Genomic DNA, 54743 nt, shown 5'->3' on the forward strand with positions numbered 1-54743 from the left:
ATCTTATGAGAAAGTCCTTGCCATGTCAGGGTGTCCTGGCACAGAAGTTTTCAGGTTACAGAAATGATTGTTTACTTCTAATTTTTATGTAGTAATTTCCTTAGAGTCTTTGCCTGTTAGGTGAGCCATCCCTAACCCTATGCAGGTACCAGTGAAGCAAAATGCATGGCTTGTTATTTGGGGCCACACATTTGATTCGAGGGCTTAAGCTATGACACTTGTGTAAGGGTCTCCCCACGGAGGGTCACTTTGTGGACTTGGACCACTGCAATTTTTGTTCTAAGTGATTATTAGGGCGTAGGGCCTATTTGGTTAGGAAACACGCACGGAGCTAGCGTGGAGGTCGGGGCCTAAGGGAAGGACTTAAGGCTGGGGATAGAGTTTGCCCTGGCCCTACCGCTTCCTCCTCAGTTGGGTGCTCAGACCTCTGACCTGCTCTCACCACCGCCAACTGACCCCACCCGCTACCTCCTGCGCAGACTCAGAAAAGCCTCTCCCCCCCCCCCCCCCCCCCCGATCCTCTGCGCGTGCAGCGGGTGATTGTGAAGGGCACCTCTTGTAACCAATCAATATCCGCACGCTGGGCTGGGGGGCGTGATTGGACTGAAGGAGGGCGTCGACCGAGGGCGGGTGCACCATACTGGCCAATCCCCGGAAGCCATGCGGTCCCTGCCCAGTTAGAGGCGCCACCTCACGGTCCTGGGCGTCGGTCCCGGTAAGGCTGGGAATGTCCCGGGCGGAGGCGGCTCAGACTTGAGTAGCGCACCACCCTGCACGGCTGTATTGCAGGGCCCGGGAGGCTCACTGTTCCGAGATGGCCGGGCAGGCAAACCAAGATGTGAAGTACTACACCCTGGAAGAGATTCAGAAGCACAAAGACAGCAAGAGCACTTGGGTGATCCTGCACCACAAGGTGTACGATCTGACCAAGTTTCTGGAAGAGGTGAGCTGGGCACGCACACTTCTTCGGTGGGGCGCAGGGAGGGTGGCCGCGGCTTTGGGTCTCCCCGGCGTGACCTGGGACCGATGTCTGAATACGCGTTATCTGTGAGTGTGCATTTGTTTGCGTACATTTAGGGGGGCCCTCCGCGTCTGCACACTTGTGTTAGCATGCTCACCTGCGTGTGCACACCTGTGTCAGTGCTCCTGCGCGTCTTGGGTTTGCACATCTGGGCTTGTCTCCGGAAGGCTGGGACGAGCAGTGTGAGCGGTTTTTGCAGGCTGCTACGGGGCGGAGTGTTTGCGGGCCAGAGCTGGATTCCTACCAGGTGCTCAGGAGTGTCCTGAATAAATGCTACCCACTTGTTAGAAGAAGGCACAACTGCGTAAGGATTTTAAAAGATCCCCTTTTCTTTTTTGCCTTCTTGTGTTTGCATATAAGGCCCTCTCTCCTTGTGGAACAGAGAACCCCTCGATTTCCGAATGCACTTCTAGTAACAGCCGGTTGGAGACCGCTTTTCTGAAGAGGTGTGGGGTTCCAGAGGGCTCTCTAGGGTCAGAAGTCCAGGAGGGGACACCCCCAGGGCCACCCTGACGTCCAGACCATATGTTCACCAGTGTTCACTCAACAGAGAGTGAATGCTGACAATTTTACTGCTGTAGTGACTTGTGCGAGAGCCCCAGCGCCTGATTGGTGGGTGATCAGATGACTCCCTACCTGTACTTTGAGCTCATACAAGGGAAGGCAGGTAGGCAGCATGGTACAGTCAGAAAACTGGAGCTTCAGCCTTAAGCTACTTCGGAGGTTGTAAAATGGTTTAATTTAGAGGGAGACACTTAACTTTGACAATGCTGGTCGCAAAGTTGTAGTTTTTGCTGTACAGCCCAAGGGACATTTTGTAGTTTTTAATCTTTATTCCTTCGGGTCACACTTTTGCTTTGATGGCGTTTTGAGTCACAACACAATTTCTACATCCCACTTCTTCCCAATAAGTAAGAGGGCTTATTGATGGGGACGATTTGCATGTGTTTTGTTTGTGGGCTGGGCAAAAGTAGAGGCTCAGTCAGCTAGATTATAATTTACATCGAGACATTTGTTTTGCAGAGAATGTTAAACACAGGAAAAACTTGAAAGTTTCGAGTTGATGTCTCTTGGTAAAATACTTGACTGTTAATGATAAAATGGGGTTCCAATTTAATTGGGAGTGGATTGCAGTATGGACTCAGATCTACCTCTCTTCTGCTGACCCTAGAGCAGGTCCCTGCATGATAAACCCAGACCTATGTGGTGACTGATTCTTCACATGGAACTGTCACTTTAGCCCCTTCCCGTGATATGTGTAATTCTGGATTCTGGAATTTTATGATACAATGTGTCCCTTGACTTTGTATGTATAATAAACTGTAGCATTTGTACAAAACAAAACCTTGGGATATTTTATACTATAAAGCCGTTTTAACTTGTCCCATTGTCCTCTCAAACAAGGTCTTTAGACCTTGGTACTGTTGATCTTTTAGGTCGCTGTCCTATGTTCACTGGATGTCTGTCCTAAGTACTCCTGTCCTAACAGTGACAACCAACACTGTCTCCAGATCCTGCCAAATGTCCAACAGGACATGTAGTTGCTCCTGATTGAGAATCGCTGCCCTAAAATACATTGTGTATGACTTTTAGAAGTAGATCTTTGAAGTAGCCAACAAGGAAGAGATGATTAAATTACACTCAAAACTGTTTATTCTCTTGTTTTTTGTTTTTTGTTTTTGTTTTTGTTTTTGCTTTTCCCATGAGGCAAGAAAGGGGTGAGAGAATCCTGCAGGTTTTCTGGGCTCAGCTGAAGAGCTAAGAAGCAGCCACTCAGTTGGGAAACAAGCTGGAAAACAAATCCTTTGTTCTCTGCAAGTTATCAGCACCCCATCTTTGAGGATGGCTTGTGAAGAACACTTCTTGAGCAATGTGGGGAAGCTCCCTGGGAGCCAGTCAGCTAAGGAGATGATGGAGAAAGTTGGGTTTGGGAGACACAGAGAGTGGTTGGGTCCTGTTGACTTTAGGGTTAGCGGGACCAAGGGAGCCATCTGCTTTTCTTACCCTGCTCTCGCTATGTGTGGATGTCCTAGCACGTTGGAATGTAGCAGCAGCATTTCTGTGACTGTCAGGCTTCTTAGTATATCCAGATTCTGCCTGGTGTCCACGTGTTTCTCCTCTTGGCATTTTTGTGGCTGGCTTTTACTTCTTATGACTGCTTGTTTTACACAGTATCCTAACCACTGGCTTTCCACCCCCAGGGTAGTGTTGCCCTTAGGCTCTGTGTGTGTGCACCAGCGCCGTACCATCCTGGAAGATGACTGCCTCTGTCCGTTTGGGTGACAGCTTCCACACATATCTCATTCAGCTCAGCTGTGAGGAATGCTCCCAGACAGTTTTTCTTCTGTCTAGATTCCTCGAGTTTCAATTATTTTGTTAGGTCTATGCAGTTTATCACAGGCTTTGGTTTAAAACAAAAATATTTTGCAAGACCCAGAGTATTTGGCCCTCTGCCCCAATTTCCTACCTTTCCCTCCCTTTCATCTACATTTCAAGGCTCCAGAAATTTCATGAAACACATGAACTGAAGACTAGTCCATCCTTGCTAATTTAAAAATGAAAAAAAGGGGACTGGGAGGAGCACCCTCCGTACCTCCAAATGAACTTTCTGTCATCTGGAGCTGTGTCTCCACACGCTCTGGATTCACCCGTCCATGCAGTCATGTGCTCCTGGGTTATCTTCTCCTCTTCTGAGAATACCTCATTTCTGTGAGGAAGCGTGTGCTGTGATGTTGCTTGGTTCCTGCTCCTCTGTCTGCCTTCTGTGCCTTAGATCCCTCACGTGTAAAGGGGAGACTATGGCAGTGCCTGCTTGCAGCTGACATAGGAATTAAAGCCTTGACTAGTGTAATGTGCATGCCTATAATCTCAGCATGTCCAGGACTCAGGAGTCAGAGGCAGGAGAATTGCCAAGAGTTAGAGAGGCCAACCTGGGCAACAGAGACAATCTGTCTCCAGAAACCAAAACTAGAAAAAAACAAACAAACAAAAAAACAATGTTTGCTAACCACAAACCAGGGTGAATATTTCTGCTCATTTGTAAACTGCACTCGGGGACACACTTGGGCTGTGATTTCCCTTTTGCAGTGTCATGTGTGGTCGAGTGCTTGAGCTGTGTTCTTCGGGATCATGTAAATCCAGAAGGTGATCTTGAAATAGGAGAGTATTAGAAAAACTATCTTTCTAGTCAAGAACACAGATCAAAGGTTACTTGTGCAATGTGAACTCTGTCTTCCTGAAATAGTGTTCTAAGGTTCAGAGGGTGGGTAGAAATCCAAGAGGGAGGGAGGCTGATATAAAGGCAATCTAAGCAGCAGCAGGTGTTGGATTCCTATCTGGTGCCTGCCAACAGGATTATAAGCCTCATTACCTATAGATTTAAAGCCCCCCCTTTTTTTTCTAGTCCTGACCCCCAGGTTTTTAGTTTATTTTTGTGAAATTGAGTCTTGTCATATCAGATCATGCTATTAAGCAGGTTAATGATTATAGAAATTTGAGAGATCATTGTTTGAAATCTAAACAGGTGTTTAGGGCCAAAGAACAAGTTTGCATTTCCCCCTTCTGTGGTCGGGCCAGGTTTTAGCAGAGCTGTGGAGGGAGGGAAGAAAGCATCATGTAATAATCCTGTTAGTTACCTTTCCGTTCTGGGCAGTGTGGGTGTTTGTATGTAGACATCTCTTGGACTGTGTCATAAGGCAGGTTGACCTTCCTCCCCATGGAACATTTTCTAGTGATCCTGAGATCCTGCTGTTTTTAAACTGAGCCTTGAATGGTCTTTGAAAGCATTCTGCCTTGCAGAAGCTGTTAGCTTCTGACTCATATTGGCTTTTGGTGGTCTTAATTTTACTTTTTGTGGCTGCTTATCTCCCGTAGACACGTGAAGGAGCCCTCAGTAATGGCGGTGGGTTAGGCATCCTGGGTAAACAGGCAGCAAAGTGACATCCAGCAAGGCCACCTGGGGACTGCATCTGCATGTCTTTTAAGTATTTCTACAGTTTGGGGGATTTTCTGAAAAAAAAAAAAAAAAAAGATTCCAGCTTTGTTTTAAAACAGTAAAAACCAAAACAAAGGCACCACATCACACTCCAGGCACCTAAATCTCATTTTTTTGTGTGTTTACAGTGATGAAAATTTTATAAATAAGGAAGTAAAACAGGTTATACAGGCCAGTGGGAGTGAAGCAGGGACTGTTAAGACACTAATCACTACTTAATATGGATATCTGTTATTCTAGAAGACTCCAAAAACACTGTAGGAGACAGCCCAGAGTACGTCTCTTATGTAATAGGATCTGAATAATTCGGGTTCTCCTCCATTCCTGGGAACATGTTGGGCTGCAGTGGCAAGTCTGATTCTGGTCTCAGAACACTGGGAAAAATGATATACATGAAAAACGTGTAAAGAGAAGGTGTTCGGACAATTAGAAATGTTGGGTTTTTTTGTTGTTGTTATTGTTATTTGTATTTTGTTTTTTTGCACTGAGGATTGAACTCGGGGCCTTGAGCATGCCAGACAAGCCACTGAGCGATGTCTCCACTCCTTGCTATTTTATTTTACTGTGAGACAGGTCTTACATAGGTTGGCCTTCAACATGTGATCCCCTTACCTCAGCCTCCTGCGTGCTGGGATTACCAGGGTGTGCCACCATACCCACCTTACATGATTACATTGTGATTTCTGTCGTCTTGGGGTGAGGATATGGCTTAATGGCAGAGTATTATATAGGGTGCTCAAGGCTGTGGGTTTGATCCCCAGCACTTGAAAAAAATATTCCCTTATAAGTTGTCATAATTTTTGCTGTGTGTGAAGGAGTACAGCTTGCACTCTGCTCTCCCCAACCTGAGGCCTATAGTGTTTGTAAGATAACCAATACAGTTTTCAGTGGAATCATATCCCATGGTCGGAGTGCCTTTGCTTCCTGAGGTTTCTGAAGCCAGGAGAGAATAAGGCAAGCTGTGAAGCAGAGATAGAACGAGGTGAAAGGTCACACACATGCCTTCTTTTTCCGTCTGTTGTTTTTTTCCTATAGCTTTCTAGAAGGGGAGGGAAGCTATTTCTATTTTTCACAGGAGTTGTCCAATCTTGCCCTGTTTATTCTTAGCATAGGAGATCTTTGCCCCTGAGCCTGGCTTAACCTTCTGAGTGATTTTCATCCAGAGAGGAACAGTTTCCACGTGGCAGGCATGTGTGAGGGGGCTGTGGAGATTCTGGAGAAGGGCCTGTCAGTGACTCCCCTTGGAAAACCAACCCTGGTGAAGCCGCTGTTCTGACCAATCCCTGGGTGTGTCTGGCTGCCCTCCTGCCCTCCTGCCTTCTCCTCCCTTCCTTCTGTCTGGTAGTCCTCTCCTGTGGATCTGTCACACCACTGCAGGAGTGGCTGGGACACCCTTCACTGTCTGGACTCATCGGTCCGTGGCGCCGATACCCTTGCATCTCCAGCCCCTCTTGCCCAGGCCTCTGGAGCAAGCTTTTGGTTTTGTTCAGCTTGGTGGTGGCACCATGAGCTTTCACTACTTAACACATGCTACCGTTACATGAAGGAACGTACTTTCCAGAAGAAAACTGAACTCCGTCTTGGGAAAGACTGTCATTTCTTCCTGGGATCCCTTCCCATGATTCCCATTGCATTTAGAATAAAATCCCATCTCTGCCCAGTTTAATGGCGATGGGGCCCTGCCTGTGGCTCTCTTCACTTCAGGTGGTAACTCTATCTCCTGCCCACCATGGCTTTGTATTGCTTCTCAAACCAGCTAGACTTGTTTCTGTCCCAAACCTTTGTTCTTTCCTCTCTGCCTGTCCTCTGTTTCCCTGGTCACTGCCCCTTTTAGGTTACAGCTCCACAGAAAGGACAATGTTCTGTCTTACTTTCTTGTTTTATGTGCCTGCTAATGGTGACATCTATCAGTACCTGGCACTTCCTTGGTCACTGTGCTTTGTCTTGTAGATGGCAGGCTGCACGTGTGTCTGCTCAGCGCCGGCTGCCCTGGACATAGTAACTGCTCGCCACATAATCCTGTGGTGGACGGGGAGCCTCCTGTGGAACTCAGCTGCCAGCTCATGCTTTACCGCTATCATATTTCACCCCACCCCTTTCCCACTCATGGTAATCAGTGGCAGTGTTAAGATCTCTTCTTCGTCATAGACACTTGGTGAAATTCATCCTGAGGGATTTATCACTCAGCATTCTGGGACTTCGTTGTGAAAATATGGATTGTTAAATGACCTCAGAGCAAAGAACACTTGAGCTGGGTCCCGTGCTGTAGGACAGAGTGGAGTTTAGCCCACACAGAGCACACTCAGAGACACTTTCCTGCCTCTTCCTGTCAAAGCCAGGGCTGCCCTGTTTCCTCTGGATTCTACTTTCTCATTTGATGACACGACATTTCTTCTTCGCCATCTTCTGTTTTCTATTCTGCATAAACAAGTTCTGTCCTCTGAGCCTCTCCCCCGGGCCATTCTCTTCATTATTTAACATGGTGACCCCCCCAACCCCCATCCTAAAACGTACATATGCATAATTCTGTGGACACTTCCCCGACGTCTCTCAGGGTTTGTTTCCTTGTGTCGTGCAGCCTTTGAACGTCCTGTTAACCCTGCTTTCTCTAACCACTCAGCTCCCCTCTCTGTTTTGTTTGCTCTTTTCTCTTAAAATTCCATGAGTGTTTTAGAACCGCTCCTGCCAAGGTCTCCTGTGGTGTTCCGTGTGTCAGCTGAATGTCATGAAGTTGTTTCCTGCTTGGCTTCCCGGATGGATACCATCTCCCAGCTCTCTCCTAGCTCCATGGTCACCCCTTTGGCCTCCTTCTCTTCCTTTTCCTCCTCTCTCTGACCTCAGTACTGGAGACCCTAAGGCCAGGGTGTTTTCCTTCTTTTTGGACCATCTTGTCCAATGTCACAGCTTTCAACATATGAATGACTTCTGGATTATTATAACCAGGCCAGAAAGGCCCCTCTCCTGAGTGCTGGCTTCATGTATGTTTATTTCATGTCTCCACTTAGGTATCTGACAGGCTTCTCAAACCTAACATCTGAGAAACAGCACCTGACTTTCTGTTTCCAATCCTTCATCTTCATCCTTCCCTGTGTCAGTGGATGACAGTTGTGTTCCCCAATCTTGAGTCTCTTACACTTTGTCTTAAACCCACCAAAATATTCTGTTGGCTCATTTTTCATTTTGAAGTTAGAATCTGACCATCGTTTACTATCCCTGCTGCTGTCAGTGGTTTGACCCTCTGACATCCCGTGACTGGTCAGGTCTCCTATGAATTTGCTCATCACAATAGATTGACATTTTAGAAGTAAAGCCAGCTGTGTGCGCCACTTTATTCCATGTAAACTCTTCGTGGGTAATTCTTTCACCTAATTAAAATCTTAGGGTGTAGCTACAGTATTCTGGAGAGTGTGGTGCTGGCAGAGGGACACGCACGTATGTAGATCGGTGGAATAGAAATAGAAAAATCCAAAAGTAGACTCGCACAGATATTTCTAACTGATTTTTCACAAAAATATAAAGGCATTTCTGTGGAGGAAGGGCAGTCTTCTGCCAATGGTTCTGGAATGACTGGTTATCAGTGGTCAAAACATAAATAAATCTTATTTTAAACCTCACATTTTATGGAAATTAGCTCAAAATGGATCACAGAAACCTTTTTTTGAAGAGGTTAGATTTAGGTAGAGTGTTCTTAGCACGGTACTGAAAGTATGACCCGTTCTAAGTTCTTTACATGGGAAAAATATCCCTTGAAAATACCCATACAGTTCACTCCTTTGTCCTCTTCAAGTATTAGCTGGTTATTACCCCATATCTAACCAGTGTGGTGGCTCCCATCTCTCCCACTTAGCCTCCTAGCCCATTCCAGGGCAGCCTGAGCTATAGAATGAGATCTCAAAACAATGGACAGACAGACAAAGCCTATCCTGACCAAATTATTCAAGCTGGAAGTCTGTCTAGATCCCTGAATTCCTTAGCCTGCTTTTTTTTTTTTTCTCTCTCCCTCTCCTCAGTGCTGGGGATCACATCATGGCTTGGGTAATGCTGGGCGGTTGCTGTACCACTGAATTACACCCTTAGCCTTGTAGTTGTTTTCTATAGTACATGACTCTGAAACACTAATTTGCTTATTTTATTATATTTGTTATATTGTTGCATATCTGTTTCCTAGTAAACATGCCTCCTGTGAACCCTGGAGCTTTTCATAGTCTTAGTCATATGTATCTCCTAAGTCCTAGAATAACCCTGCATGGAGAAGGGACTCAGTGTGTATGAACTGATTGAATGTATGTCATCTTAAAAGTATAAAATAGGAGAAAGCTCATACAGAATGGCTGTTAGGTCAGAGTGAGTAATTTCCTGGCAGCTTGTTTTATTTTTCCCTTGCCCACCTGAAGATTTCAGCCCCATTTATTATTTTTTGTTTGTTTGTTTGTTTTTCGAGACAGGGTTTCTCTGTATAACAGCTCTGGCTGTCTTGAAACTTGTTCAGTAGACTAGGCTGGCCCTGAACTCAGAGATCCGCCTGCCTCTGCCTCCCAAATGCTGGGATTAAAGGCGTGCAACACTACCTTCAGGCCCATTTATTATTCTTAACACTTAAATAGGAAGGGGCCCTAATGGTTTAGTATGGAAGGGGAAGCAGGGAAGATAGAATGATGCCACTATCAGGCCTCTGGTGTCGATGCAGGGGGACAGGTCGACCAACAGCCTCTTTCAAGTTACAGTCATCTGCCTCTGGGCCCCTGGTTTTGGTAGCTTTGCTAATCTTAATGATGCTGGGTAGTCAGTCAAGAAGTCCACTGTGACCACCCCAGCCTGATGGCATCTGTGCATGGTTCTGTCCCTGGGAATCAGGCCTGGCCCCAGCCTTTCTTCCCTCGACTTCAAAGGCGTTGCATCAGAACTTGGGGCTTTTGTGCCCTTCAGGAATCTTTACTTGCTTTATTTTATCTAATGAAACGGGCTTAGTAATGGCGGATTAAAAGTACTGGTCAGGGCACACTGACCAAGCATAGAGTCATCATTGACTCATGGAATGTTTTAGTCCAAACATTCACTATTTTATTTCTAAAAGGTGAGGAATTTTGTTTTCCTTTCTCAAGGAGAGAAAGCCTCTAGTTTTCTGCCACTGGTATTACACCAGTGCCCTCCTCATAACTGACCTTAAAGAGTGAGGTCATTGTTTTTGTAATGTTTCTGTTAACTCCTTGAGCGCATGGCTTAGTGGAGTTGAGAGACTAGGAGTTAGACAGACTCCCTGGTAGGCAGCTTTTGTCTCAAGTCAGTAGGTTGAAGAAGAAGCTGGCCATCTTGGAGATTCGCCACATTTATTACCTAGCCATGGCCTCTTTCCCGATCTGTCTCCCTACCAGGGAGTCTGGCTGCTCATGGTCTCTCAGAATTGTGGTATCTGATTAAGTCCATCATCTCGATGATGATGAGGGGAGTTGGTAAGAATGGGGTTCTTCGGGGTTTGGTGCTAGAACTGGCTTCCAACAGTTTATAGGGAATGGGGTCATGGGGTAGGGAAGAAAGGAAACTCCGTTATTACTCGAACACTCTTAGGTGCCAGACTTGATACTGTGCTGTTTAATCTTTTTGCAGTTTGATGTTCTATTTGAAGGTTTTGATAAATGATCATAGGATGTTTAATTGGGGAGTGATAGCTGCTTCATTCTCTCTTCTTTCTGAATGTTTCCTTAATATACAAAACACGTAAGTAAACTATTTACCGCTATATTTTTATACTTGTAAAATCCAGTTAAGCCCTCAAGGGCAGCCTTGACACAGAAAAGATGCCACCAGAAAACATCTGGAGAGGTTGGAGGGAGGGCAAGTGGCTACTAGATATGCATTCTTTGCGGCAGAGAGACCATTCTGGACGTAGGTCCTTGGTAGCATAATTCAGGGCAGTTCTTTCTTCCCAATATACACAGTGGTGTAGAGACTTGGTTTGCAGTCAGCCTACCTGAATTCCTGCCCCAAATTCTCGCTGATGAGCTTCGTCATCTTGAGCCTTACACTGTGCATCTAAAATTGGGATGATGGTAGAAATATCCCACTTGGAGGCCTGTGGAGACAGTTGAAAGGGCTGACGTGTTCTCAGAACACTTCCTGATACAGTCGGCATTTGCTAAACGTAATCTGTCACTGTTACTTGACCCTATTGTCCCTACATTTTCCTAGCTAATAGAAGGATGCTGGGCGACTTTTCCCAGGGAGATGTAAGGAAATATCTTTTCGCCCCATGAAGAGCCATGACAACAGTCCAGTGAGATGATCCTATTCAAGTCTTGTTGAACCAATGAATTTACCGGCGTTACTTACAGGCGTGTGAGTGAGAGGGTTGCTTAAGGGATAGATCTTGGGTGCCTTGGGCAGGTACATCACCCCAAAGCCCACCCAGCATGAGTGAGGACTCCTCACACAAGCTGCACCACTTTGGGGAACTTTTAGGCAGCCATACCTCAGAGCAATCTCCTTTCCTCAGCAAGTGTTGCTTATCACGTGACCCTGCAGGGCCTGTGAGTCTGGTAAGTTTCATAAACTTCTTAGGATCCCCTTTCCCTCAAAGATGGGATGTTTTCATGTGGAAGAAACAGCTACGTATGGGACTGCAGCTGTTACTCAGGCCACAGCACCTTCCCCTCTCCTCACAGGACCTGCAGGCACTCTGTTGCGACATAGCCTGCTAGTCCCCCCATCTCATAGACTCCAGGTGCTAGAATCTCTCACCTGGAGGGATTTACATAAAGGTTGGTACCGAAGGTCACACATTTGCTCCTCACCTCCTTCCCTGACTCTTGCCTGGCCATCAGAGAGCCTGGCTGTGGGTTTGTACTGTGAAACCTCCTCTATCCTCACGGGCCCTGATTCCTTTCTGCAGAGTCCCTGCCATGCTGTCTCTGTCTGTCTGACAGTTCATGGTGTTGATAACTCTGCTAATAAACTCCTTACCCCTCAGTTTGTCTCAGGGTCCTTCTTGAGCACCCCGCCCCCCAGTCTGAGATCTTTAACTACATAAGAGGGAAAGGCCATGGATTGAGAACTAGAGGCTGATAGAAAGGATGGGAAACTTTGGAGGATGAATGGATAGATGATAGGTAGACAGGCAGACAGACAGACAGACAGGAACGTTGAGGCATTACTGTGAAATGCAGGTATCTCAGGCAAAATCTCTGAGGATTTTTCTTTTCTCCAGTCTACATAGGTTAATTCTGGCTGCAGAGGAGCCCATCCTGCCCCATGAATCTGCCCCACGTTTTCCACGGTCGCACACAGCTGCCTGTTCCTCTGTGACAAGCCCATCATGTTCTCCCCAGGCCTCTGTCACGTCTTGATTCTTGCTCACACTCTCCCTTTGTCTGCGCTGTCCCGGCACATGCACCATTGCATCAATGCCTGGTGCTTACCTATCTGCCCAGCCCACGCTGTCAGAACCACCCCTTGGCTTCCCCACCTTGGTCACAGGCAGTGGGGTAGCACTCAGAGTCTGAATGAGTGGGCAGGCTTGTGTGTCAGCCGGGTGACCACACAGGTGGCTCTCACATGAGCCCATCGAAGATCTCCCATATGGAATGGCTCAGAATTCAGGCTGTGCTTGCAAGGAGTCGGTGAGCAGGCGAGTTCATGTTCCGTGGAGGTGCTGGCTCCTCTGCAGAGCCCAGAATGAGCCAGAGAAGTCTGATGGACTCAACCAGCTCCCAGGCTACCATAATTTGCTGTCTTAGAAAAACAGACTCCAGAAATGAAAGAAAACATTTGGTTGGGCTGTCTTGTTATTTTAAATCTTACTTAAACTGTTTTCCAAATAGTTTTTTTTTTTTTCATTTTGTTTTAACTATTCCAGATAATCTCTATTAAGTTTTTGTTTGTGGGATTTTTAATTTTTTTTCGCTGATTTGTTTTTTCTTTTTGTGGGTTTTTGTTTTCATTTTTGCTTTGTCATTGCTTTGGGGAATTTGTTTACTTTCCTCTGTGTGTGTGTGTGTGTGTGTGTGTGTGTGTGTGTGTGTGTAATGAAAGAGCCTGTTTCAAACTCCAGAACTGGTGGACTTTTTGGACCACAGAGTATTATTTTTTTATAGGGGCAGTTCTGTAGTCAGTTAAGAGCTCGTGTGTGTGTGTGTGTGTGTGTGTGTGTGTGTGTGTGTATGTGTATACACCTGTCCTTTGAATTATTCTTAGCTGGAGCATCTAGGGTGGTAAGCATTTCATTTTCTCGAGTTTAAAGGCGTGATTTCCCTCCAAATTCCCTAAAGAGAAATTTATGAAGAAGCTTTGTTTTTGAAGTTTTCCTTTGGGTAGAAAGTTACTCTGTTGTTCACACTTTTCAAGAAAGCATTGATCTGAGTCAACTGTGGCCCTGTCCTTTCTTCTGAATTGTGGCCTTTGTGTCAGTTCTCTTTGTTCCATTTCTTCACCTGTAAAATTCAGATAGTCCTTCCCTGAAGGTCCTTTTAATCTCTACAGTTCTGGCCTTTTTGGATTCAGGCTCTTTGGCCCAGATGAGTGTGTCTGGGCTTGGCTCTGGGTTCAGAGGAGGTCGGGCTTAGCAGGAGTCCAGGAGTGGTTGCTGTAAGGCCGACTGCCCCAGACTAGTTCACATCAAGCATCAGTGACAGCTTTTTATTGCAACACTGTCCTGCAGCATCGCTGTGGCTTCCTGGAGTTAAGCTGCTCTGGCTTTCAGCCTATGTGTGGCTGGGTCCTTCAGCCCGTTGTGTTGGGTGGGGAAAAGCTCCTCTGGCATATCTGTCATGCTCCGTTCTTCTTCAGGCCTCAGAGTGGTCCTTAGCACTAGTCTCCTGCAACGTGCTGGCTTTCAACAACCTATGTGCTTATGTAATTCTAACCACCTAGCCTTTCATAGTTGTCTTTATTGAAACTAATTACTTTACTAATAACAGACTTTGCACACATCCGTGAGTAACCTGTTATTTTTGACCTCTACTCCTTTGTTTACCTGCTCTTTAAACTTCAATTTTAGCTATCCAGAAAGGACTTAGATTGTGTTTTAAAAACTCCTGTTTTTCTATCTAGATGTCTATTCTATACTGTTTAGTCAACAATACAGAAGGCTTCTTAATAGTTCTGGTAATTGATGTAGTAATTAGATTTAAACTCAATGGAAACCCAAATAACCATGCACATATGAGATGAGAGTTTATTCACTTGTCAAACCAAGTAGCTTTCCTGCCCAGGGCTGTGTTAACAGTTCTATCCTGAAAAGTCCACACTTGTAGTTCCCTTTTCAGGCAGTGTGGGGAAGGGTCCTCGTCCTCAAGCTTAGCAGCAGCAGTGCAAGGGAGGAGATAAGATAGGGCAAAGGAGGGATGACTTCTGGAAGATTCTGTAGTCCTTCGCATCTGCCTTTCATTAGCCAGAATTCAATCATGTGGGATACCCAGCCAAAAGGCAAGCTGGAGGCATCTCTTAACATCTGCTGAGCTTATATACTATCGAGTAAGAGGAACACATTGGAGCCACAGTCTTCTCTCACCAGATATGGCTGGTCCCCTGTACCATAGGTAGAGATGCTCCTTGGTTGAGAAGTACAAGCCGTCTGAGTGGCTGCAGGAGGTCACCATTGCAAGGCTTTGATAGAGTACGGGACAGGGTCATAATGATTTGGGACGAGCATTCAGCGGTGCCCTGTCTCTAAGAGGATGGGGAAGGGTCTGGAGTGATGAAAACGGCTTGGTGACAGGAGCTGTGCACATAGGAGAGGGCCTCCCAGTGGACAAGAATGCAAAGCTTTCCACGTTCATTGAAGAGACATTTGGCTTTGAGTCTGGAAGTTTATAATGTGTGTTCTGAGTCCAGTGAAATGTAGCCATTCTAGGGATTAAGACCAACCACTGAGCAAAACTATTTTGGATCAAGTTGAAGATAGTTTCCTTTTATTAAATTATTTGTGTTAAGGAAGAACACAGCTGACAAAGATAATTCTAAAACTATGCCCTGTTTTGTTTTTTTGTTTGAAAGTCAGAGGAACTGTGAAAGCACCCAAGACACTAACAGAGGTAAAGAACGAGCCTGGAGATTATTTTCCCTGAGGAAGGGGTATCTCTGTAATGGCAGTTGCAGGAAGCACGTTTTAATCTAAAGTGATTTTGACTTTTCTAGCAGCATTATTTTTCTTCATCTGAGCTCATGGCATCTGTGTTAAGAATTATTATTCACACAAATAATCCATATCATAACCAGTGTCTAAATTATTTTTATCAGATCTTGTAGATCTATTTCTAGGTCTCAGAAAATCTGAAATGGATTTTACTCCCTGCAAGTTAAAAAAAAAAAAGTCCTGGAGCTTGTAGAGCAGTGGTTCTCAACCTGTGGGTCACGACCCCTTTGGGTCAAATGACTTTCACAGGGGTCACATATCCGATATCCATACCAGATATTTACATTATGATTCATAACAATAGCAAAATTATGAAGTAGCGGCATACCTAATTTTATGGTTGAGGGGGGTCACCACAACATGAGGAACTGTATTAAAGGGTCCGAGCATTAGGAAGGTTGAGAACCACTGTCATAGAGTCTAATATGGCTGTCTCTTATGACTGCCTTCCGGCCTCATTCTAAAAATGGTTTGAAATATCACTTTACTAATATTTTATCACTCTTGTCCTAGTAACATAAAAAGTAACCCCAGGTCATGACTTTGTTAGATGCATTCAAGGGCTGTGTGATGCTCGTGTAGTGTTGTTCTTTAGAGAACACTTTCTTCTTTTTCACTCTAGTGTTCATTGTCTTCTGTGTGTGAGGAATTCGGCTCTCATCTCCACTGGCAAAGCCGTTACCTGGTGCACACTGTATCGTCCTTACTCCTAGTTGTTACTGAAGTAGAGATTTGACAGGGAGCCAGAGGATGGGGTGAAGATGAGGACCCTCTGGGGATAGGTTTTTGCATATGAACAGTACTGGATCAGACATACAGTGGCTAGCCAGTTCTGCCTGTAATGTTTAGGTTAATTATTTTGTTATGGCCTGAGGTAAACCATTGTGCAATGTAGTCTTAAACAAGAGACGTGCACTATCACTGAGGTTCCTAGAACCTGGCTGTGGATGGCATTATCGTCTGGTCCCTTAGGGAGATTTCGCATGTGCCACTTTGATAGCTTTGGTATCTCTCATGAAGAAAGCAATCCCAGGAACGGGTGTTCTCTTCCCAGGCTAGGTACTTTTCAGATTAAATTCTTGTCACTAGAGTTTATTTGGAAAGGTGTAGGGTGGGTAGGATCATGGCTGGCTTTGAAGATAAGCTGATGTTGTGGTCGTGCTTTTAGCTGGTTTAATTTCTCACAGCAAATAATTTAACTAATTACATAAAAATATTAGGTTAGCATTATTAGTGAAAGATGAAACGGGAATCTGAGCATTTATCAGCATCGGCCAAGGGTCTGCGAATAGCACTAAATTTGTTACGGATAAATGTTGCTCAGTGAGGAATAATGACCAAGTTTGTCTCCTTTTTAAAACTCATACATTTTTTAAGGAAACCAAAGATACACCTTTGATTTTTGAATATCACACTAGCTCACCGAATGCCATTGATTGGGATGCCCAGTTACCACAGTCAGGGGTAGCCCCACTTTTCTAGTCAGTCATTCTGAATAGTGAGGGTTCTTTCCTTGTCTATTCTCCTACCTGAAGTGACCTTCTTTGCCTAGTTTATTGCTGTCATTCATTAATACTTACTTCCTGACCTTATTTATATTTCTCTTTTTTTATAGGTAGGCTCTTGAATTCTAATTTCTGATATATATTGCTATATTTTACATTTAATAATTTAAATTAATTATTTAAATAAATTTTAGATGAGAAGGTTAAGAAACCACTTCAGATCTTTAGTTATTGTAAAGCAATGACTCTTTAATTTATTTTAAATTAATATGAATGAAATGTTACATAAGCTTTAATCTCATTGTGCAAACAAGACTTTCTCAGAACCTCTTCATGTCCTAGGATTGGGAGTATTGTAAAGCAGGTTTGACTTGATCCTAATATCCATTCTGTAGTTACAGAAGAGTCATTTGGTCCTTGGCCATCTCATAGCTGTGCCTTTCCTGGGATGAGTCAGCTACAAAGGAAACATTTAGTTTGTATTAGACTCTTCTTCTGGGGGTATATTGAACATCATAATGACTCTTGCTAAGTATGATGTATGTTTGGTAATTGCTAAGAGGGTGAACCCTAAATGTTTTTACTACAATAAAACCCTGATAGGTATGTGAGGTGATGGATAGGATAATTAGCTCGATTGAATCATTTCAAAATGTTTATATATTTCAGACTGTTCTGTACACACACACACACACACACACACACACACACACACACACACACATATACATGGGCGTGAGGGATGAGGGTGTGTGGAGCTTGAGCCTATTTTACCCTAAAGCTAGGAGACTTTTTTTTTTAACATTAATGGAGATGAAAATCCTGCAACTGCTGTGTGATATGGGTACCTAGGAGCCACACAGCTCATTCATACTTGCCTCTTGGGGAACATTGCTCAAAGCCATGCCTGATGTTTAGGACCTGTTGGGTCATTCATGATTAGTTAGAACTGAAGCTCTATCAGTGAAGTCCGTAGGCCTTCTGGTTTTATTTGTTTGTTTGTTTTGTTTTTCTGTTTTTTTTTTTTTTTAGCCCAAAGGAAGTACATGTTTCTTCAAGATTAGATCCCATACTTTTTTTTAAATGATTTTTTTCCCTTCCAATTACTAACAGGGTTGAGCCTGCTTTACTATTCAGACGGGATTGGGTGGTGCTCTTTCCTATGTGCCCCACAGTGCTTTGCACAAAGTTGATTTTAATTGAATGAATTATCATTTAAGTGTGAAGTCATGTGATTTTAATTTAATGAATTTTCATTTAAGTGTGAAGTCATGTGACCTGAAGGATAAGAACTATTATAGCTCAGAGAAGGGAGATTTGTATGAACCGTTCGGAGTGAGAAAGTTCAGCTCCTCGGCTGGCTGGCATATGCAGTGATCCTCAAAGTAAAGGTCTGTGCTAATCTCATGTGTTTAGTCGGCACATACTTGAAGGCATTGAAGGAGGTGGCAAACAGAGGAGAACAGGACAGGCTGAAGTCTGAGTCATGAAGAATTTTGCAAACCACTTTATGACTTGAAAGTGTAACAGTGTGATCTGTGAAGGGAAGGGTAAAGGCTATAGTGTGGGATGAAAGGGAGGCCAGGTTAGGAGTGGAATTCAAGGACGGTATCTGAAAAATTGTTATTGGAGCAGGAGTGAGATGGCCACAGCAACTGGGATCACGGTGGCCACATTAACTGGGGACAGAAAGACTGGGAAAGAGGGTCTTTAGGGCAGGAGAGAGAAACGTTATGCTTGAAATGTACATCGGGCATTGGGTGAAGTTTTTAAGTAGATGGATGTACTAGGAGCCTGGCACCGTGAAGTCATGGAAGTGGTTGCTCAAATGCATTCGTTAGTGGACAGGTGATATGCAAACTGGAGATGCAATCACCAGGAGACAGCCTGTAAGTGGACTGGGAGCAGGGCCGAGGACTGAGCCTCAGAGTTTGCACATGAGGATCAGGTGTCTGGTGGGCTGAAAGACTGAGAGAACATATCAGATAAAGACAGCATTTCAAGAAGAGATCCATGAGTGGAAATTTTGCTGAGACCAGCTGAATTTCAGGAGCCAACTTTAACTGTTTGTAATACAGTTTGGAAATTCTTCGGACCAGGAGTGTAAGCCTCTGATGTTGGAATATTTGTATATTCACAGTGATATCTTAGGGATGGGACTCACCAGTATGAAATCCATTTGTTTCATACACTTCTTTTTGTGTTTCCTCATAAGCCTTTTGTTGTGTTGTCGGACACCACAAGTTAGAGTTCTGCTCCAGGACCTTAGTTCTGTAGATGTGGAAGTCCAACCTAGACCACTGCACTATTCCTTTTTCAAAAAAGATGTCACCTACATTTTTCTGATGTCCTTTAGAAGCAACAAACAAACCAACCTGTTATAGCTCTCTGAATCAAAGCCACTACATTTGAAACAAGTTCAGTTTCATTTTCTTAAACCATTATTAACTCATCTTTCTGGGCTTGAGAAACCCAACAAGCAACACCTGTCCACATTAGAACCCTGCAGGTGAATTTTCTACCCAAGAAACTTTGGATTTGAACAAGAGACACATTCTCCTGAGTGTAGACCTTGATGAGGAAGTGAACGTCCACAGATCTCATCTTGTCAAGGCAGCCTGGTGCTCTGTCCGTGGCTGCAGACAATATGAACAATCATCAGTTTCCCATTTCTCCACCATTTCCCAAACCAGAGCCTCTTCTTCTTTCTAAGAAGACTGAGGTCTACATTGGCATCATTGTTGTAGCTGAAGTACCTCCAGAGGGTTCCTCTGGGTCCCTCCACAACCACTGTGCGTCCCTCCAGGGTGGTGTAGACTCTGGAATGTCAACAGCCTAATTGCTGAGAATGCTCCTCATTCTTGGCAAAGCCACGTCCTTCTTACACACATAGCCTGAATGCCATTTTATAATATAATTTTAGTGTACCTATGTTACAACCCCTTACATGAAGTCAGATTATAGGATTTTCCATTTGGGGTATCATGCCAGCAGCACTCTAAATTTTTGGATTTGGAGTTTGGGGATTAGGAATGTGCAACTTGTACCATGACTTCCTGAACATATCCTTAGTTCTGAGTTGGAGATGTGGCAGAAAATTTCTCGATTTATGGACAGGGCCAACTTTTAGTATTTTAAAACAGAGTTCCTTTTTTTTTTTTTTTTTTTCAGATCAAAAAGTGAAGGCTGTTTAACACCATTTGTTGATATTCCCTCATCTCTGAGAGTTCTCATATACTGGCAGGATGAGGATTTATCAGGGCAGCTAAAGAAGTTGGGAATTCAAAAAAATACATGGAAAGAATTATAATCTCTCAAGCTGTGTGCACAGAGTGCATCGCTAAGGTTATTCCAACAACCAGTTTAGATCTGGTCTCTGTGGATTCCCATTCCCAGTTCCTTCAGTTAGTGCTGTCGTTTGGGTCTTCCAAGCGTTCGGTTGTCCATTCATCAGTGTTTGAGTCACTCTTCACTGACTGGAAGCCCTGTCATCTATTCTGTCTCACGTCTTTCATGTCTCCCGATTCCCACACCAGCTCCCATCCCCTCATCTCCCGTCTTCACCGTCTTCATCTCCGGGCTGCTCGCACCATGAGCTGTCAGCTTTTCTAGCCTAGGTTACTTACTCTCCCCTGTCTTGCCCTCAGGACTCTTCTCAAAGTCAAATCTGACTTCTCACCTTCATTCCTTCTTAAATGTGTGTCAGTGGCTTCCCATTGCTCACCAAATAAAGACCAAGGTCCTTGAAAAGACCTGGGAGCCTTCTTGGCCTGTCCTGTCCTTGCCCTTCCTGAGTCCCAGGCCGGCTTCCTTCCTGTCCCTGAACTCCTGCATTAGAGGGACTTCCTGCTGGAACTCCTGTCCCTCACAACTCCAGTTGTCTCTGCATTTTTCTTCTCCATCGGTGACACTCCTTTTTCATCTTGGTGGCACTCACCATGTGATTTCAGAAGTGACATTCACTTGGTGTTCTCAGTTGAGCATTGTTCACGTTTGCCTGTTAGACCGTGGTCTCTGCAGGCAGGAACCAGGGCTGTTTGTGCTGACTCTCGAGTCTGGTTTTTGAGGACACAAGGCATGTATTTGTCATGTGAATTAACTAGCGCCGCATACACAGAAAATGAAATATTCCTTTGGGAAAATGGGAACCCTTCACAGAAACGATTGGCTGTCTCGTTCTACTCAGTGTCCCTTTCCACCTTTCCCTCCTTTTCCGGGCTCTACAGCTGCTGCTGCTGTCAGAGTCGGGTTGGTGGAGGCAGACGTCTGATGTGGATGTACCTGTCCCCTGGCTTTGTGCGGTTATGCATTCCTTAATTCAGGAAAATCATCAGGCACTTGCTACCCTACCACCCTGTAGGATGGCTACCCACCAACCCCACAGTTCCCCAGAGTTTTCTTGAGTGAGAGCAGCAGGAAACATTAGATAGAAGGATTTAGATTGTGGAGATAAACAGAAAATACAGGATAGCCTCGAGAGGGCCTGGAACCTATTCTAACGGGCCCTGACTGTCTCTGCCCTAGGGTATTTATAGAAATGCCAAGGGGTGGAGCAAAAGACCTCCCCCGGCACAACCAAGTGCAGACCATCTCAGATACCTGTACTCAGGCCTGTGGTCCTAATCATCCTCTCTATGCAGACCTGCTGGGTAAAGCCACCAGAAACCTGAAAATAGGCTCCCACACCACTTCTCTTTCAAAGCCTTTTCTGTGGGCCACTCCCAAATTCTACAACATGCCCAAAAGATAGGACATGAACACTATGTACACTCCTAGGTTTTTTTTTTTTTTAATCGCAATTACAGTCTTAAACTACCTTGTGTGCTTATGAAAACTACGGTGTATCCTACTAACAAGAATAAGAATGGCAGAAGAATTGCCAAGTTTCAGACAATTATGATGTAATGAGGTAGACTTAATTTACATGGCAAGCATTTTCTCTTTCTCTGTGTGCATCATTTATTTCAAGGAAAATACTGGATATTACTAAGAGTTAGTCCCTTATCTTTGCTGTCTTATCAGGACTTGAAGTTTATTTTATCTTATAACAATTTTTCACGCTTTGATTTTCTTATTGATTCTTCCAAAAAAAGTTTTTAGGGTAGAATTACAACATTTCAACAGCAATCAATTTATTTGGTGTTGTGTTTTTCCTAAGTTATTTACACACACACACACACACACACACACACACACACACACACACACACACCCTCAGCAGTGGTCCGTGAGACCAATAGCCCGAAATGTTTTCTTTCTTCCCTTAGAACACTGTGTGACAAAGGATTTAGGCAAGGTTCACCCTGGAGACAGAGCTTCAGACAAACATGGCCCTTGCTTCCTTTCCCATGGGAGCCTATGGTGAGGGCTGCCCCCTTTGCACAGCCCTTTGAGTTAAGATTATTGTGTAACTGAGGTGAACGTGTGCTTCCTCCACCGTGGCACTTACACTCCAGGATTCCCATGACTCCATAGCAGACTGAGGTGATGGCATCACCTCATTGTGTTGTCCTGGAAGACAGGCTGTCCCTGGTGGACAGTGAGACTCCAGGAGATCTGCTGAGACTCACTTGTCCTGAGTAGGAAGCCCAAGTTGAGTAACTTGTGAATTAAGTCATTAGCTGAGGAGCAGTAGTGAGGGACTGGTCACCTCTGGGCTGTGGGGACTTTGGTCTCTTCATATCTCCTACCTGCCTGCCTTTCTGCTCCTGTGTCAGATCACTGTTTGGCAGTTCCAGATTGTTCCAGAACCAGAAAGTCTTGATTACCACTGCCACACCTGTGAGATACATCTAGAGCCTTCTGTGTGCATTTGATTCTTATCAGTTACTTCTCATTGTCAGAATGGCTGGAGCAGAACACATCCCACTGAGTTAGGGCAATGTTTATACAATGCAAGAAGTCATGCTAAGGACAGACACTGATATTGGGAAGTGTTTAGTAAGACATTGTCGTGTTTATTAAACATAGTGTCTGATGTGTTTTAAAATATATCCTCCAAAGCTGTGACCAGCATTTTCTTCCTTTGTGTATGTGTTTGTGTGTGTTGTACCTGAGTGTATGTATGTGTACCACATGTGGACAGGTCCCCTTCCCCCCGCACTAGAATTACAGGTGGTTGTGAGCCACCCCATGTGAGTGCTGGGATCCGAATCTGGTTTTCTGCAAGTAGCAAATGTTCTTTACTGCTGAGCCACCTTTCCAGCCCCCAACTACTAGTATTTTCTCAAGTTCCCACAGTGTCTTAGTTGGTGCTCTATTGCTGTGAAGAGACACCATGGCCAAGGCAGCTCATAAGAGAAAGCATTTTTAGTCAGAGGCTTGCTTACAGTTTTAGATGGTTAGTCCATGGTTATTATGGCAGGAGCAAGGCAGGAATGGCATGGGAGCAGTAGCTGCAAGCTTTACATCATGATCTACAGGCAGCAGCAGGCAGAGAGAGGGAAACACTGGGTCTGGTGTGGGCTTTTAAAGCCTCAAAGCCCATCCGCAGTGATATATGTCTCCAATAAGACCACACCTCCTAATCCTTCCCAAGCAGTTCCACTAACTGGGGACCAAGCATTCAAACTTAGGAGCCTATAGGGGTCATTCTCATTCAAACCACCACACAGAGTGTGTAGTAAACACTAGAAGCTACAATCCCTGTACTCTGGTGCTGTGGGATGGTATGTATGTCAAGTGTGTTGCTGATTGGTCAGTAAATAAATCACTGATTGGCCATTGGCTAGGCAGGAAGTATAGGCGGGACAAGGAAAAGAATTGGGGGAAGTGGAAGGCTGAGAGAGGGACACTGCCAGCCGCCATCAGGACAAGGAAGATGTAAGGTACCAGTAAGCCATGAGCCATGTGGCAAAGTAAAGATTAATAGAAATGGGCTAAATATAAGAGTAAGAGCTAGACAGTGACAGGCCTGAGCTAATGGCCAAGCAGTTTAAATAATGTAAGAGTCTGTGTGTTTATTTTATAAGTGGGCTCTGGGACTGGCGGGACTTGGTGGCGGGAGCTGGAGAGAAATTCTCCAGCAACACTCTGGAACTTCATCTGCTTTGTACTTAGTAAAGCGAGGTGCGCAAGGAAATGATCATAACTGTCCTTGTCTAGCTCCCTTGACAGCAAGATTATCAGCCGATTTTATTGTATTGTTTGTGTTTCCTGACTTTTTTCCATACAATGTAGCTTGTGATAACTTCTATGAAAAGAAGAAAGAAACAGTATTCTTTAGTGCTAGATGTTTCCAAGTAAAGAAGAAGAAGGAGCAGGTTTCAGCAGCAGAATAACTGTCCACCTTTGAACAATAGTGGGTGTCCTTGTTATTTTCTGTCATTGGGAAGTCCCAATTGCAGTCAGTTGCATAGGGAGTTGGCTTATGGACCCTGAGGTGGTTTTGGGGCTGGAGAGGTGGCTGAGCTGTTAAAGGCTATACTCAACCAAAAATATAAGAGGTGGTTTTTTTTTTTCTTTTCTTTGCTTTGCTTTCCTGCCAGAGTGTCTTGGATGATTTAACCAAGTGTATTTTCCTTCTGTGTGTCTGAGAACTCTTACCCAGGAGTCTCTAGGCCTTGTCACCTAAGGTCTCTTGTCACTGGTTGGACTCTGCTCTCTGAAGCTTGACTGTCCTTTGTTTTTCCAATTACTGCAACTAGGATGCTTCTGCCAAATAAAAGGTTCCTTCTGCCCATCCCCATGTGGAAGGGGGACTCTCTTTTTTGTAGATGTTCAGTTTATACTGATGGCAGCTACTTAATATCATGCCCGGCCCGAACCTTCCTGCTTGTCCAGTGAGCGGTGCTGGCTGTACATGGTACAGAGTGCATCCTGAAGGGAAACTTTGTGCTCACCTCTCTCTGACCAATGAATGGTCTTTCCTTGGTCCGCACTCAGACTGAGAGGGTCCCAAGCCTGGGTCTTAAGTAGAAGGCTGAAGAGATAGTTTAGAGACAGATGACGGGGGGGGGGGGGGGGGGGGGGGGGGGGGGATTTGGGGAACTTCCTGGAAAAGCACAGCAGGCGTTACCGCATTATCAAGGCTATACTATGACACTGTTGCTGGGTTGGAAGCATGGGGACAAATAGCACGAGAAGAAGTTTGTGCTGTACTAAGGAACTGGATAGTGAAGAAGCATACTTATAGTCCGCGTTGTAGATACTTAGAGTCAGCCATTGTCATCTGTGACTTCTGGGGTGGGCTATTTGATTAAATAAACTAACCATTTCCTTTTAGCTCATTTTCCTGAAAAGATTTTAATGTTCATGCAACCTGTCCTTTGAACAGCATCCTGGTGGGGAAGAAGTCCTAAGAGAGCAAGCTGGGGGTGATGCTACCGAGAACTTTGAGGATGTTGGGCACTCTACCGACGCGCGGGAACTGTCTAAAACATACATCATCGGGGAGCTCCATCCAGTAAGTCATTTCTTGGGGTGGGGGGTGCCTTTCTTCTTCTTCTGGAAGGCTACTGTTTGACATTGTAAGTCAGGATTTGCAACTACAGAAAACGTAAGAAAGAATAGAACAAAAACCATTTCTTCTGATTTTCGAATACTTTGTTTAGACAGAGTCTCAATAAATAGCCCAGGTTGGCCTGAGCTTCCTGTGTAGCCCATGCTGGCCTGGAACTCACGCCTCAGGCCTTTATCCCTCAAGTGCTGGTATTATAGGCGCCACCAGGACCCCATTTTTGTCATAAATAAATTGATTCAACCTTTCTTTGCTTTGCATTTTTTTGATTATAGTTATTGCTATACTCAGGGTCAGAATGCTGTGCTCCAAGGCCCTGTCCCGGGGACACTCCCCAGTCTCCGAGAGCCCACAGAGAGGCACATACAGAGGGCAGATTATCAGTCCAGTCAGTTTGTTCCCCTGCAGCCAGGGGGTGAAGGGTGGCCGTGAATACACTTTTGTGATGAGAGACAAATAGCCAGCTGCCCCAGCCCAAGTAAGCAAACAAGAAACTAAAGATAAGATAAATAAATAAAGGCATATCCCTATTTTTATGTGTCTTCTGTGTGTGAATGATGGTTCTTGTAAGAACCACAAATGAAGAAAAGATAAAAGTAAGCTCTTTTTAGAAGTCCCAGAAATCCATTTTAGAGCAAATTCTGTTGAGTTGTGTGTGTGTGTCTGTGTCTGTCTCTGTGTGTGCCTGTGTCTGTTTGTCTGCTTGTCTATGGTCTTTTGGATTTGCTGGGAGGTTATATATACTTTGAGAGACTCTGTGTCATTTGTCTGGAAGTTTTATCATTCCACACATTTTCATAGGCGCACTTCCCAGAAGTAACAGGATGTATTGCATCTGCAAGGTCTGTCCTGGTGAACGTTCCTCTCTGTCCTGTTCCTCTAAGTTCTGCTCCCCTGAGGAGGGAGAGCGGGTTTCATTTAGGTCACCTCCCTGTGGTTTCTCTGTAGTCAGCATTCAGATGCTCTTAGATTTTGACATCCTCAGCCTGAGGTTTAAATAGTTTATAATTATATTGCTGGGAGATTGCAGGCTTCACTGAGGCCGCCACAGCACAAAGATGCATATCTCCGTGAACTTGAGAGTAGAGAAGGAAGGGAAGGGTTTTGTTTTCCATTGTTCTGTGGATTGAAAGTCATAGTTCAACTCTAGTAAGCCTCTAAACGCCTCCACGTAAGAACCAGACAGTCATGGGTCCATTCCAAACTCAGGGACCGTAGACGGAAATGCCTCTTGTTCCTCAATCTACTGTTGATTTTTGCTGTCAAATCACATGGATCAAGGTTTGTACTTGACTTTGCTGAACACCAAATGCTAATCATTGAATAGTAATTTAAAAAAAAAATCTCAAAAACGGTCAGCCTTTTGAAAATGAGACCTTTACAGATGTCCTGTTATTCTTACTGCTCGCCCGTCTCTTCTCCTCACAGGATGACAGATCGAAGATAGCCAAGCCTTCGGTAAGTTTGCCCAGACGTCTGGAGGAGCGGTGGTGGGCAGAGGACACTGTGTGTCTTTATTGTATTGAGTACATGTCCAAATGGGGCAAAGGTCACAGCAGGGCTTTCTAGGTGGGTAGATATGTAACTTTTTGGCTTTGCAAGAGTTTGGTTTGGGTTTCTTGTTTGTTTGTTTTACGGTCCTTGTGGTTTTGAAGAGAACTTGTTTGTTGCTTTGTACAACTAATCTATTACTTTTTAAAACATCATAATTATCAGTAAATAAAAGTCTGGGTGTATAGTTTAATGGAACATGCTTGTTCACCGTGCATGAAGCCCTGGGTTCAATCTCCAGTACCAGATAGAGTGAGTGGGAAAAAAAATTGTGCTTCTCTCTGAAAGATTTGACCTAAGCCTTGTTTTCAGAGGACTTAGAGCTTGCTTCGGTGGAAGCATGTTTGCCTCCCTAACTCTGAAGGGACTACCCATGCCTCTTCCTTCTCTGTATCTTTGTGGCATCATAGGCATTCAGAAAAGGCGAGTTTTACACTGACATCCCCTAGCTCTTCAGTCTGAGCTGACCTTCTCAATTTGCTCATTAAATCTAGAGTAAGAATTTATGAGAACAGCCAGCCAAAGGTCCTGAGAAGTCTAAGCAGGCATGAGTTAATTCTGGCCTGGAAGGAAGGAAGGCTGAGGGAAGGTTTTGTTTAAAAATGGACAGCAAGAAAGCTGAGCTTTTCTACTGTGCTCTGAGCTTCTGGTCCTCGTGGAGAAGGCACACAGGACGAGCGTCTCTGAGCTTGCAGTGAGTACTGGAAAGTCCATTGTGCCGTCTCTGCCACCATGATGCTGTTTGCTGTGCCTGACATCAGTAATTCCACAGTGTGTGTGTATGTGTGTGTGTGTGTGTGTGTGTGTGTGCAAATGCCGTGCTTACTCCGACTCTCACACAGTGCAAGAAAAGCTATGTGTGTGCTTTTCAGTACATGGCAATTTAACTTCTGTTTTCCCCTGTCCCTGTTCAGAATGAGAACACACTTAACCCTGGTGATAGGAGTGCTTCAGGAAGATTTAAAAAACAAAAAACAAAAACAAAATGGTGTTTAGAATTTGCATGCTCTCTATGACAGTTGCTCAGAATTTGACTAGTACATGGTTTTTGTGGCTGTTTTACAGGCAGCTGAAACACTGGAGCACCAATTTGTCCCATGTGTATCCTGCCTCTCCCCACCCTCAAGAGTCTGTCAGGGAAAAGTCGGTCTCTGTCCTGTGAGATGTTTAGTATGTTAATGGTTTTGTTGTAAGTCATTCACCTGCAGGAAAACAGGCTTTGGGGAGGTTTGTTTCCTGAGCTTTGGTCTGCTGTAGGCTAACCACATCTCTAACCGTAGTGCCCGTGCAGGTGTGTGGTGGTAAGCATGTCTCATACCCCGGACCACTGCAGGCCACCCTTGTCCATTTGTTCTTAGTAACGTGTTCATGGTGCAGCTGTGTATCTCGGAGTGCTTGCCCAGCATGCATGAGGCCCTGGGTTCAATCTCCAACAACTGGCCATTATTCTGCTCACCTGTAATCCTGAGTGCTCGTGAGAGTGATTACAATGATTACAGGAAGACCAGAAATCACCCTTGGCTACATAGTGAGTTTGAGGCTAGCCTGGGAGACCTGTCCCAAAGGGCAGTGTGTTCCTGCTATGTTTGCTATTCACTGTGGGTGTCTAGTTTTCTATTTGCATTTGTAATCACTTTGATGTTTGGGATAGCTAGTGGACAGAGCACAGAGCAGGATGAATTCTGGGACTGGCACTGTCAGCATTACTGAAAGCCCCCCTGCCCATCTTTGCAGGAGGGAGCCACTCTCAGTAAGACACTGGGCCTTCATTCCATCACTCATGGTTCAGTGGGTGTGGAACCTCTCGCTGGCATCTGCATCTACTCACTGTTCAAAGGAAATACTTTTACTCTCAAGATTTTACAGATGGACCGGCTTTGGACTGTTTTATTGTTTTAAAGCAAACAAACAAACAAAAAAAACCTTGTTCCCTATTATGATTTTGCTTAAACAGGACAGAGCTGGAAGAAAGCAGGGGTGACCCTTGCTGGTTATTTGAGAGGCTGGAAGCGAAGGACACAGTAGAAAATGTATTGCCACTTTTCTGGGTGCTTTGTTATTTCTGCCAAACAAAACTGTGTCTTTAATTATTTCCCAGGGTCACATGTAATCGTCTTTAGGCTGGAAAATGTGTTCTGTGGTCTGATGTTTTTAAATAAACATCATGCTTGGAATTGGAGCTCAGCTGTAGAGCACTTCACAAGTGTGCTTAGGTGTATGCGTTAGTCCTCGGTGTTAAGAAAAAACAATATTACTTATTTAAAATGTCAGTTTAATTTGGAGAAATATGATGTACTGGTGAGTATTAGCTTGAACCTGCCCAAAAGAAGCTAAATTGCCAAGTTAAGGAATTTACAGACACAGAAATTACATGTCTTTAAATGTATCCACAGCAACCAAATTCGCTTACATAGAAGGTATTAATAGTATTGGTGCTCTTCCTTGTTATTTTCAAAGCACCGTGATATGCAAGGTTATATTTGTCTCTGAGACCCCCAGACTTTGAGGCCCTGAAGCTCCAGTGAGCTGCTGGTGAAAAATCACTCGTCTAGCTGTGGTCTCCTCAGTTGCCGGAGTCTCTGAACTTCTTAGGAAGGCTCCGCTGTCAGGACTTCCAGTGAAGGAGTGAGCTAGGCCACGTGAACTTCATTGAGGTAGCTGGTTTACAAAGGCTTTGTGGATTTGGTATTTTTTTGTAAGATGATAATCATAATTTATACTGACTCACATGACCTCTGTAAGTCATTATACATGCCATACACCAGTTGTTAGCCTTTTTTACTACAAGTTAGAAGGTCTCCAAGTTGCACAGAAACCAGGTGGCTGATCTTTTTGAAAGTTCCTTCCCTGAACGCAGCTGAGCCCCTCAGAGCACTGGCCACTAGAGAAAACGGGCTTCTTTATCCCACTGCTAAGTGGTCGTTACAACTTAAATTCTCAAGCATTCTGGGTTTTAAGGCTGTGAAAAAAAGAGACAATTCAAAAACTATGTTTTTTTTTTGTTTGTTTTTTTAAGTTCTACCATTTGGAGGGTCATCGATACCAGTGATGGTGGTGGTGGTGGTGATATGCTAGGACTATTTCATTTGCTTATATTTAAACTTTTAAAATATTTATTCATTTCATGTGTGTATGCACATATGCTTGTGTGCCTCAGCACGCACACATAGAGGTCAGAGGTCAGAGGATAACTTTCAGGAGAAGTGATTCTCCTTCCATCGCGTGGGTTCCAGAGATCAGGAAAGCTCAGGTTGTCAGGTTCTGAAGCAAGTACCTCTGCCTGCCGAGCCATCTCGCCTGCCCTTATAACAGCGCTTAGCTGGCGTGGGCGTGTTTGAGCCTCAGCAATATTTTAACCTTCGTGTTAGCAATGCAGCCACCAAGATGGGGGAGGCAAGGAAGGCCACCCGAGGTTGCACAGGGTCCCCTGAAATGCGTATGTCCCTGCCTGTATCACGAGCGAGTGTCTGCCTCCTCACACTAACTATCCAGAGTGCGATAGTCTTGTGCCTTCGGCGAGCTCTTTGGTGTCTTCTGTGATTGTGTTTCTCCTAATAAATGAATAATATTGTTGGTGTATCTAATTGTCTCTCGTAGTCAGTGTTAATTATACTCATGAAAAATAATCTTGTACTGGTTATGAATTCCCGTGACCACCAGGATTTCAATTTGCTTAAAGAGGTAACAAGTGTGAAGTCTTCTTTCTAAAGGACTTGTTTTTCTTCCCCTACTGTGTCAGGAATCCTAAAGGTGATGTGTCAAGGTTGGTGTGTGTCGCTGGCCTGCCTTGCTCATGCACCCCTAAAGTGAATTTGCCTCTGGAGGGGGGAGTCTCTCTAACACCTCGCAGGGGCGCCGCTTTGCCTTGCCGCAGACAGCCGCTTGCTTTCCCGAAGTTTCCATCTGTGCTGCGGAGAGGTACAGCCGAGACTTTCCGATGGCGCTGGCCTGTCTGTAGCTGCTTTTGTTGAGCGCTAACAGTTTCGCCGGTGTGAAACATGACCAGTGCTTCCTAACAAGGGTTAAACCCTAAACGTGTGTGCTTCAGGGGGCTGCAGTTTTTGAACGGTTTGGGAAAATATGTCTGGTTTTGTTTTTGTTTTTTTTATGGTCCTCATGAAAAGGACTGTGCTCAGAAAGTGCTGGGAGGTAAGCAGAGCTTTATTTGTTGGTTAGGCAGAGTGGTTTCTGAGCTAGTCTGGGTTCTTTTGGTGCCATGCAGTGAGTTAAAGAAATCTCAGAAAAGGTGGTCTAGCCTGTGACAGGAATTCTTATTGTTTTAGTTGAGGCACTTCTAATGTAGCGTAGGTACACTCTTATGCCCTGCAGATTTGAATGAATTAAATGACATTTTATTTAATGTTCCATGCTTTGAAGAATTAAATTTCCTTTCCAAAGGGCAGTAATACAGTCTTGTATATGTGTCCATGAGTATTCTGTTTTCAGTTTTTATGTTGAAGTGCTGAAATGTTAAAAGTGGATTATTATATGTATTCTATTAACATTTTCAAATTATAAAGTTTATATTCTTAAGTAATTTAAGGAAAATTGTCCTTAAATTTTCATTTTCTTGAAAAATGGTAAATTTAGGCTTTTTGGTAAGAAGAACTTGGATATAATTGTCCCTTTTAACAATTTTTAAAAGATAGAATTGAATAAAATGGTGATTTTTTAAAAAAAATTATTAAAACAGGATTTCAATCAGGGGGATAAATGCTCAGATGTATCCTTAACTTCATGTTTTCTTTTGTGTCCCAGGAACCTCTCATTACTACTGTCGACTCTAATTCCAGGTACGTACTGGTTGTCTTTTTGTTTGTTTGTTTTGTTTTGAGACGAGGTCTCTTGGAGGGCTCAGGAGTCAGAGTTGATTGACACCCCCATATCTGATTCTCTGCTTGAATTCCCACTGTCCTTCTCAGCCACCAATCTGGGCATGGTCTCATGTGTGCCCAGAGCTTCGGGGCTTTCCATCCTAGACTTTTCACAGTGACCCTAGATGCCACGGCCCTCCGAATGTATCTACACTGGGGACCACATGGCAGCCAGTCCCTTGGGTGATCGATCAGTGCCGTGGTTGTTCCTACAGGCTGAGTTCCGTTGCCTTCTTCCCTGACACACGGGCACCTTTGAAGACCGTGGTCATTGTGTTTCCACAAGCATGGTTCAGTTTTCATTAGTTGTAACTCAAGTTAAACCCTCTAATCCGAGTGCAGCATGACGCTCTTGTTACAGGAGCCAGATCTGCCCTCCATATTCCGGTCCAAGCTGGCTTTTGGCAGTTCCGTCATGTCAGATTGACTTAGAGAAGAATCATCGTCATTTTGTTGTTGTTTTCATTTTTAGACTCAAGCTGAAAGCTATACATTTGTATTTCACCCTATCAAACTGAATTGTCCCACTCTTTTAGTGTTCTAGAACATTCTCTGCCTGCTGGCCATGCTCCTCACCTCCCTTCTCCTGTCAGGCTAGCCTCTCTCTGAGTTAACTGAAAAGCCCCACTCAGATGGAGACTGTGCTAGTAATCTGTCACACCTTACATCTTCTAATTGAACTTGTTCTTTGAATGGGTTGATACATGAAGAGTGAGATTAGGAGGGAAGATGTATGTATGTATGTATGTATGTATGTATACGTAGTATTGTTGGGTGCTGAGCGTAGGCATTGATTTCTGTCTTTTAAAAAGTTGAGATTTAAAGCTTGAAATCCAATTTAAAAATCCATAACTACATTAGAGGTCTTCCCAGCTGTGTCCCTGATTTTCCCATAATCTCTAATTTATCATATATTGAAAGATTACAAAAGCTGAACAATGCAAAAATTAGATATGCTTTTGAATTTGGGAGATAGACCACAGACTAAATACTTGGGGCATGTCTTTTCTTAACAGCTTAAGTCCATCTAGCGTAGATACTAAGTTTGGGTTTTTGAAGGAGGATCTGAGAATGTTAAAGCCGAGGTTGAGTGGCAGCCTTAGTACTGGGGTTCAGGGGACAGGGTCTGTTCTCGGCTGTAGAGCTTGCTGACAGTGTCCTCCAAATGGGAACACTGATCGTCTGATTCTCATCTTAGTGCTATTTAAAATGCTCAGTCGATGCCTGCAAGAGAACAAAACATACCAGGACATTCCCCTGTGTGGTCTTGTGGTAGGTGTCCCAGAGTATAATGTCATGGGAAAGTCACGGCTCCAGGCAGCGGCCGTTGGGGGAGCAATAGCAGCTCTCTGTATAAACTTTACGGAATGATGACAAAAGGGGAGGGCAGGGAGGTCAACATTCCAGGGTGTGCATTGTGCTCAAGTTCATCTTAGCAAAGCTGAGCCGTCCTTTTAGCTGAAGTGGTTCTAGAAGTGAGGAAACTATGCTGTGGTAGTTTTCCGTCAGAGGCAGGCCGAGGTTGAAGTCTCTGTATTGAGGATCACTCAAGCATCTTTTTGCTCTTGTGTCTTTCTAGTTGGTGGACTAACTGGGTGATCCCAGCCGTCTCAGCCCTGGCGGTAGCCCTGATGTATCGCCTCTACATGGCAGAAGACTAACTTGCCTCTCCAAACCAAGGAAGGGAAAGACTGCCCCAGAGAAGGGAGAAAAGAAGCCAGTGTTAATCATTTCCACTGACAGAAACCTTCCCCTGAGAAAGTAATTGTAATATATCTGACGCTGTTTCCTCCTGTGTTAGTAGAACAAACAAGGAAGTCTTCGTACTCTGAAACTTTTCAAATGTGCCTTTTTACTCATCAATTTCATGTTTCTTCACTACATAATTTACTTATTGTAAGCACGATCTTTTTAAAATATATCTGGCTTTTAAAATATACCACGTTTGTGTCTGTTTGTTTGGTGTGATGTCTTTAGTGCTTCGTGTTTTGGTTTATTAAACAGACTTGTTTAATGTGCTGATTATGCAGACCTGGGCTGTCTGTGTCATGAAGCAAAGAAGCAGCCTCGGCGCTCGACTGTTCTTGTCTTAATTGCTCAGTGATAATTGCAATCAACACATACCTATTACATGTTTCCATACTAGTTGCTTTCTTGTCTCTGTGACAAAATAACTGAAGGAAGCAATGTAAGGAAGAGGAGACTGTGAGTCTCCGCCATGGCCAGGAAGGCATAAGGGGTAGGTGCAGCTCCGTGACAGCACTTTTGGGTCAGGAAGGAGAGAGCTAAGGCTAGACACAGAGGGGATTGTCATCTTTAATGACCCGTTCCTGCTAGCTAGGCCATAGAGGCAAAGGTTCCACAACCTCCTAGGACAGTGCTACCAGATGGGACCCAGATGCTCAGACACATAAGCTTGTGGGGAGATTTCACATCCAACCTGCAAATTGCCAATGTTGTTTCTTTTTCAAGAAGATTAAGATTCAGAAATTATATCTCAAAGATGGGTAGTTTTTCTATTTGAAATGCATGATACGGTATGTCAGTGGCCTGCAAGATCTATAAAAGAGGCGCCTCATCTCCTGTGCATGGCAGATAACAAACCAGCTCGTGGACTGGGGAAGGCTGTTGTAACCGCCTGTTCTCTCTTTAGAAGTCATTCCCCCAGAGACTCTCAGTTTCGTAACTTCTGGAGTTCTACAAACTCCCCATCCAGAGACAAAAGCGGTTTCTGTACAATTCTTAGGAAATACTGATGAAGTGAATCATCACAGCACAGATCTGGAGATATTTGCCGCTTGCTTTTTGGCGGAACCTTAGCTCCTTAGTGATGAGCCAAGAGAAGTTTGGTGTGGCTCTGCTCTTTCCCTCCCTGGACCGCTCACGAGTTGATTCAGATCAGTAAGCTTTTGTTGTTATGCCTGGCCTGGTGCATTATTAGTATCCACGACTTTTCATTTTAAATGTAGAAACCCAAGGGAGTAATTACTAGATGGTAAGGGAATTGGTACTGAGCTGTGACTGGGTGATCAGCAGTGGTGTGTTACTGTTGTTACAGAGCATGCATTGTTTTTTAAGGATACTTTTCAGTTATTTTTATTGTATGTATGCGAGTGTTTTGCCTGTGTGTGTGTGCTACATGGGTGCCTAGTACCCACAGAGGCTAGAATGTTGGATGGTTGTGAACATGGTTGCCAGCCCCCATGTGGGTGCTGGGAACTGAATCCATGTCTTCTGCAAGATCAGTGAGACTGAACCACTGAGTCATCTTTCTAGCACTGTAGAGTATGGATTGTTTTGCAATCGGTGGCATGCATCACACTTTCCTGTTATTTTTCATGGTGCTGTGAGTCAGTGCAAAGCCTTGTGCATGCTAAGTGTGTGCTGTGTCACCGAGCCGTCCCCAGCCCCTCTTCATGATCACTAATCCTCACTGTGCAGTAGGGAAGGCCAGAGCTGGGTGGCAGCAAGTTCATCTCCGTGGTGTGCGCTCTTCACTCTTCTGGTTTCTGCCTCTTGACGTTACTCCTTATGTGCTATTTAGAGAGCTCGAGACAGAAGAATAAGGAGCTATGAGCTGGACTTGACAAGTGTGTGTGCATTTCAGGATAAGTTATATATTTATTAAGATTGTAATGTTTTGCTAGAAAGTTTCAAATTTTAGTGCCTTGTAAAACATTTCTCTTAGATCATCTATGAAGTGAATGACATGGATATATCATATCCTAGATGGTATCGGAATAAATTTCTAAATCAGTTTTACTATCTGCTTACTTGGGAGGGAAGGTGTGTGTGTGTGTGTGTGTGTGTGTGCACATTAGTGTGGAGGTCAGAGGTCATCCTTGGCTATTATTCCTCAGGAGCTACCTTGGTTTTTGAGACAGAATCCCTCATGTGGCTTGCAAATTAGGCTAGGCTGGCTAGCCAGGGAGCCCCGGAGTCTCTGACTCCCTCTTTGTTGAGATTAAGTATGCATTACTATATCCAGCTTTTAGATGGGGCTGGGGAGTGAACTCAAGCCTTCACATCTGTACAGGAAGCGCTACTTACCTCTGGGCTAACTCTCTAGCTTCAACTAATGCTTATTCTCAAGGGCTGGATCACATAGTTGAACTTGGCCATTAGTGTTTCTTCACGTGAGAACAGTGTTGTACAGAGAAGAAAAATTAGTTTGTATTATATTTTGAACATTTAGCGTTTGTACAGCCAAAATCTCAAGTAAAAAAAAAAATGAAACTTTGAAGTATGTGTGTGTGTGTGTGTGTGTGTGTGTGTTGCATCCACAGAATTCTGGTTATGAATGCCCATGTGTGCAATGCACATAGAGAGGCCAGAGCAGGTTGTCAAGTGTCTTTTCCATCATTCTGCTATATTGCTTTGAGACGGGGTCTGTCATAGAACCAGAAGCTTCAAGTTTCTTAGCCTGGCTGGCCAGTGAGAGGATTCACCTCTCCACCTTCCAAAGCTGAAGTTACACTTGCTGACAGCTGTGAATTTGAACTCAGGTCCTCTGCTTGCAGAGAAAGTGTACCTACCTCCTGAGCCACCTCCTCAGTCCTCCATTCCTCCCATGATAGTTTCTAATGTTTTCTCTACTGCTTTCCATTAGGGGAGCTTAAGGTTTCCGTGGCTTCCTATTGCTCTTTGTTACTGTGTCACAGTGGAGAGTGGACAGAATGGACAAGGGATGGATGCCCTGCAGCCTCCCTGTTCCCAGGAGGAAGCCAGTCCCTGGGTCAGGTACAGCATATGTTCCATTCCTCTGGCTCAGTGGCTTCTCATGCATACTGTGTGGAGCGGGTCGGCCCCCTTGTCCATCAGGTGTCTAGACAGTGCCCATGAGAGCTCTAGGGCAGTTCCCTTAGAAAGTATCCTTTTTGAGGGGTGTCTGAGTCCATTCCCTAATTCTGAGCTTCTACGTGGGGCAGTGCTTGTCCTAAGGCTGCTGGGACAAAGTAGCTCGAACTCAAATTAATTCTCAGTCAGTGGTGCGCACACCTTTAATCCCAGCACTCAGGAGGCAGAGGCAGGCAGATCTCTGTGAGTTCAAGGCCTGGTCTACTGAGTTCCAGGACAGCCAAGGCTACACAGGGAAACCCTGTCTCGAAAAACCAAAAATAAATAAATAAAATTTTTAAAAAATGAATTCTCATGGCTCTGGATGCCAAGCCTTGGCTGAAGGTTCCAACTATGCCTGGTTCCCTTTGAGACTGGCACTTGCCCTGTTTCTTCTGGCTTCCTGTGCTAGCTTTTAGCCCTTACAAGCCCTCGGCTGACAAATCTATTGTGGTGGTATTGTGTTCCCCAAAATATTGTACACCCTAATAAACTTATCTGGGGTCAGAGACAGAACAGCCACTAGATACAGAGGCTAGAAAATGGTGGCACACACACCTTTAATCCTAGCATTCCAGAGGTAGAAATCCATCCGGGTCTCTGCGAGTTCAAGGCCGAATTGGAAACAGCCAGGCATGGAGACTCACGCCTTTAATCCCAGGGAGTGGTGGTACAAAGCAGAAAGCTATATAAGGTGTGAGGACCAGGAACTAGAAGCATTTGGCTGGTTAAGCTTTCAGGCTTTTGAGCAGCACAGTTCAGCTGAAACGCATTCTGGATGAGGACTCAGAGGCCTCCAGTCTGAGAAAACAAGATCAGCTGAGGATCCAGTGAGGTGAGGTAGCTGTGGCTTGTTCTGGTTCTGTGATCTTCCAGTTCACCCCAATACCTGGCTCAGGTTTGATTTTATTTATAAGAACTTTTAAGATTCCTGCTACAATCTATCATGTTTATCTCTTTCTCCGTGACTCAGTATGTCAAATTTAGGGTCATGCGATGCTAGCATGACCCCATCGTAGTGTTTGTGCTTTCCCATCCCTGCATCCACACACAGTCATCGTAGGACTTCCGTCTTCCAGGGACGCGAGTGAACTTGTGATATAATTTGCTCTCTCTTCTGTTCCTCTCCTTTTCTTTCTCTTAGCATGGATCCTAGAGGCTCACAAATTTGAGCCAAGTGTTCTACCACCGAGTTACAGCCCCAAGCCTGATAGCTTACCCTTTGACTTCAATAAAGAACACTGTTTAAGGAAGGGTAGGTGGGTCTTTCTGCCTCTGGGTGGTCTGTGTTGGTGTGTGCCTGTGTCAGTTCTGCACTAGGTATACTGGGGTCTCTTGAACCAGAGCAGCCTAAAAACAAGTCTACTCAAGGAGAGAGTTAGCTTGAGTGCCATCAATTCCATTCTTCATAAAGAAGAAAGAAATAAGTGAAATAACTATGCTTACGCTAACAGACTAGGTCCTCCGGTTGTGGGGGGCACAATGCAAAATATGCAACTGAAAAAATTATCTGTCATCTAGATAAGACTAGCACTTGCTATAAAAGCATGAGGGCCCAAGTTCAGACCCCAGAATCCACATCAAAAGCTGGGTGTAGCTATGTGCGCTTGTAACCCCAACACTGTGGAGGTATTAGAAACAGAATCACTGGGCTCCTCTAGGTCCAGCAAGAGACCCAGTCTCAAGGCAACAAAGTGGTGAGTGACAGAGTCGGATGTCCTACATCCTCTGACCGCCACAGTGTGTGTGGGCGTGCACACCCACATATGTGTATATACTGCACACATGAATATACACACAGATTCATAAAACAGAAATCATTAAAGTGACATATTGCCATTTTTATGTAAAAACAAAACAAACAAACAAAAAAAAACCCTCAACTTGTTTAATGTTCTTGGAGCCACAGAGAATTCCAGAAAGAGCTGAGCAAGTAGAAGCTTGAGCAGCACTTATGTTTCATATAATTATGTGGCCATTGTCCCACAGAGTACCTACTCTACTTCTGAAAGCTCTTGTTTTGTGATCCTAACACCTTGTTGCTGAATTGACTTCCCCTCTGTGATTGTACCCATCATGCTTTGCAACCCAATCACAGTTGCGGGAGAGTCCCTTTGAGAACAGCTCTACCTGAAACTTTAATGTTGTAATGAATGATAGTAGTGTTATCTTCACATTCAGTCTCACTTCACCAAAGACTCAAGAGAAGGTCCAAATAAAATTCTTGGGAGAAAACAAGTACAAATCTGAGTGATCTGGGGTCAGACAGTGGTTTCTTAGATAAAAATAGCAAAAGCACAAATAACAAAAGAAGAAATAGATATGCTGGGATTTAAAATGAAAACCATTTGTGTTTCAAATGCCCCATTGAATAAGTGTAAAGAAATATACAGAATGTATGGAAACACTTGATTCTGCATCGTTTGAGAGGGACTTCCATTTATAATGTATCAGAAAAAAAACCACACCTCAAAAAATAGAGAGACTCACAACTGGTATAGAGAGTAAGTGACTGGAAAACTTAACCCTACGTGGGACATGTGTATCATATGGGCTCAGGGAACGTTGCAGAAATGGGCGGTGGAAAGATGGTAAGAACCCAAGGTTGGGGAGGATTTCTGGGCACAACAGGACTGTTGCATTCATGAACTCAATGTTCTTGTGGTTTCCTGCACAGAACCTATGGGAGATCAAGTCAGTTAAAATTCCAGCATTGATGGAGGAGGGGCTCACCAGGCACCACCCCCTAGCTGAGGCGCTATTGGTGGCTTGGGGGGGGGGGGGAGACTCAGTTTTTCCCAGGGATGTGGTCTCTAGCAGGTTGCCCATGCTCTAGTAGGTAGCTCCATGCTCACATGGATATGGCGAGCTCTGATTGGCTTCAGTGAGTTACAAAAAAGGGGGAACATGAAGTTGTGAGGAGAATGGGGGAAATCTAAGAAGAGTTGGCTGGGAAGGAGAGGCAGATATTTAAACAAATTGAATTCATGTGTGAAATTGCCAAATAATGAATAAATTTAAAAAAGACCTTTCATGATAGGCAAAAGATCAGTATAGACGGCCGTGAAATCACACTTTAGAAGCAAGCCTCTTTAGCAGGCACAGTGTCATTAGATAGGGAAATGCAAACCAGAACCTTGGTGAAGACCACCTCACCCCCCACGAGGAATGCTATAATCAATTTAGAAACAAGTTTTGAGAGATGTGGAGAAATCGTGCCTCTCAGGTGGGGATGTAAAAGGTGTGAAAGGTGTGGCCTCTGTGGGACTGGCAAGTCCTTCAGAAGTTAGGAATAGAACTGCATAGCTAACAGTCCCGATGCTGGGCGTGTGCCTAGAGGCAAGCACAGGTGCTCATGCAGAGACTTGTGTGTGGATTCCCATTCACAAAACCACAAAGTGGAGACGAGTGGAGTACTCATGACCAGATAAACCAGACACATTATGGCCATATGGGCCGTCGGATGGCTTAACAGGTAAAGGTGCTTGCCAGCAAACTTGTTCCTCTGGGTTAGAGCAGTAGGTCATGGTAGAGAGACAGAGCAGATTGCCACAAGTCCCCCTGACGTCCAAATGAGCTGTGCTGTTAACACACACACACACACACACACACACACACACACACACGTACACACAATTAATTAAGTGTAATAAGATACGATGTAATAGTACTGTCAGTGCATGCTACAACATATCTCTAAATTTGGAAACAGGCTAAGTAGAAGATGCCATTTCAAAAGGCTGCATTTTGTGTGATTCCAGTACTCAGAACAGGCAACTGTGTAGACACTATGGTTTTCTGGGGCTTCAAAGGGTGGCTGGGAAACAAGGACAGTAGCTAGAAATGGAACAGAGTTTCTTTTGGGAACAGTGAAAATGTTCTGACTTTGATTATGGTGGTAGCTGTGTGCTGTGTGGTTCTGAGTAGTCTAAAAGCCATTGATCTGTTCTGCATGAATTCTATCCCAACAAAGCTCAATTTGGTGAAAACACATTCACATCTGGGCCCTAGAACAACAGTCCCCGGCTCTTATCTCTAGGGCACCAGTCTGTGACACCGGAGTGGAAGTTCTGCTCTGTAACTGCTTCCTGCTCTTGTCACCATTTGAAGTATCCTCCTTCATGGCTCTATGCACAGCTGGAGAAGGGACTCTACTTTCTACTTTGTGTTGCCTACTCTAATCAGATGACTTTTGTGATTGTGTATAAAGTATTCGTACGTAGTATTTGTTTGCAGCTAGTCCGTCAAAAGCCCATCTCTCCACCTCTGCCTCCAATGCCACAGCCTTCTTCCAGACCTACGGTTTTTCTCTTTGACTTTACTGCTGCAAGAACTGCTAACTAGTCTCCACTGGCCTGCCCAGGCTAGTGTCTCTGTCTGCACTATGTCCCTGAGAGCTTAGTCCAATTCTTGAGATACAGGTGGTGTTTGTTAACTGAATAACCAAGCTAATAGATGACTGGTGTCTCCTAACTGGTGTTCCATCTTTCATCTGCATTTCTGATTCTTTGTTGCCATCATCTTCGAGTTATTCTTGGTTGACAGCATCTAGATATGGCACTTGCTGCAAACCTTGGTGAAGGCACCAAGTTCAGGGTGGCGCTGAACTTCTCTTCAACCGTTTAGGACAGGGTGTTTTGAGAATTGCAGACGGATGGTCAGTTCTAGGTTTTGCTTGTTGGAGTTTAGGTGTGTTTAGCTCCAGGGGTTGCCCAGACTGACAAGAAGTGAAGAAAATGCTGTCTAATATTCTTAACTCTCCAGATCCTGTTGGCTTGTGAAGTACTGTGGAGATGGATGGAGTGCCTATCTTGTAGTCCATCCAAAACCTCCAGGGTGAGGGATGGCAGAAGATTATCGGAGGCGAACACGGAGGGTGGGGCCAGCTTCGTGCTCTTAAGGCCAAGTTCTGTTCTGTTCTGTTATCTTTGCTCAGCCACAGTGTCTCGCAATAGAAACTGGCTGAGGTTCAGGTAGTGAGTTCCATAGGGCCAGGAAAGTTCACATGTCAAGTAACATGCCCAGGCCTGACCCCCCTCCATTTGTCCCAAACCTGCAAGTGACACTCTCCTCATGGAAAAATAAAAAAATAAAAACAGTGATTATTTTAGCATCCAAAACTTCCTGCTGAGGTCTGGCAGTAGGAAAGAACACCTTCTGGTTTCTTTGGAAAGGACACAGGATCATTCATGAGCCCACACTGAGCACCTGGCAGGTCCCAAGAGACTGAGTTATAGTAGCTTAATGCGAGAAATCCACGGAGTCTGCTTAAAGGGTGATGGAATTTATTAGGGAGGAAAACTCACTACAGCACAGGAGATTTATCAGAGTCCTGGGAAGCTGAGTTACAGTCCCATACTGTTTTTCCGCCTGGTCTGTCTCAGCATCCAAACCCTTGAGGGAGAGAAGAGAGCAGCGTAGATACCTCTCGGCTCTTAAGGGTCGCTGAGAGGCCACGCCCTAGGGGCATGTACTTCAAGGTCATAGGCAGGTAGAGCAGTTACCTGCTGCATCTCTAGGGGCAGTGCTTCAGGGTCATAGAAAAGATATCCACTACGGTAGCTGATGTTTTGAGTTGATCTTTTCATAAATTATAGGAAACAAAATCCTTTAGGGAAACACGTGCGGCAATACCACACTAAAGGAGAAAGACCAAGTCCTGTTGTTGTGTCCAATGGTGACCTGATTTACTCAAAGGAGTTTGGTCTTTCCTGTTCTGAGCTAAGAGAGTCTAATAAGTAATAGACACAAAGGTGTTCCTCTCTATATATTGAACAGCACAGCAAATACCATAGCAAAAAGGAGTGAGGAACTTTTGTCTTAACCTCTTTTTGCTATTGTTTACTTTTTAGATTGTAATTTAATTCCAACATTCTCTCTCGTCTCTTTCCTCCCTCCAAACCCTCGAACATACCTCTCCTCACTCTCCTTCACACCCCACACCCATAGCTTCTTTTGCCATCAATTGTTATTGTGCGCATATATGTATGTATTTGTATATACATATATATTCCTAAATATAACCTGTTGGGTCCGTGTAATGTTAATTGTATGCGTGTTCTCAGGGCTGACGGGCATTAGACAACCAAGTGGTGTGCCCTTCCCTGAGGAGGACCACGTCTCCCACTCTCAGCTTTTTCCTCTGACGCCTGTGGTTCTTTGTGTAGGGTTGAGGTCACATGGGTTTTCCCCTATCCAGTTTGTCAGGTCCATTAGTATCCTCCTTGTTCAGCTCACATTTGGGCACTCGTGTTGGTGAGACTTTGTGGTTGTAGCTTCTGATGTTACTAGGAGACACAGTCTCACAGCAAACTCCCTGATCCTCTGGCTCTTGCAGTGTTTTTAACTCTCTTCCACCATGTTCCCTGGGCCTTAGGTGCTGGAGTGTTTTGTAGATGTATCCACTGGAACTGCGCTTCGCAGCTCTGCATTTTGATTGCTTGGGGTTGTCTGTAGTGGCCTCTGTCTGTTGCAAAGAGAAGTTGCTGTTTAACCTTTACAATGGCTTCACTTTAAACTACTAGCACCCAGTCCCTAAGGCCATAGCCCAGGGGGAGTTCTGTTCCTCCAGACAGTGGCTCTGTTGCTGCCTGCCGCTGAAGGTAGTTCTAACTAAATCGCCATCGTTCTAATAAAACTCGAGATTCAAAGGCTAGGGTGAAAACCTGCAAGCTCAGAGAGTTAGAGCAGCACCTGGCTAACGCTCTCTCTTTGCTGGTGTCCCGGGAAGCCATGCCCTTCCACACCTTCCAATGAAAAAAGCCCACGCTAAGCTCCCTGATACTTCCTGTCAACCAGTTGATAACCCCACCTCTCTGAGCCCGGGTTAATTATATTTAATTAACGCAAATGCAACACATCTTCGCAAAGCTAAAAAGTGCAGCACGAACAAATATATCCCATCTTTGCCTAGTTAAATAAATATTCCACAACAAGAAGTTTCCTTGATGAGGGGTGAAGTTTTTTTTCTTAATCTTTTATAGGACCCTCATAATGGAGAAAAAACTATTTTTCATCTTACTGACATCATGCAAAGCCACCACCAAAGTTATAGGCGATCTTTCTTCCGTATCTGTTAAAGGTGATCTCTCTTCCGTATCTGTTAAAGGTGATCTCTCTTCTGTATCTGTTATAGGCGATCTCTCTTCTGTATCTGTCAAAGGCGATCTCTCTTCCATATCTGTTATAGGTGATCTCTCTTCTGTACCCCTTTCTTTGCTATGACTTTGCCAGGAAAGAGGTGGGGCAAGACTAAGGTGTTTCAGCTTCAGGAAAAGTGGAACTGATGGTCCTTCCTTGGGGCACTCTGTTTTCCCCACTTCTTCGTGCTTTTAGACTGCAGCAGGGCCTGTATAACTGTAGGCTTGGATGGTCAGCCACTCAAAGTCATAATAATTTATTTTTAACTTACTTAAGAGCTGACACCGACGTATTTCCTTATTGTTTAAGACAGTTGTGGCGTGGGTTTTATTCACTGGCAACTGATAGATTTCTGTCTAATACAACCTAGACCTTGGACTCCTGGTCTGGGGAGGGAGAGTACATCTTAATCCTTGGGAGCTAGCAATTTCCCAGAGCTTGTCTCAGATGCTGTTGCTGCCACAGGGATCCTCTTGCTACAGAAACTGGAGCAACACAGAGAGATGCCGAGGTTTGCTACTGAGTGGTTGCCTTTGGCTCCCACTGTGGTGCCTCTGGGGTACACCCTCAGGGGGTCAGCTGCAGTCTGAGTGGCTTGAGATTCTGAGCAGCACCCAGCTCCCATCAGCGGAGGGGAGAGAGCTGGCGTTCAGGGTCCTGCTTCCTTAGAAGATGACAGCGGCCTTACTGGCAGGGTTGCAGTGAAAAATCCTTCCTTTTTAAAGCATCAGCATCCCCTGAAACCAATGCCTTTCCATAGAGCATCGATTGAAGGACCTCAGGCTGCAGACACTTCAGCTCACTCCCCATGTTTCTCCTGCCCCGTGTGTGTGTGTGTGTGTGTGTGTGTGTGTGTGTGTGTGTGTGTGTGTGTTCTATTTGTCTGTGTGGAAGCCAGAGGTCAACTTTCGGTCTTGATTCTCAGAGGCTGTGGATTTTTGTTGTTGTTTGATTTGCTTCTTAAAAAATCATTAATTTCTATTGCATGTGTATGGGTGTTTTGCCTGTACGTGTGTCTGTGCACCTTGTGTATGTCTGGTGCCTGAGGATGTCAGAAGAGGGTGTTAGATCCCCTAGAACTGGAGTCACAGGCTGTTATGAATGTTATGAACCATCACGTTTAGGCTAGGAACCAAACTTGGGTCCTATAGAAAAGCAGCCAGTGCTCTTAACCCCTGATCTGCCTCTCCAGCCCCTACTGTGTTTTTTGAGGCAGAGTCTCTCACTGGGACCTGGGGCTCACTAATTTTGCTGTGTTGACTGGTCAGCCAGGCCTAGGGATCCACTTGTGTCTGCCTTCCCAGGAGAAGGTTTACAAGTTCGTGCCACCATGCCTCCCTCTTTTATATGGATATTGGGATCAAATTTTGGACATCATGCCTGCATGGCAAGCCTTTACAAATTCCCAGCTTGAACCTGAGCAGTTTAAACTGAGTGTTTAGGGGGATGGCTGGAGAGATTTATTTGCACTAAGTAGGACAATTGTCAGTTTTATATGCTGAAAGATGATTTACTAGGTTAGCACACAAACCAGATAAAGTTGGTTTTTCCTGCCCGTGCTGTGTAACTGGCTTTTCACTAAACATGCTGCAGGCTAAACTGGAAGTCGTGGTTAAGTGCTCAACATACGGGTTTCATCAGGCAGAGTTTCTTGTCTTCAGTGGGGAGAGAAAGCATGTCAGAATTTGCATAGAAACGTCCATATAATCTGGTTTGTTTTCACTGTGCTCACTGAGAGTGCATACATGCCATTGCAGGGCCATCCTGGGCAGCTGGACTATGCTCAAAGAAGCCTTTTATCTGTGTCTCCTCAGCCATGGCACTCAAGCCTGCCTGTGAGAGGAGCTCATCTTCTCAGGGGAGTGTCAAGGCAGGTGACTCACTCACTTTTCTGTCTGGCTTTTCTCAGGGGAGACAGCTCCAGCCTCCTGTTTTCCCAATCATCAAAGAATTCTTTCAGTGGGATGCTGTGGTGAAACCTGCTGGTTGTCAGAGCCCAGACTGGCCGAATCAAAGGCCTCTCTTGCCTGCAGAGACACAGTTCAGCAGAGTTCGCTGGATAAACATCGCTGCTGGCCCGTCCTGCCTATCTCTCCCTTTCTAATCTCTGACCCCAGAAAAAAGTTCTCGTGTTCCTTACCAAGCCAAGACAGATAAAGGACGCTGTAATCCTTTAGTGAGCCCCAGGTTAGGTAATCATTGTCGTTGCAAGAGTTAAAGTGCAAGCAGTGATCCCAACTGGCAAATGCCATGTGGGGTTGAAGATCAGACTGCCGTCACCTCTCAGTATTTACCTCTGGTGAGGAAAGTCAAGACCCTAGAACCATCACAGAATTTGATATCTAGAGGAAGAGGTTGTTCTCATTGTAACTCTCTGTCCTCTTTAAAAATAGGTTAAAAGCAGGCCAGCACCTTGCCTGGCACTACCTAACCAGATTGTGACTCTTGTGTGGGCATGAAAAAACAAAGTTCTGTGAAACTCCATGCGAGCCAGAGCCAAGCCAAAGGATTTCATCACTCACAAGATTCATATTATAATTTTGGCACTAAAATATGACTTTCTATGACATAAACCTTTCACTTGTTGCAAGCAAATAAGAATTGACTGATTTCTTATTTATTTATATGTTTATGTAGAGCAATGGTTCTCAATCTGTGGGTTGTGACCCCACGGGGGTGGAGGGCCGGGTTGAACAACATTTTTACAGGGGTCACATATCAGGCATTGTGCATATCAGATATTTACATAATAATTCCTAACAGTAGCAGAATTACAGTTATGAAGTAGCAGTGAAACTAATCTTACGGTAGGGGTCACAGCATTAGGAATGTAGAGAACTGATATATGGGGTAATAGGGTTGAAAGCATGACTGTGCATCATTCCTCACAATCTTGAAAGTTAGAAATGGTAACCAGGATCTACCTCTTTAACAGCCCTGAGTCACCAGTGGGATAAAGCACATGGTAATAAAGTAGTTGATAAATAACAAAACCTGTTCTACATGCCAAATGAATTCAATTTGAGTACATGAGTGTAACATGAATTGCTAATTGGTCTTATTAATAAAAAAAACCCAAAAACCCAGAGCCAGATATTGGGGTAAAAGCTGAAAGATCAGAGAAACAGAACAAGCCACAGCCAACCTCACCTTACCAACCCCTCAGCCTCAGAGAGAGACTTTCTGTTTACTCATGCCTTATATACCTTTCTGTGCCCTGCCATCTTCCTTCCTTCCTAGTGCTGGGATTAAAGGTGTGTGTGCTTCCCAAATACTTGGGAGCAAAGTCATGAGATCTCAAGTGCTGGGATTAAAGTCATGTGCCACCACTGCCCAGCTCTGTTTCCAATGTGACCTTGAACTCACAGAGATCCAGACAGATCTCTGCCCCCGAGTGATAGGATTAAGGGTGTGTGCCACCATTGTCTTGCCTCTGTCTAATCTAGTGGCTGGCTCTGTCCTTTGGCCCCCAGATAAATTTATTAGGGTACACAATATATTGGGGTATACAGTATATCACCACACATGAGGGACTGATTAGAAGTCTGAGTCACATCACTGTCTACCTTCCTGGGGTTAAGCAAAGACCAGGGAGCAGCTGATGCTTATTTATTGATTTGGACACTGGGGTATTAAGTGGCAATCATGGTGGCCTACTGGTTTTACTGGGCTAGAGCTAATATGTTATTTCTCACTGGATGACTTCATTAGACAAGCACTAAGAAGAACCAACTGTGATAAGAAAGTCAACGGGTGGAGTCCCTGAGGCACCCAAAACAACACAGGCTATTGTGATTGCTCTCAGATGCCCATCATAACTCAGCGGTAACCCCCAGTTGCTAAAGACACCACTCACTTTAGCTACAGGACATGGAATAATCAATCTCAAAATGGCCAGGAAACTCTCTTTGCTAGCTAGCTTACACAGTGCTGGAAGGCACAATGCAGTTTACTGGGAGAGAGAAGACACTAGTAGTCTTGCCCAGTGCTATAGAATACTGACTAATTAGGCAGATTGTGCCATTTGGTTTAATAGTGGCATTGTGGTTATGATGGTAACTAACCACTTTCTGATTGGATCTGCAGCCTTCTCCACAGGAGGAATTTCATGTCTGGTATTGTAAACCTGGCCAAAAGCCCATGACTGTGGAGGTCATAAATAAGCCTTAGGTGGGAACCTACTATTTTGTTTCATGTTTAAATAAATGTTCATGTTGTCAAACTGTCTTCTGAATATTTGTGTGGATAGCCATAGATCTACGCTGCATTTAACTTAACAAAAACAAAAGGTGGTATTTACAAGTGGAGTTTCTGACAGACAGGATTTTTCTGTTCTTTTAAACACAAACTATAAGTACTGTAGTAAGACATTACTCTCATTATGCATTATATATTAAACACTGATAACTTGTTATAGTTTGTTAGGTAGACAATGTTAAAAATAAGGTCATTCATTTGCTAGGACTGGGATCACAAAGTATCCCAGAATAGGTGACTTGAGCTCCTGAAATGTATTTCCTCACAATTCTGGAGGTTAAAATCTAAGCCTGGGGTGTCTTCCTACTGAGCGCTGGGAAGAAGTATCTGCCCTGGGATTCTCCCCAGCTTCAGTGGTAGCTGGTGCCTCATTCGTCTCTGTCTTCATCTTCACGTGGTGTTCTCACTGGAGGTGCATCTGCATCCAAGTTTCCTCTTAAAAATTCTTTTATGTGTATGAGTGTTTTACCTGCACACACACACACACACACACACACACACACACACACACACACACATATATATATATATATATATATATATATATATATATATATATATATATATATATATGGACTAGATGTTTGCCTGGTGCCTGTGGAGGCTGGAAGACATTATCAGATCCCCTGGAATTATAGATGGCTGTGAGCCACCACGTCAGTACTGGGAATTGAACCCAGGTCCTCAAGAACAGCAACCAATAGTCTTAACCAGGAACCCCAATCTCCAGCCCTCAAATTTCTTTTTTTTAGTAACCTTACTGGTCATATAGAATTAGAGTCCACCAGCATGACTTCATCTTAGCTAATTATATTTGCCCAATTGGCCCTCTTTCCAAATCTGGCCACACAGAGATGTGGGGCCTGGTATGGCAGATAGGAGCTCTACATTTGTATTTCGGAGAGGGACAGAGCTCAGCCTACAATAGCTAAACCTGATGTCAGGCCACGTGTCCACAGGAACGTGTTTTTGTTGTTGTCTGCTTTGTTTTTGTTTTAATTTAATTAGCCTTTTAAAGCTGGAAGGTGGGGCTGAGGTAGAGTGCTTGCCTAGCATGCACAAAGCCTTGGGTTTGATCCCTAGTGCCACATAAATGGGGTCTGGTGTTAGCACAAGCTTGACATCCCAGAGCTCAAAGGTGGAAGCCGGAGGGTCAGAAATCCAAGAGCACCCTCAGCTCCATAGTGAGTCTGAGGTCATCTTGGAAGATATGACAGCCTGTCTCAGAGAAGGGAGAAGAAAGAAGAGGAGGAGGAAGAGGAGGAGGAGGAGGAGGAGGAGGAGGAAGAGGAGGTGAGGAGGAGGTGAGGAGGAGGAGGGAGAGGAGGAGGAGGAGGAGCAGCAGCAAGATACTATCAGAACCTTGTCCTGTTACAGAAAGAAAAACAAGGAGATTGTAACACCCTGGGTCCAGGCTTATGTTTCCACTCTGGTAGGGGCTTTGTGGCCATGGTACAGAGGGGCATTGCCCTGTGCTGCTGTTTATATGCAGGATCTAGACATGGCTGGGGAGGACACAGTGGGACAGGGGTTTCTGGGGCTTCCCAGCTCTGTTGTCATCTCTGTGTGGCTTGTACTGTGCTCACAGGAAGCAAGTGAGTAGAGGACAGACAGGTACACAGGGGAGTGCCGCATGTTGTTGATTGGGACGCTCTAGATCTCAGAACAAAATCTCACACACTATACCGTGGATTCTCTTCAGCACGGTTTAGGTGGAGGTGGTTTCGCTCATCTTGGCTGTTCCTTCTGGGTTGAGACTCTGACACCTACCTTGACAGATCCTAAGTAGGTGGCACACCTCCCTCTGGGAGCAGAATATTCCTATAATGCCCTGGAGCCAATGGGCAAAGTTAAGCTGCCACTTGATGACAGCAGCCCTCAGGGCTTCGGTCTTTGGTAGGGGAAGGGGCACTTGCAATGGACATGATGTTCCAATGTTTACCTAAACCTCTGTACTGAGTTGTGATGAAGAATTAAACATAACATCCCTCCCCAACCAGCACCTGCTTCCTCTTGTCACCACTCAGGAAAGCCAGGGCCAACCATCGAGGGAAGAAATGTCAAAAGTTCCTTCTTGCTCTACAGTGTTGGCCACGTTGATTCACAGAGCCAGAAGCAGCAAACCTTTGTGTATATAGTGTGTGTGCACTTGCAGGCACAGGGACACGTGTGTGACACCCATAAGGCTGGAGGATGTTGTCAGGTATCTTCCTCAGTCATTCTCCACCTGGTATTTTCTATTTTCAGATAGGGTCTCTCACTGAATCTGGAGCTTACTGATTTGGCTAGACAGGCTAGCCAACAAGCCCCGTGGATCTGTCTTCATCTACCCAGTGCTGGGACTACAGGTGTCTGTGGCTGTGGCTGGTCTTTCTGTTTTTAAAATGTATTTTTCGTGTTTTTAGTTACGTGTATGTGTGTGGGTTTGCACATATGAGTTCAGGTGTCAGATACTCATGGAGCTGGAGTTCCCAGCAGGCAGCTGTAAGCCACCTGACGTAGCTACTGGGAACGGAACTCAGGTCCTCTGCAAGAACAGCACTGAGCCATCTCTCCCGCCCTTCACCTGGCTTTTCTTAAAAGCCTGGATTCTGGGGACTTAGCTCAGGTTGTCACTCAAGACAAACACATTATCAAGTGCTTTATCATCCCAGCTTTGAGCCTGTGGATATTTAAGGTTGGGAAGGAGCCTTGGAAACCTGAAGACCCCAGCTTCCCCGTGACTCTGCTGACCTCCTGATAGCACTGCTTCCTGAGTGGGGACTTCCATTTCTCACCCTCAGTGGTTCATGCCTTTGACTTTTTCTAGCAATTGGCTTTGTAAACTTTTTCTGCTTGAGATTCTCTCGAGCTGAGAAATTTTTACGTTAGCCTGGGTATATAGTTATAAAAAAAATAGGCCTACAAATCAAACATTGACTGATCATTAATAAACAAAGAAATTTATTTTAAAACAATTCTTTGGCATACATATAATACATCATTCATTAAAAATTAAAGCAAACTGGCATGTTGGTGAGATGGGTGTCTGTTTATTTTTACATAAAGAATTAAATCTTGGCTGAGAGTGGACACTGTAGAATGTGGAGCACCTTGAACATTTTCAGAGCTGACCAGTGTTTTGATTCTGTAATGGTCAATGATGAAACTACCATGGTGCATCTGTTCATATGTGGTGCAATGCTGTCCTCTGGGCATATCAACCAATAGCATCTTAACTACTACCCATAAGAGACTCTCAAGATCTGGCCTGTTGATATTCCCTCCTAGGAGACTCGACTCCTGCCTGTATACCCTCCCAGCTGTATGTAATTTTGACCCACCTATAACCAATCTCAGGAAAGGCTAAAATATGCATCATGTGGAAGGTTAGCTAAAGGTGGGGACACAGAAGTTATCCACGCTGGGGTGAGACTTTCAATGATGGGACCGTTTGGGGGTCTTCCATCCTCCAGAAGCAACTGAGGTGGTTAATTCTGGAGCAACACTATCAGAAGGTGTGGCCTTGTTGGAGTAGGTGTGGTCTTGTTGGAAGAAGTGCATCACTGTGGAGGTGGGCTTTGAGGTCTTACATATATGCTCAAGATACCATCCAGTGTCTCAGTCTACTTCCCATTGCCTGCAAGATGTTGGATTCTCAGCTACCTCTCCAGCACCATGTCTGCCTGCACATTGCCATGCTCCCCGGCCACGATGATAATAAGCCACCACCTCAATTGAATGTTTTCTTTATAAGAGTTGCTGTGGTCATGGTGTCTCTTCACCACAATAGGAACCCTAACTAAGACAGCAATCCTTCATGAATGCTCCTGTAAGTCGGTCTAGTAAATGCACAGGTTCCCTAAGCTAGACATGAGTAGAATCATGACTTTGCTCTGTACCATGTCTGGTACTGTATCTGTGGTAAGTGGATGTGGGACTGGAATGGCTTCCCAGGAGGCATTCGCCTAACAGTGTAACACAAAACAGCAATGTGTTTAGAGCCATTTCAGAAATTATTAGGAATCTCATCCTAATTCCAAACCAAAGTCAGATTAATGATTTTTTTTTTGAAACTCAATTCAGCAACTCAGCTGCTTTAAAAAAAATAAAGGACCAAGCAGATGCCATAACAGGCTGCTCAGTGTTCTCTCAGATCAGGCCTCAATTTCAGTTTCCTGAGACATAAGCAAGCAGTTTCTGGGAGGGCTATGACTTAGTCCTTGCAGTAGCTCCCTTTCTGCACATACTCTGACTGCTCAAGGTTCAGCCAGTTGTTTACTGTCTGGGACCCCTCACCAACTTAGAGCTACGTGCATGAGTCAATGTGAATGTGGAAGGCCAGCCAGTCTAAAATGGCAGCTCAAGGACAGAGCCTGGGCTACTGAGTCAGCCTCCACGGCAGCTCAAGGACAGAGCCTAGACCACTGAGTCAGCCCCCATAGTCAGTACGTGCAAGGCCAGCCAACCTCCATGGCAGCTCAAGGACAAAGCCTGGGACCTGTCCAGGCCTACCCAAAAATGATAACTGTAACCCTCAACCAGTAAATTCAAAGGTTACATACCCTCAACCAATCATATAAGGCTTGTACTACCCTGCTTGCAGTTTTCCCCTTTAAAAGCCCCACACCCTGAGAGCTTCCAAGTCTAGCTTTGGAACCTCATGCATTTACTGGACTGACTTACAGGAGCTTTCATGAAGGATTACTGTCTTAGGGTTTCTATTGCCGTTTCTTATCAGTGTGGTGGTTAATTATTTGATCCTATCCTGCACTGCCCTGTAGACCTTTGATAGAAGGGTTAATCCTGTATCAGTAAACCCTCCGGTTCAGAAGGGTTCAATTGGTTGGTCAGGTCCAGTGTGCTACCTCATTTCAGAAAAGCCAAGTAACCTGCCAACATCTACCCTGCAGTATGTGTTCCTGTCTGACTCCAGGGGCCCCAGATCTTACATCTCGGCTTGCTACTCTGCATCTTAGGTTGCAAGCTTCATGGTGTTTGGTTTGCATTCTCACTTATTTTATTTGCTATTTATATTTATATGCTATTTATTAACAACCTCCCCTCAAGTTCTCCTAACCTGGATTACAGGACATGAGCTCATACATTCATCCTGGGCAGGCCAGGCACTGAAACTTTGTTATGCCAATTCCAAGGAGAGTGCCACTTAAGTACATATGGAAAGGGAGTTTGGCAGACTATCTTTATTTGGACCTGTGTGTGGGTGCTTAGGTTATATTGAACCTATTTATGAAAGGTGAATTATACCATGCTCCAAAGACAGTGAAGTCTTAAGACCTAGCATTTATTTGGAAAGAGGTCTACCACAGTTGTTTTTATTCTTTATTCTTTGGGGGCCCACTGCCCAGCTTCCAAATAAATCACACACAGAGGCTTATTATTACTTATAAATGCCCAGCCTTAGCTTGGCTTATTTCTAGCCAGCTTTTCTTAACTTAAATTATCCCATCTACCTTTTGCCTCTGGGCTTTTTCCTTTTCTTCTGTAAATCTTACTTTCACTCTTACTCCATGGCTGGCTGTGTGGCTAGGTAGTGCATCCTCCTCTCCTTGTTCTTGCTCGTTGATCTTCTTCTCAGATTTTTCCTGCTATTTATTCTCTCTGCCTGCCAGCCCCACCTGTCCTTTCTCTCTGCCCAGCTATCAGCCGTTCAGATCTTTATTAGACCGGTCAGGTGTTTTAGGCAGGCAAAGTAACACAGCTTCACAGAGTTAAATAAATGCAATATAAAAGTTTGCAGCTTTGCATCATTAAACAAATGTTCCACAGCATAAACAAATGTAACACATCTTAAAATAATAGTCCACAAGTTACCACAGGTGTAACTAGTTAAGATAAGGCCATGCCAGTAGAGGGTGGGCCCTTGATCCAGCAAGAAAAATGGCTTTATAAGAAAATAACCACTGAAGACCAATACACAGAGAAAACATAACTTGTCAACAAAAGCAGTCTGCTGGAGGGATGTGGTTACAATGAGGAGCCAACACCAAGTGTTATCATCAATACCAGCAACTGGAAGAAGAGGGAGACCTCCCCTTCAGGTCTTAGAGACCAGGCTCTCTCTGACATCTCGACACCAGACTTCCAGCCTCCTGACTGTTAAAAATAATTTCTTTGCCTTGTTTTAGTCAATTCAAGGAAATAGTTTCAGGAAAGAAGGTGTGTGTCTTCTCTGGAATGTCAGATCCGAAAGGACTGAATTGGTTTCATCTTCCCGTGTGGTGCTTATTGCCTCATTGACCTCTTTGTTCCTGTGGATTTTGTCTCATTTCATATGCAGACATGAAAATAAGATTAAGTCAAAGGTATAAGTTGAACAAAAGCAATCATCATAAAGCAAATGATTTTCAGGAGTGCTTTTTTGTTTTGTTTGAAAGACTATAAAATGAGCTAGGGATTTGTCCGTGGTGGGACTAATGAAAGTGTGGGTATCCTCTGGTGAGATGATCACCCCCCCCCCCCCAAAGCACAGTTCATCAAAGGGAGTGCCACAGAGGCAGATGCTGAAAGCCTGTGGAGACACTCTGTAATCACCTTCCACAAGTTTGGAAACCAGGTCTTCAGTTTTCCTGTGACAAACAGAACAAACTCATTGGTTTTGCCCAGCCTGCCTGCTCCTTGGTGAGGTGACTTCGGGTCAAAGTCCCAACAGTGTTCTCCTTGATTAGAAGTGCAGTCTGCCTCCCCTCTTCTCGGTTTGGACTTCTGTCCCCTGCTATGCGGCACCTGGGAGTGTGTCCTTCCTCCCATAGTTACTGCTGAGTCACCACCACCTCTGTCACCCTCCGAGTCAGCGGATACTTTTTCATGTGCCAAATGGTCCTCACAGGTTAAGACTGGAGTGTCACCACGCAGAAAGTCCTATAACGCCACCCAGGTTCTCCAAAAAGTACAGAACATTAACAGAAAAGAAACAAATAGTTGCAACTGGGTGTCAGAGAAAGTTGGAGTTCTGAGTTCAAGGCCAGTCTGGTCTACAGA

The 54743-nt window shown here is 44.6% G+C and overlaps 1 protein-coding gene and 1 pseudogene across 1 annotated transcript; one reads left to right on the forward strand and one right to left on the reverse strand.

Moving 5' to 3' along the window:
- The first annotated feature begins 662 nt into the window (after nt 1-662).
- On the forward strand, nt 663-33468 carry LOC131895988 (cytochrome b5). The gene is given in 6 exon segments (XM_059246534.1): nt 663-943; nt 24922-25050; nt 26533-26562; nt 31414-31448; nt 33109-33173; nt 33176-33468. Coding segments are annotated over 6 exon segments (507 nt in total). The 5' UTR covers nt 663-814; the 3' UTR covers nt 33295-33468.
- On the reverse strand, nt 18270-19505 carry LOC131896103 (large ribosomal subunit protein uL6-like; annotated as a pseudogene).
- Nucleotides 33469-54743: the final 21275 nt, after the last annotated feature.

Source organism: Peromyscus eremicus, chromosome 19 (assembly GCF_949786415.1).
Source record: "Peromyscus eremicus chromosome 19, PerEre_H2_v1, whole genome shotgun sequence".
Classification (NCBI taxonomy): domain Eukaryota; kingdom Metazoa; phylum Chordata; class Mammalia; order Rodentia; family Cricetidae; genus Peromyscus; species Peromyscus eremicus.